This window comes from Pinus tabuliformis, chromosome 3_2, assembly GCF_031772625.1.
Source record: "Pinus tabuliformis cultivar Carrire ecotype Pingquan chromosome 3_2, CPIR1, whole genome shotgun sequence".
In the NCBI taxonomy this organism is placed as follows: Eukaryota; Viridiplantae; Streptophyta; class Pinopsida; order Pinales; family Pinaceae; genus Pinus; species Pinus tabuliformis.
In genome coordinates, this window is record NC_142302.1 from 72,344,720 (window position 1) to 72,416,808 (window position 72,089).

The 72,089-nt window shown below is 38.6% G+C and overlaps 2 protein-coding genes and 1 pseudogene across 2 annotated transcripts; 2 read left to right on the forward strand and 1 right to left on the reverse strand.

Moving 5' to 3' along the window:
- Nucleotides 1–7,384: 7,384 nt before the first annotated feature.
- Nucleotides 7,385–50,173, forward strand: LOC149179901 (heat shock protein 90-1-like). The gene is made up of 6 exons (XM_089413685.1): nucleotides 7,385–7,516; nucleotides 48,584–48,634; nucleotides 48,767–48,925; nucleotides 49,064–49,205; nucleotides 49,320–49,600; nucleotides 49,727–50,173. Exons 1-6 carry the CDS (start codon nucleotides 7,385–7,387, stop codon nucleotides 50,171–50,173), a joined length of 1,212 nt encoding a protein of 403 aa, XP_089269811.1.
- LOC149179902 (heat shock protein 82) lies at nucleotides 48,419–51,533 on the forward strand. The gene is made up of 4 exons (XM_089415843.1): nucleotides 48,419–48,925; nucleotides 49,064–49,205; nucleotides 49,320–49,600; nucleotides 49,727–51,533. Exon 4 carries the CDS (start codon nucleotides 50,173–50,175, stop codon nucleotides 51,250–51,252), a length of 1,080 nt encoding a protein of 359 aa, XP_089271969.1. The 5' UTR covers nucleotides 48,419–48,925; nucleotides 49,064–49,205; nucleotides 49,320–49,600; nucleotides 49,727–50,172; the 3' UTR covers nucleotides 51,253–51,533.
- A 3,988-nt stretch (nucleotides 51,534–55,521) lies between these two features.
- LOC149179903 (uncharacterized) lies at nucleotides 55,522–59,893 on the reverse strand (annotated as a pseudogene).
- Nucleotides 59,894–72,089: the final 12,196 nt, after the last annotated feature.

Below are 72,089 nucleotides of genomic sequence, written 5' to 3' on the forward strand. Positions count from 1 at the left end.
GATGATATAGTGAGTCTTGCTCTCCTCGGTCTTCCTAAGAGCTAGCATAGCTACTAGGACTGAGTGAATGGAAGAGAGAAACTGCCAGATTGGGAACAACTTTGGTCGAATCTCATGCAGGAGGAGATCAGGAGGAGCACCAGAGATGGTTCTTCATCCAAGGAGGATGAAGAAAATTTCGCCTTAGCGAGTAAGGTAAGGAAAGGGAAGGAGAAGGATTCTCATCCCAAATCGATTTCTTCTCAAGGAGGGAAGAAGATTGACAAATCTAAAGTGAGATGCTTTAATTGTCATGAGGTGGGCCATTATGCAACTAATTGTCCATTAAAGAAATCCAAGAAGGGATCCTCGAAATGATCTGAAGGTGAGGCATTGGCCTCTCGGTTCAAATTGGATTTTACCCTCATCGCATGCATGGTTTCATCGATGATGGGTTGTGGTTGGTTTCTTGACAGTGGAGCCTCATTCCACATGACCGGCAATAAGAGTTTATTTAGTACCTTAGAGGAGAAAGACCTCAAGATACTCACAGAGAGGGGTGACGATGAAAGGTATAGTGTTTTAGGAGTGGGCACAGTTGCTTTTCAGAGGGAGCACGGAGCTTCTATCACCCTGACAGATGTCAAGTATGTGCCAGGACTGAAGAAGAACTTGGTATCGATCGCGATGTTGGAGGACAAAGGTTATGATGTAGTCTTCGGTAAGGGAAAGGTTTTTCTTAGACACATCACCACGAGACAGGTGAAGCAGATTGGTTCACGAGTCAAGAACCTATATGCTCTTGAGGTTCAAGATGCATGCAAAGCCTTGAGGAGCAAGGCAACTGTTAGAGACTTGGTGGTTGAGAGGGAGAGTACATTACCTCTCAACATGCAGCACCAAAAGAAGTCTCAGACAATTGTGGAGGAGCCACAATTGGTGAAGTAGCTTCAGGAGGTTGTGGAGCAGCCACAACTGGAGAAGCTGAGAGGAGACCGAGTGGAGGCATCCACTCATGCAGAGACCTCCAGTAGGGGGAAATTTCGAGCCAAGTGGGCAGAGGGATCACATGCATCCATACCTCCAAGTGTGAGGTGGGGCGATGTGAAGTGATAGTCCCAAGAAGGCTGAAATAGGGGTAGGATCCTTGAGGTGCCCAGCCTCTTTGATTATACCTTGCTATGGGAGCCTCGACGAGGAGTAGCAAGACTGGCTAAGTGGGTAGAGACGGATGCAGATGGAGCGGCAGAGAGAGCTACAGTGCAGGAGTCCCAAGACAGCGCAGAGCTAGCAGGCTGCAGCAATGTGAGAGGCACAGGAGTGTTGCACCAGTGCAAGATGGCACAGAGAGGTGTGCAACGGTGCGAGATGTAGGGAGTTTTTGCAGCAGCATAGAGGTCAGATAGGGAGCACTTGTCAGTGGCAGAGGGAGCTTCAACATCAGAGTGTGTTTCTAGCCCAACAGGGAGGTTAGTTGGGAGATCAATTACTTACTTGTCAGTAACTGAGTTGCAGTGCAATAATGGGCAGCACGATGCAACAAGACGAGAGGAGGTGCAGTGCGGAGAAGTTCTAGGAGAAAGGACCAACAACAACATGAATGCAGTAGGAGGAATCAGTGTGATTGATGCAGTCAGAGATCAAAGTGACAGAGGCTAGAGCAGTCAGATACTGAAGGGCACAGAGGTGCAGAGTTTTAAGTTGACAGAGGCAATAGCAGTCAGAGACTTTGATGACAGAGGCATCATTCTGATTCGGGATGGATATTTTTTGTTTCTAGAGTTGCTGGAGCAGCAACACTAGGGAGAAGTGTTGCATGTAGAACATTCCAAAGGTTTAGGATCGGGTTCGAGTTGAATTCCTTTCTTGTTGAGAGGGAGTGTTGAAAATAGCAACAAGAAATGCTAAAAATAAAAATGCTATAAATAGCATTTTAGGTACCAGACTTGAAAATAGCAACAAGAAATGATAAAATAGAAATGCTATAAATAGCATTTCAGGATATATTCCAATTTTAATTAGTCTCTGAATTAAAATTGAGAATTAAAATTCGAATTTGGTCTCAACAACTGTTTGAAAAATAACTAATTAATTCATCTTGAGTTAATTAGTTGGAGAAAATCAAACATGAAATCTTTGTGAAGATATGCAACAGTTATCCCTTTAATTGAGGAAGTTATCCCTTAATTAAGGAGATAAGGATGAGTTGTATTTGAGTTGTAATTAGTTAGCTCGGTTAACTGAGTTATGTCCAGTTAAATTAGTTCCAAACAGTTGGAGGAACTAATTGTGAGTTCAGTCAGTTATTGCATGCATGCATGCAACTAGTGTTCTCCAGATAACTGAATATTCTCTCATAAATAACTCATGCATGTCAGTTCATAGAAAGACCCAATTGAGATTAAAGGAAGGGACATTGTACTATCAGTTGGAGGAATTTTCCTATAAAGGAAACTCATCCTTTTAGAAGGAATTCACTCCTTCAGGATTGAGTAGTTATTTCAGAGGTCAGAGCAGTGTGTGAGGTGAGAATCACACAGGAGATAGCTAGAGGACCCAGGAGAAACTACGCAAGGAAATAGGAGGCTTGGAGGACTGAAGGAAGGCATATGTGTTGTCTATTCTATCTATGAGCAGCAGTGAGGGATTGTACTGAGAGCTGGATAGCATGTGAGCTAAAGCTTTATGTAACCCTGAGATATTTCCACTTGTATGATAATACAGATAGTGGGGTCTTTAGATGACTCTTTCCCCAGAGTATTCTTCTGTGTTTCATGTGTGATTGATTCTACTTCTTTGTTATATGTGTTCTATTTGATCTTGCTCAAAAGCAATTAAGCTTTCGCAAGATTGATTCTTGAAGTAGATTAAGTATTTTTCTTTAATACATTTGCATAATCAGTTTAATCTACGGTGAAATTTCTACATCCCTAGTTCAAATATTTGATCGTGCAAATAACTGATAAGAGGGAAGATCTAGAATTCCCTAAGAGGAATGATGTTGGAGGAACCAGATCAGTGCTAGTAGGAAACTTTGGTGAAGTCCCTGAGAGCAGACATCTTGGAGGAGAAAGAGAGCTGCTAGTGCGCAGATCAGTGAGCCTATGTTCATTCATTTTATAGGCAGCTAGAAGATTGATAGTGGTATAATTGACAATTGGAGATGTAAGCATTCTGAAGTTGCAGAAGTTGTAGTGATCAGCAGAAGAGGAGGCAAAACACCTATCAGATGTGTTCAAGTTACATGGACTGAAAGGGTTGTGGAAGCGCTACATCAACAAGTATGTCAAGTGTACTTTGTTCAAGGAAATATTGTTGATCATTATTGTTGAATCCAAGCCCTATTTTTCCTTGTATTAGGGCTATGTGTGAGGGCCATGAACCCTGGTAAGGGAGCCCTACTTTTTTTGTATTAAAGTTTGTAATATAACAAGTTTTCGGTTAAAATTGTCATGTGCATGGGATTGATTCACTACTATATATTTTTCACCATGCAAAGTGCTTGAGTTGTGGAATTTGAGTGTGTTTGTGATCATGATCTTAGAGTCAAACCTGATTCTTAAGTGCCATAGAAAAATCAACATACCACTTTGGATTAAGAGGGGTAATGTTGGACACCTAATCCACTAAGGGTTATGGTGAGGAATGTGAATAGTCATTGGAGTCCAGGAGACCAATTGGAATATGAAAACCAAGGGTCATAAGACAATGTATTAAAATGTAAATCTTTGTGAATAGAAAGTATCTCATGTTTACCTTAATCTTTCCTATTCATTTGCGAGTGTTTTAACACAATCATAAAGAATAACCTATCAAAATGCTTTAGATATTGTTCGTAGTTAGCCTTATATAGTTGTCCTTGTTTTCCATTGAAGGTAATATATTAGGGTTCATAAATCCTAGTAAAGGTTGTCTTAATATCAGATTGAATTAGGACATAGATAGGTCTTTGAGTGAGCTCAGATTGTCACTGAAGAGATTAGTAATCAAGCCAAAGTATAATATTTAATATGTCCATATTAAGTATCAGTTTTTGCCTCAATACTAACTCGGATTAGAGCTCAAAGTTACCATTCAGGTTTGCCGAAGAAAATAATTGAAATCAGATTCAAAATCACCAACGACCTAGCCTCAAATTGTGCTTGAAATTTGCCTAAGACAATAATAAAGAAGACTTTATGGATATGCCACATAATACTTAGGAAATAAGCCTCAGATATAATATGAATTGAGTAGGAAAAATATTCCACAGAGATCTGAAAAGAGGGATAAATCTACCCTCAGTACATTGTAACAAACCACAGTTCTAAGCTTCAAGAGGCTTCTCCAATAGGGCTGAAAGCCTTAGAAAAAATGCCTCAGAAGGGTCGACTCTCGGCCTGTCTTCAAGGGACGAAATTTATTAACAAAATCCTCAAACATGCCTCATAAGATGCTTCATGAATCAACCTTTAAAACCTACTCATGTCCAGTGAATCACAATGAACAAAAGATAAAACACTAAGCCCAAACTGTCTATGAAACTCAACCTCCTTCCTTCTAATTTTCAAGACTACACTGGCCGCAAAACTTAGAGCAGAAAATCAAAGATAATGGCATGTTATTCCTTGAACTTTGAGGAGGATCTGAGCCTCTATTTAGAGTATTTGAAGGGTCACCAATAAGGGAGCCGACCTGACAGTTGGAGGGATTTTACCTTCAAAAATTTAAATTTGAATTATGAATTTTAAATTTTGGAGCCAAAATAGTAAACACCTTTTTAGAGATGAATTTTGAGTCATCCTTAGAGGTTGAATTTAACATAGGAATAATCATTATTTTATAATGAATTTCTTCACCAATGGAGAGTTTATTAAAGTAGCTCAATACCTGTATGGATTAATCAAGAACTTCTTAAATTATTAATGCCAAAATTGACCAATACAAGAGATTCCATATAACTTTCAATTTGGGGCTCCTTGACCAAACTTTCGGGGCTTCAAATTTGACGAGGCATATCTCCTCAACTGTGAGGATTTATGGAGCATGCTACCTACCGTTGGAATCGGAATGACGAGAAAAACACGATGGTGATGGGAATCTGAGCAAATTCACTATTCTTCATACTCGAATTCTTCAACAAGTGTGGGGAAATATGTTCACGCATTTGGGATTTAGGACATCTTGACCATTGGATATTCCATCAATGAAAACTAAAATAATATTAAGAGAATTCAAGGACCACTGTTGGCATCAATGAAAACACCATTCAACAATATCCCCCTTGGTCATTGATGCAAAAAAAAATACTCCCCCTATGATTTATGCTCCCCTTGACCCCATGATATGATCTTCCTTTCATGATTTCTCTCCCCATTTGACATCAATGGTAAAGGGTTACTCTTGTTGGTGAAATATCTTCTTCTGATGCTTTTCTCCCCTTGACCTTTTATGCCTCACATGGATTGTCGCAATTGATTCTCTTTGTATTACCACGAGACCTTCTACAATTATATCCATGACTTTTCTTTCTAAACCTGTTGCTCCATTAAACATAAGGAAACCAAATCTGCCCATAATATTGACTATTGCTCGGATGACTTATTTACATATGTTATTTGTCAAATCGCAGAAGGATAAATCTTTAAATATTCAACCACTGGAAGGACTCCCCCTCTTCAATATTCATAGGATAGGGAGTCTCCAAGCTAGATTGTTCAGAATAATATATGAACTTGCCTTGCTATATGATCATTTTGAACCTTGACATCTTCCTTCTCATTGATGGATTCATCATGGGTTTGTGAATTCATAAATCTTGAAAGCATGACTGTTGAGATTTCTTCTTTCACTTTATCTTCTTTCTTTTGTCTTCTTCTCAAGACCTTCTTGTACTTGATATTAGAGTTCTCCTTTATGGAAGATTCCATCTTACATCTGCAGTCACGAGCTATATGTTTGTAGTCATGGCATTTGAAGCATTCAATGTTGAACCTGAATGATGGAACAACTGACATATACTTTCTGTTGAAAAATCCATTTTTAAATTTGTCTCGCGATCTACAAACTTGCTTCTAGGGTTTTGGTAACATCCTTGATAATAATCGTTGTCAAAAATCCTGCAATCCCTAGCAATATATCCGAAGTTAGAACATGAGAGATGTTGAAAAATGCAGCAAAAAAATCTCAATTTGATTTTGCCTTGATTAAATGAGAAAATTCGAATTTCCACATCAACAGACAAATTGGATGTAGTTAACTTGTGTGACATGGCTTGTGTCACCCAGTTTACTCAATAAATTTGAGTTGGAGGAGTTAGAGTTCAGTTAAGCATGTGTGATTGCTAATTTGTAGAAATCAAAGTTTGTTATCTCAAGTTGTTTCCAGTTAAACTAGTTTCAACTGTTTGAGGAACTAGTGGAAGGTCATTTGTGCAGTGTGACTTCAATCAAACTCAGTGATCATCCATTTAACTGATCAATCAACCCAAAATAGCTAGTGCATGCAGAGAAATTGAGTTACACAATTTAGGTGGAGATTCCAGGGCAATGTAACATCAGTTGTAGACTACTCCAGAGTGTACAAGTGTTACATGCAACTTGATGATCAACCTGAGGAATTGCGCTATCCATTTTGGAGAAATTCCTAAATAATAGGGGCCTAATTTCTCAAGGAATTACGCAAGGAAATAGGGGCTCAAGCATCGGAAAAAAATGACTAAGTCTACATTAGAGCTTCTCAGTGAGTAGAGAGATAGGTTATGCACTTGTAGGTGTACTCAGTTGAGCAAAACAATTTTAATACATCTCTATTCATCATATTAATGCAAGAAGGCATTGGGTTTTTTAGTAGATTCCTTTCCCTAGGAAAAATATTGTGTGCATGTATGTTATTTCTTATTACATGTTTGAAATTTTTGTCCTAAATTATGAACTATTTTTCATAGAGCCATAAAGTAGGTTTGCGTCTTGTTATTTTGATTAAAAATTCATGAGAAGTTGCAAATCTACACCATAATTTCTATATGGTATCAAAGCAGGATTCACATTAGAGAAGGAATTTCAAAGTTATTTCTCAGGAGGTTTGAATTTGGAGTTCAGTGCAGTAGGATTTCTTCAGAGCTGAGAAGATGGCCTTCAATGGACTAAGGCTAGAGTATGCCTTGGAAGGAACCTCTAATTTTTTACATGGAGGCGGTATTAGATCACAATGGATTGCTAGAATACATCAAGACAGATGTTGCAAAACCACCAGAATCTGATGCCTAGAACCTTGCTCAGTGGAAGAAATATGTAGCCAAGGCGAGGATAATAATATTGGAGGGAGTACAAATCACATTTTCTCAAATCTCCATGTAAAAGAAACTCTGTTGACAATGTGGAAAGAATTGACATAATTTTTTGAGAATAATTGTGACCACAAGAAGATGGCGCTCAAGGATAAACTTCGAAATATCAAGATGCAAAAGAATGCCACTATTCTACAATATTTGAGCAAGTTTACACGATGTCATGATGAACTTGGCGGGGTCAATGTTAATGTCCCTGAAGAATACTTGGTAAGCCTAGCCATTCTGTACCTTCCCAAGAGATGGCATAGCTATCAAGATTTGGTGAACGAGAGGGAGAAACTATTGAATTAAGAGAACTTATGGTCTAATTTGGTACAAGAGAAAATAAGGCGGAATACTAGAGATGGTAATTCATCTAAGGGTGAGGATGAAAAAAAAATTGCATTGGATGGAAAGGAAAATAAGGGAAAAGAGAAATCTTAGTCCAAAACAAAATCCATTCAAGGGGGAAAGAAGAAATATTTGTCCAAAATTAAATGCTTTCATTGTCACGAATTCAGGCACTATGCCACGAAGTGTCCACATAAAAAGGAAAGCAAGAAGACCTCAGGAGGAGAAATAGGTGAAGCCTTGGATTCATAGTTTGAGATTGACTTTACTCTCATTGCATGCATGGTTACCATAGTGATGGGTAGTGTGTGCTATTTGGAATCAGGTGCATCATTGCACATGACAGGGTGTAGTGATTTTTTCAGTGACCTGAGGAAAAAGACTTTTAGATGCACATCGAGATAGGGGATGACAAAAGGTATAACGCGTTTGTGATTCAGATGGAGTTAGACTCCCCCCTCAGGCTCAAGGATGTCATGTGTGTTACGGGACTAAAGAAAATTCTCATCTCTGTTGCAGTTTTGGAAGACCATGGTTATGATGTGATCTTTAGCAAAGGAAAATCATTCCTAATACACATAACTATGGGACATGTGAATTATATAGAGGTTCATGTGAAGAACCTGTATAAGACATATATGGAAGACTGTGTTGCATTAAACACAAAAGGTAGAGAAGGTGTAGAGTCACGATGTTGGTGAACTTTGGAAAATAAGACTTGGCCATTTTCATCATGACACCCTTAAGATTATGTAGTAGATAACCACAGGCCTCCCTAAAGGAGTACTTAAGCAACATGATGTATGCAAAAGATGTACTTTGGGGAAGTACCCAAAATACACATTCCATGATTGGGACAACAAAGCACATGCAGTCCTTGAAAGGATCCACTCTGATGTATGTGGACCTTTCTCAATAGGCTCACTGCTAAGCACAAATATTTTGTCATTTTTATTGATGACTTCTCACAGAAGTGTTGAATCTTCTTCACGCGGAACAAAGATGAGACATTCCCCAAGTTAGTAGAATTCAAGGCACTGGTTGAGAAAGAAATTGACAAGAAGGTGAAGGCTCTTAGGAGTGATAATGGAGGTGAGTATGTTTCTAATGAATTTAAAAATTTATGTACAAAATAAGTCATTCAACGAGAGTTGACAATACCCCACAATCCACACCAAATTGGGGTGGCTGAGAGAAAGAACTGTATCATTATGGGAGAAGTGATGGAGATGGTGCATGACCAAGGCATACCTCTACATTTGTGGGTTGAAGCATGCAACACCACTGTCTATTTGCAAAACCAGAGTCCTCGTTAGATTCTAGGCATGATTACACCGAAGGAGGCTTTCTTGGGGAGGAAGATAGACATGTTGCACTTCAGGATTTTTGGAGCCTATGTTTACTACCATGTCTCTAAAGAATTAAGGAAGAAGCTAGAGCCAACAAAAAAATAGGGGTATTTGTGAGTACATAGAAACTCCGCACAACTACCGTGTGTACTTTCCATCCCTTAGAATGACAATTGTGTGAAGGAATGTAAATTTTGATGAGGAGAAAGCAATGTGGTGCTCTCTCGAGAGGGAGCTTCAGATCCCACCAAAAGAGAAGATTTTAGCTCCAAAGGAGGAGCCTCAAGAAGTTTTGGAGCAGCCACAAATTGAGGAGGAGAGAGTGGAGACAACGACTCAAGCAGAACCATCCAAAGAAGGCAGAAAAAGAACCAGGGAAGCTAAGGGACTTGTGCAGGATGTGAGGGAGAATGTGGGTGCTCCTTTAAATCAGCACATGTAAAGAAGGTCACCTAATTGGTACACTGGATACATGGCTCTAATGACTGAGATTGTAGAGATTGATCCATCCTATTTTGAGGAAGCAGTAGAGAAACCTTTATGGGTTGATGCAATGGTGGAGGAATACAAATCCATTGTAAAGAAAAGTGTTTGGAAAGTGCTCCCAAGAACAACAGATAAATTGATTGTGGATTCGAGATGGATCTTTAAGGTGAATCAACCAACATATGAAAGCATAGAGAAGTATAAGGTCTGATTTGTGGCCAAGGGTAATATCAAGTTGAGGGGATTGACTATGAGGAGACCTTTATTCTTGTAGCAAGGTACTCATCCATTAGATCAATTCTTTCTTTGGCTTCACAGATGGGGTGAAGGACCCACTAGATGGATGTAAAAAGAACATTCCTCAACGGAGTTATTGAGGAGGAGGTGTACATTGAGAAACCATAAGTCTTTGAGACTTTTGATCAAGAGTCGCATGTGTGTAGACTCAAGCGAGCATTGTACGGTCTCAAAAAAGCACCCCGTGATTGGTACACCAGGATAGCTATCTCATTGGTTTGGGCTTCACCAAAAGTAAGGTGGATGCAAACCTCTATCACATCTTGGTATAAGGTAAATTCATTATTATTGTCTTATATGTTGATGATTTAATTTAACTGGTGATGAGCAGTTGATTAGATCTTACAAGGAGGACCTTGTAAGGGAGCTTGAAATGTAGGACATGGGTCTCATGCACTACTTCCTCGGGTTGGAAGTATTGAAAGGTGATGGGGAATTGTTTGTCTCTCAAGGCAAGTATGCAAATGAGATACGACAGAGGTTATACATGGATAGTTGCAAACCAATTGAGACACCTCTAGTGACCAACTAGAGGAAGGAGGATGCCACTTTAGGTGAAGAAGTGGATGCTACTATTTATCGACAAATAGTGGGTTCGCTAATGTATCTTGTGAACACACAACCAAAATATGTGCTATGTAGTCAACCACCTGAGCCAAGCTATGGTTAGGCCAAACTAATTATTTTGGAAGGAAACTAAGCATGTTTTATGGTACCTTAGAGGCACTACCCATTTTGGACTATGGTATAGATGGACAAAGGGAGTGAAGTTGTGTGGCTTCACAAATGTAGATTGGGTGGGGAGTACATCAGTCCGAAAGAGTACATCAGGTGGATTTTCATTATTGGGTCTACAACTATTTCCTAGTACAATAGGAAGCAAAGATCTGTGGCGCTCAACTCGAGAGAAGCAAAATACACGACTGCAAGTCAAGCAACATGTGAGCTGATCTTAATGAGAAATATATTTGCTGGCTTGTTTTCTCAGATGATGGATCCAACTGTGATATACTGTGATAATCATAGTTTCATCAAGCTCTCTGAGAATCCTTTTTCTCACTATCGATCCAAGCATATCGATATCCCATATCACCATATACGGGACTGTGTGCAGAGGAGGATAATGTTGTTGTAGAACATTCTGATAGAGGAACACGATGCTGACATTTTGAAAAAGGCCTTGTCAAGAGGGAAGTTTGATTTCCATAGGTGTAGGATAGGGGTGGTTGTGTTGATGGTGCTAGACTAGCCAACATTCAGGGGATCTCCTCAATATGAAGTCCCAACTAGATCTCACACCATTTGGTGTAGGAGTCCCATCCGGTACAATGGACCAGTTGCCATTATCTTAAAAAATTCCTTAGCTCTTGCTTGTTAGCACGTGAGATTGGTTTTCTTTGTCTTTAAAAAGCGAGGTTCACATGCCCGGTGAGTGCTTAGTGTCATTTATGTCAAAGTTCTTTCACTGCAGAGGGAGAGTGTGGAAGTGAGTCTCAGGTTGAAAGGGAATAGTCTCAACTCTGCTACAGACACATAACATGTTTGGTGTGGAGCTTGATTATCTTATTTATTCAGAGCTATCTCCGCATTGGACCCCATTTCGTAATGTGGCGGCAACACTGCCCATTTTTTGCGCTGCAAGGGGGTTCCAGGGGGGGCGGTAGTGCCCCCGAAGCTAAAAATAGATGTAAAATTGCCTTGTAAAATTTTGTAATTTCGTAGTCAATCTGGGCCATTCATTAGGCGGAAATCTGACAGGAGAAGTTATGTTTAATTTAGGGTTTTTTTCCCTAGAAGGCAACCCCTCACTATATATGAGGGAATTTCATTGCGACTATGTATATGTGTATTCTGAACGAGAAAAAGAGAGGTGATTGTGTGAGAGTGAAGAGGGAATTACAACACATCTGTTGTAGGTTGTATCTCTTCATTTTGCTAGATAATATAAAAGGAAGGATTGGTTGTTTCTCCGTGGACGTAGCCCAAATTGGGTGAACCATGTATATCTGTGTCCCTCTTGTTTTATGCACTTTCTGTGTTTATATTTTTGCAATATTTTATGTGTTCCATTGCTCTGTAATATATAATTTTCTAACACAGCACAACAGGACATGCGCAACTTCCAACAGAATAGTCCACACAGATGCGGCAATCACAAACACAAGGTGAATAGATAACACGTAAAACACCCAGTGGAATAGTCCACACGAGTGCGACGGGCATTATAACAAGTTTACAAGAATGAATTTGTCGAGTGTCCGAAGGGATAGCCCACACAGGTGAGACATCGTTAACAACTAATACAACACATTTCCAATAACATATGTAATAAAACAACTGAAATAGTTCAGTTGTCTTAATACAGGTTAAAGAAACATGCATTATAAGAGTCCAAAGAATAGTTTTACAAATGAATACAATACATGTGTGAAAAGGTGTTGGCCTGTTAACAAGCTTCTGAACTGAGAGAAAGTTCCAAGACACATCCATACACCATTCCATCACTAACCCTCATAGTAGGGCGTTGGAGCCACTGCTCACTCCTCAAAGAAAATATTACAGACTCTCAAGGCTATGTGGGAGGAGCCAAGGGTGAAAATGACCCTTGTGACTGTTCGACTTCCCTCATGATTGTTTTAATTACATGACTCTTCAACTTTACATGTGAGTCTCTTGGACTTCCATGTTACATTACATTGATTACAATAGTATGTCCCACAGTAGTGATGTGGCTGAGATGACTCATGACATGACTCGACATGACAAAGCTGGTATCTTCATGCTGCCGGTGGTGTCCATGTTGATTTGCAGTGCTGCTAAGAGATGAATGTGCTCTTGGTGTACCATAGCTTCACCTCCACATGGAAAGGTGTGTAGAGTCATCGATGGTCTTGGTGTTCTCTTGATGTTTCACATGCTTGTCTCTCCTTCACTTGTACTTGGCATGCTCCATGTGTTTGTCCATTCGCGAACAAGTCTCCTAGCATGCGCTCCTTGTTCATCCCATTCGTCGTCGCGCCATGTCTCATCCGTGTACCTGTATCTGCAATCACTCATGACGAGATGACATCAAATCCAGAAATATCCTAGTCTACAATGATGCATTATCTTTCCTTTTCGGATGTAGGTGACCAGGAGAGAGGACAAGGCTCTGAAACTGCGCAAAGCAAATTTCATGTCGGGATGCGGGCTCCGGGCACTGTTAATGAAAATTGTGGAGAGGTCACTAGGGGCTGAGATGGGAATTTCGAATCAGCGATGACTATCTACAGGACCTGGCTCAGTTGGAGGGCATATATGCACAATTTTTCCAAGTATACAGTGGAGGCAATAGGGGAACACTAGTAGTGAAAACTACACAGATTCTCCAGGGAGGCTCGTAGCAGGCTACGGGAGCCTGCTGGCCAAAACTGCACAGAGCTGGGTGGTTGGCCTGCAGGACATCCCTGCGGAGTTTTTGGGCTGAGCGGGATGCTAGGCAGCCAGGAGACAACCCATGAAAACTACGTTGTTTTCAGGAGGAGCAGCACGCCGACTGATTGGATGACAGAACTGCATAAATTTCAAGGACAGTGCAGTGACAGGCAACGAGTGTCGTTCCGATATGTCTGCGTAATTTCTTTAGTCAGCAGAGGCGAGCATGCTCGGCAACTTCTGCGCAATTTTTTGGAGGAGTGAGGCCCGGGGTCACTGCCCGGTCAAACTCTCCGGTTGACTAGCTCGAGGCTTGATATATTTTTCTTGCGGGAAGCATAGATTGAGATGGCTTGCTAAGAAACTTTTGCGCTGTTCTGGGTGATAGCCAGTCGAGTCGACTCCAAGATTACATAATGCAAACTAGTTGGGAGGCAGACTCAATCTCTACGCAATTCTAGGCAGTAGTTCATGATCACTGAGAGCTGAGACTGCGCAGTGCATCTCAGCGAGGGTACGACTATTGGAGGGTGGTCCGATCGACAGAGTTTCAGAAAAATGACTAAGTGTGTGAACGAGTGACTTTTTACATGCATGACCTTGTGAACACACACTCAAGATGACTTGACGACAAGACACCTTGAACCATCAAGACAACATACAATTAGTTTGACTGACCAACGGGTGTGAGTGACAAGCGCGACACTTGTGATAGATTGTTGAACGACCGCGATGACACTTGCGTGACAGTGCTTACAACATTGTGTGTGAGTGCGATAGATGTTTACATAGTGAGCACAACTCAAACACAACCTTCAACATCACCAGAACGAGGTCGCAAGCATGACATAACAATCAACATGCTGAAGACGACAGTTGGTCAAACAAGTGAAAAGGAAGCAAGACATGTAGAAGAAACACATAAAATGACTTTTCATGTTTGCGCACATGCATGTTACTGAGGACATGATGATATGACAATGACAAGCAGTCCTATAAACTCAACTAAGAGGTGTACTTTGAAAGGTGTTCTTTACTTACCATACTTACCCTTAAGATGATCATGCATCCGACAGAGTTTGCATGTGGTCTTGATATTTTCCATTACTTGGTTCCTTGGTCCTTCTCCTCAACTCCTTGGAAGTGATTTCAGCATGTCACCTTTTCCTGTAGTCCCTAAGAAGTATATCTACGCAATTTTAGAGTGCAGTGCAGCTGGACTTCTCTGCACATTTTTGGAGAGTAGAGTTGGTTGCCTGACTGCTCTGCGCATTTTTGGAGAGCAGTGTTGGTTGGGATCTCTATAGGTTACGGGGTTTCAACAGGCAAAGGAGGTTGGTGTCTCTTTGGGCTGTGGGGTTTTATCAGGCAAGGAAGGTTGGTGTCTCTGTGCACTGTGGGGTTTTAGCAGGCAAGGGAGAAAGCTTGATAGTTGCAGAAGAAAAGCGAACAATTCCAGGAAGCTGGACGAGGATAGGTTGCTTGGGAAAATGGCTAAGTGTGAGATCAGTGAAACATATGTAAACATTGATAGGACTTGACTATGATCGCACATGGACACTTAGTGACACAACGTAGACCATCCAGAATACATAAGACCTACTTTGCTTGATGAAACAACCTTTGTGACAAGAGTGCGTGAAGTGAGTGTGAAACATTTCTATGTGATGACAACCACTCAAGCACACATGCTTTCCCTTGAAGAAAAACAACATTCCCTTTGCATGACAAACAACAACCCCTATGGCTGAAAATGAAACATGCTACATAAAGATGAGAACGTGGACAACTCTTAGGATCAAGGAGGAGAGCTTGAAATCATCAGCTTACCAATAAGTGACCAAGGATGATCGATCACAGGATCTAAGGTAGGCTCTGAAATGTGCATGCGAGCCAAAATTTTGGACGGCGGTTGTAGCCACTACAACTAGTTGATAATCCCTTTCTTGTTGAGAGGGAGTGTTGAAAAATGCAACAAGAAATTCTCAATTTGATTTTGCCCCTTGATTAAATTGAGAAAATTCGAATTTCCACATCAACAAACAACTTGGATGTAGCTAACTGGTGTGGCATGGCTTGTGTCACCCAGTTTTATCAGTAAATTCGAGTTGGAGGAGTTAGAGTTCAGTTAAGCATGTGTGATTGTTGATTTATAGCAATCAAAGTCAATTATCTAAAGTTGTGTTAAGTTAAACTAGTTCGAACTGTTTGAGGAACTAGTGGAATGTCAGTTGTGCAATGGGACTTTAGTCAAACTCAGCCATCATCTAGTTCACTGATCAATCAACCCAAAATATCTAGTGCATGCAGAGAATCGAGTTACCCAGTTGAGGTGGAGATTCCAAGGTAGTGTAACATCAGTTGTAGACTATTTCGAGTGTACAACTGTTGCATGAAACCTAATGATAAACCTAAGGAATTGCACAACCCATTTTGGAGAAGTTCCTAAATAATCGGGGCCTAATTTCTCAAGGAATTGTGCAAGGAAATAGGGGCTCAATCAGAGGTGGAAATTGACTAAGTCTAGGTCAGAGCTTCTCAGTGAGCAGAGATATCGGTTATGCACTTGTAGGTTGTGCTTTGTTGAGAAAATAAATTTCAATACATCTCTATTCCTCAGATTAATGTAATCAGACATTGGGGTTTTTAGTAGATTGCATTCCCCAGGAAAAATGTTGTGTCCTTGTGTGTTATTTCTTATTGCATGTCTAAAAATTTTGTCCTAGATTGTGAATTACTTTCCGTAGAGCAATAGAGTAGGTTTGTGTCCTGTGATTTTGACTAAAACTTCATGAGCAATTTCAAATATACACCATAATTTCTACAAGAAACAATAACCATTAAACATAATAGGGTACCTAGATGAGATGTATTGTCTTGAATATCTTCTGTAGACATTCTTTCTTAGAGGAGGTTTAGCCCTTTGTTGTTCCTTGTCCATGATTACCTCAACATGACTTCTCAGAGCAACATCACCTTCAATATTCTTTTTCCCTTCACTTAGATTTGGCCTTTGAAATATTTTTATATCAACCTCGTTTTGCGGGGGCTTGGAGGTTGTGCCTTCATTACACGGAGCTTCACCTGCTTCTTTGGCCTTCATCTTCAACTGAGAAATTTCTTGATCCTTCTTATTAACAACATGATATTTCTTTTCGACATCTTGCGATTACTCCTTTTGCCATTCCTTGATTCGGTTTATTTCATTTTCATCTCAAATTTCATAAAGTTCCTTTTGCTTTGCCTCATACTTCTGAACAAATTATTCTAATTGGCTTGTCAAGTTTTTGTCTTTTTTTGGCTTCCTACACTAGACATCTTAAGAAAGAAAATTCTTCTTCAAGTATCTAATTTCTCTTCCTTGCTTTGTTAATATCACACAAGGCACTAATCAATTCTCCCTCCATGTCAACTACTACTTATTCTTCTTCATCTACTTTATTTGTATCACAATCATTATCACCACCATCTTGATCTTAACCTGCATGCTTCTTTGAGTAGAGATTGTGAAGATTCTTCCAAATCCTTTTGGATGATGAGCATTGATCTACTTTGGCTTTCACAGAATTTGGCAGAGCATTAAGAATGACATTCATGGATTTTGTATTGTACCTTCTAGATTCGTCGATAAATGTGTCTGTGGAAAAAATAGAGTGCCATACATGATATCCGTGATCTTGCAAATATGCTTTCACTCTAGATTCACATATTTCATATTTCGCTTCATCAAACTCAAAAGTTGGACCAACTTGATTCTCTTCATTAGATGTAACAAATCTGGACACTACTACAATACTAACAACTTCCTTTAATCGTTCATACATGTGCTTCTTTGACTTTCCCATCTCTACACTTCTGAGATGTGCCTTACAACGATTAGGATGCAAATGAAGGAACGTACTCTAATACCAATTGTTGGAAATACTAAGGGGGGGTGAATCAATGTTTCACTTTAATTAGTTAAATTTAAATTTATAGATAATTAATTATCATTATCATTAGATCAAAACATAAGTCAACAACACCATTAACCAATGCACAACATCCAAGAAGGTACACAAGATATTTTTAGGTGGAAACCCTTCCGGGAGAAAAACTATCAAAATATTTCAATATAGGTATTTAAGATTACATCAAAAATAAGCTCCAACTTCTAAGGTTCTCTAACAGAACTGGAAGGAGTATCCAACCCTTGATTTATCAGCTCCAACTTAAAGGACGCTCCAACACCCTTGTTTACCAACCTCAACTTGAAGGATGCTCCAATGTCCTAGTTTACCAGCTCCAATTGGAAGGACACTCCAACACCTTGATTTAACAGCTCCAACTGGAAAGATGCTCCAGTGACCTAGTTCTATCAGCTCCATATGGAAGGATGCCCCATGCCCTAATTTTTTCAGATCCAATTGAAAGGATGCTTCAACACCTTGCATAAGCGCCAACCTTCCCTACCACCCTAAAGTGTTCTAATGCTCCAACTTGAAGGAGACTCGACTCATGCTCGACTCTTCGCCTTGCATCACCCTGCCACCCTTAAGATAAGAGACAATTGAATAATATTTTTGGTTGTCTTTGTCATTGCATTTATCTACAATCATAACCATCTTGCTACATAACCACAATACTATCAAGGTTCATGTTGATCTCATCTGTCGGCTGTCATACCACATTAGTAGAAATACTCTCCACTAATTAAGGCCAGTCAACCTGCTTCAACAAGTCATACAGATTTCACATTCAACATTAACCTCTAGTCACAGTCTTCAACCTTGTTGTCATGTTGGTTACCCTAGCTGTATCAAAACTTTGTAATAATAAGGTGTCTTCAATTAAACCTTGCAATACAAATCCTTAGCTTTGCCCAATAGTATCAAACCCTAGAAAAATTCAAACACTAACAATCTCTCTCATATACTCTGCTCAACAATACTGACAAACCTCAAGAACTTTGTCCTCTTTCTCTTGCTCAATACATGCATCAGACTCTAACAACATAACAACAAACTCTGACTCATAAGAGCCCTATAACCATGCCCTTAATCAACAATATTATGACTTCAAACAATACACAACAATATCATAACCCTAACAATAACATCACACACCTACTACAACCATACTGACAAATGGAAATCCATAAACATAAGATCTACAATAGCATATAAGTAAATATTCTCTCAATCCTATTGTGGCAACATCATAAGAACATGCTATATTCAACTCATATTATCATACAAATTCAATGTATATTCTTTCCTATGAAAGGTTTCCCTTCTACACTGAAGGATTGATCCAATAAACCTTTTAATCAGTATTCAAACATGCTCTGACAAACCAAATATTGTCTTGTAATGAGTCGTTATGTCAGATCACACTTACAACATAGAACCAACATAGATCCTTGAAAAATGTTTCATAAAGGGGCCAACTTCTATCTTAGTACTGTCATAAAAGAGAGACCTTAAATGCCTCAAGACCGCTGATGTGACAATGCCACTAAAGATGTTGTCAAGTATGAATATTTCATAGCCTTGCTCCCCCTTATTTTGCTACTGGAATTAGTCAAATGTACCACTCAGATTTCTCTTAGGTATTCTTCAGATATACAATGGAATTCACCCTTTCAATATATGTGTGGCTTTCATATCATATTAAAATACAATATAAAAAACTAGATACAAATGATGATATCACTATATACCTTCAATCAATAGGTCAAAACAAACTGAACAAATGCCTCAATGAATCCAAACTTTGTGCCAACACACCTTTGACTAGATAGGTCATATAACTACCTTAGACAAGGACTGAAGATGCATCACAATAAGAGGTTGTATATAGTGCCAAAATTTGCCCACATTCTTCAATAGTAATGCCTCAAGTTTGATCTGTTCAAAGAAGGGATGTGAATCTTCTTGATATTCCTTTCAATCATAGAGAATAGCCTATCAAAATGCTTCATATATTGTTCTTAGTTAGCCTTAGATAGTTTCAATTATTTTCCCTTGAAGGTAATATATTAGGGCTTAGAAATCCCAATAAAGGTTGTCTTAGGATAGCCTTGAATTAAGACTTAGATAGATCTTTAAGTGAGCTCGAATCATCACTGAAGAGACTAGTAGTCAAGCCAAAGAATAATCCTTAATTTATCTAGCTTAAGTATCAGTTCTTTCCTCAGTACAAACTTGGATTAGAGCTCAGAGTTACCATTCATGTTTTCCTTAGAAAATACTTGAAATCAAATTCAAAATCACCACTGAGCTAGCCTCAAATTGTGCTTGAAATCTGCCTCAGACAATAACAAAGAAGATGTTTTAGATATGCCACATAAAACTTAGGAAATAGGCCTTAGAGATAATCCGAATTAAGCAAGTTGAAGATTCCATAAAGATATGAAAAGAGGGTCGAATCTAGCCTCAATACACTGCAACAAACCACATGTTCGAGCCTTTGGAGGATTTTCAAATAGGGCCTAAAGCCTAAAAAATGATGCCCCATAAGTCCCCAATATGGGCTTGTCTCAGAGGACCGGAATTTTCTTAGTAGAATCCTCAAACAAACCTCACAAGATGCTTCCTGGATCAACCTTCAAAACCAAGTTATGTCCAACAAATCACCAAAAATAAAATATAAAAGAATAAGCCCGACCAGTCTATGAAACTCAACCTCCTTCCTTTTGATTTTCAAGACTACACAGGCCACATAACTTAGAGAAAAAAATCACAAGTAATGGTGGTTTATTCCTTGAACTTTGAGGAGGATCCGAGTCTTTACTCATAGTAGTTGAAGGGTCACCAGTAAGGGAGTCGACCTAATAGTTGGAGGGAGCTAACCTTCAAAAAATTAATTTTTAATTTTTAATTTTTAATTTTGGAGCCAAATTTTGAGTAATTCTTTGAGGCCAAATTTGGCACTAGCATAATTATTATTTTATAATATATTTAATTAACAATGATGAGTTGATTAGGATAGATTAAGACCTCTATGCATTAATCAAGAACTTATTAAATTATTAATGCCAAACTTGACCAATAGAAGAGTTGCCATATAACATTCAATTTAGGGCTTCAACTTTGAAAACACATATCTCCTCAACCGTGAGGAGTTATGAAGCGTGCTACCTACAACTGGAATCAACATGATGAGGACAACGCGATGGTGATGGACTTGTATGAAAATTCACTGTTCTTCATCCTCAAATTCTTCAATAAGTGTGGAGCAATATGATGAGGACAACGCGATGGCAATGGACTTGCAAGAAAATTCATTGTTCTTCATCCTCAAATTATTCAATAAGTGTGGGACAATATGATTAGGATTTTGGGATTCAAGACATCTTGACCATTGGAGCTTCCACCAATGCAAACTACTAGATGAAGATTAAGAGCGTTCAAGGACTATTATGCAACCAACTCACAAAAGAAAAGAAAATATAGATCATTGACTTAAAAATTGTCCTCTTCGAGGGGGGAACCTCCTTTACATTGCATAAATGAACAATTATTGGATGACACAAATGATAAGATCTCCTTTGTATATATAGGAGTTTAAGGGGTCACAATATAATCAGAGCCTACATAACAATAATAATGTAATAATAACAAATGGTGGCACAACAATAACAACATGGGGGATACATGGGGATAACAATAACAATAGGGGTCTACACTAACAATAACAATAAGGGGGATACACTAGTATTATTATAGGGACCTAACATGCCCCTATGCTTCAAAAAAGTGTTGTCCTCAATGCTTGATTAGTTCTGGATGTTTCTATCTAAAATTTTCATCCTCTCATGTGGAATCTTCAATGGGTAAGTTATTCCACATCATGAGATACTCTGAAATTAATCGATTATGTAACTGCCAGGTTCTTGTTTCTGTGACTGCTTCAGGCTCAAATATGATTTTTCCTTCATCAAATTCTGGCAACACTGTTTGAACTGGGAGGTTGTCATCGATAACCTTATTTAAGCATGAAACATGGAAAACTAGGTGTACTCAGGAAGATGTAGGCAACTCCAATTTGTATGCCATAGTACCAATCTTTTGCAACACCTTGTAAGGAGCATAGTACTTGGGTGATAATTTATTATCCTTCTTAGCTTGCTTGAGGGACATTTGTTTGTATGGTTATAGCTGTAAAAATACCCAGTCACCTACATCAAAACTTCTTTCACTACGATGCTGATCTTCTTGTTGTTTCATTCGATTCTACACCAGAGTGAGGTTATCCTTTAAGAGTTGAAGAACTTGTTATTGATGCTCGATGTGATCTTCCACTGCTTGAACCTCATAATTTTCTATTAAAGATAATTTGATGTATGGTGGATGATATCCATAAAGTGCCATAAACGAGGTCATTTTTGCTGCAGTATGGAAGGAAGTGTTGTACCACCATTCAACTAGAGGTAACAACTTAACTCATTGTATTTTTTATCAAATAAAAAGAAACGAAGATATCCTTCCAAACATTTGTTCCCTATCTTATTTAGCCCATCAGATTGAGGATGATAAGATGAGCTATGAGCTAATTGAATACCAAGACAAGAAAATAATTCTGTCCAAATATTTCTAGTAAAAATGAGATCTATGTCACTTAAAATAATATTTGGGTTTCCATGTAGATTTTGATTTTTTTCCATAAATGTAGTGGCGATTGTATTGGCTTTAAAATGATGAGATAATGCACAAAAGCGTGCATACTTGGTAAGTCCATCAACTATCACCATGATGACACTCTTTCCTTCAGACTTGGGTAAACATGTGATAAAATCCATTGAGACCTCCTCCCAACGCTGACTTGGAATGGCTAAAGGTTGTAATAAACCTAGGGTCTCATTGTCTCAATTTTATTTTGTTGGAAAACCAAACATTCTGCCACAAACTTCTAAAGATCACGTTTAAGGCCATCCCAAAAAAATCCTTCTTGACCCTATGGTAAGTTTTTAAAAATCCAGAGTGCCCTCATAAGGGGGAGGTGTGTAATTCCAAAAGAATATTTTGCTTGAGTTGGGAATTCTTACAAAGATATAAGAGATCTGTGTACCATAATGAATCATTTTTCCAGCTAAATGTATAAGATGTACTAGGATCTTGCTGTAACTTTTGAATGAGTTTCCACACCTCTTTGTCATTCTTCCATTCATCCCTTGCTTTGGTTATCCAATCAGGTTGGATAATAGAAATGGCACAAAGCAATGCTTCCACATCCTCATCCTTTCTTGAAAGTGCATCTGCAACAACATTTTGCTTCCATTTTTGGTAGATGATTTCAAAGTCATAACCCAACATCTTTGTGACCCATTTTTGCTGCTCTTCTAAAGATAATATTTGTTCCAAAAAGTATTTAAGACTATCATGATCTATTTTTACCTTGAAGTGTCTTCCCATTAGGTAAGGTCACCATTTCTTTAGTGCATGTAGTATTGCCAACATTTCCTTCTCATAAATAGGTTTGTGTAAATACTTTCCTTTGATTGGACAACTTTCAAAAGAAATGGGTCTTCCTTCTTGAATTAAAACAACACCAATTCCATTTCCTGAGGCATCACATTCCACAATAAAGGTTTTTGTGAAGTCTGGCATAGCTAAGACCGGTGCTTGGCACATTGCCTCTTTAATATGTTCAAAGGCCTTAGTTGTTTATGTAGTCCAATAAAATGCATCTTTCTTCAGTAATGTTGTTAGAGGTGTTGTTATTCTCCCATAATTCTTAACAAACTTTGATAATACCCTGTAAACCTGAGAAATCCTCGAATATGCTTTATGGTTGTGGAGATTTTCCATTCCTTAATGGATTTAATTTTGTTAGGGTCTACCTTAACACCCTCATGAGATACAATGTGACCCAAATATTCCACATCCTGTACTCCAAAGAAACATTTGGAGGTTTTTGAATATAATTGTTTCTCCTCCAATAGTTTGAGAACCTTGTCAACATGTTGAACATGATCCTTCCAAGACTTGTTGTGGATTAGTATATAATCAAAAAATTCTAACACAAATTTTCTAAAAAGGGGTTTGAAAATGAATTCATCAAACCTTGAAATGCGGGAGGTGCATTAGTAAGGCCAAAAGGCATGACCAAAAATTCATAATGACCCTCATGAGTTATGAATGTTGTTTTCAGAATGTCTTCAGTCTTCATTTTAATTTGTTAATATCTTGAATGAAGATCCAACTTGGTGAAGTAAATTTCTTCATGTAATTCATCCAACAATTCATCAATTACAAGATTGGGAAATCCATCTTTAATAGGGATCTTGTTGAGCTCCCTATAATCTGAACACATACACCATGATCCATCCTTCTTATGCACGAATACTACTGGAGTAGAGAAATAACTTTGACTAGGTTTAATTATACTAGGCCTCTAGAATTTCTGCAACTATACATTCAATTTCACTCTTTTGGGCATAGGGATATCTGTAACGTTTGATGTTTGGAGGAACACTTCCTGGAATCAAATGAATAACATGATCATGATCACAAATAGGTGGGATGCCTTTAGGAGTCTCAAATACCTTGGAATGATTTTTCAAGACTTTTTGGAGATTTGGAGAAATAGATGATTTCAATGTTTGAACCTCTAGTGAGCATAATTGTGCAATTACGTCCCATTTTTCTTTCTTCAGAAGCTTTGTCATGCCATTAGAGTTGATTATCTATCCTGGTTTCCCTGCAATACCCCTTAATTAAAATTCCTTTCCTTCCCAAAAAAATTTCAAGAAAAGTTCTTGAAAATTAAAATCTATCATTCCCAAAGATTGTAACCATTGGACTCCCAGTAAAACATCAGTTGCACCCATTGGAATGGTCATTGGACTATTCAATACATACTCCCCCGTGGTTAGCTTGATATTATGAAACTCTCCAAAGAAATTTATAGTTCCTCCATTTGTAACAATCACTTGATACTCTGGTTTTAGATATAGGAAGCAATTCAATTCCTTCGCTATCTTACAATGGATAAAATTATGGGTACTACCGAATCAATCAACACTATTATCTTTTTCTTCTTAATAAATCCTTCTACCTTGAGAGTTTAAGCAATGGTAATTCCTGCTAATACATTTCAAGATATGGTAGGATTCATTTCTTATTTTTTGGGGGTTGGTTCCTGGTGTATATCCTCCTCTTTTGATGTTTCTTGTTCATTTTCTTCCTCCTCTTCACAATCTATGTAGAATAATTTTTTATCAACACACTTATGACCTTTAATGTATTTGCTATCACAACTGTAACAAAGCCCTTTAGCTCCTTTTTCCACCAATTGTTGTGTTGCCATCCTTGTAGGTTGTGGAAGGCTATGAGAAACAACATTTCCATATTTATAGTTGTGAGTGGTCGATTTCCTTGTTGCCATAATTTTTCTTTCAACTTTTTTTGCCACCCTGAATTTCTTCTCCAATGTATCATGTTCCCATAGGCGAACTTCATGTTGGATGTTATCTTTTAAAGTCCATAGGAAGACATCAATCCTATGCTCCTATAGATTTTTTTTTTTTTTTTTTTTTTTTTTTTTTTTTTCACGTGTGGTTCATGGACACCTGCGGTCACTGGGTGGCCACTACGTCCACAGAAATATCTAAGCTTGATCAAGGGTATCAAACCCCGCGGCCAATAGCTAGGCCTAACACCAAGGGCTTCAGGGAGAATTGACCCTGTGACCTCCCGAACGGCGAGGCACTTATCTGACCAATTGAGCTAACCCTTGGGGCTGCTCCTCTGGAATATCATATACCTTGATATTCAATTTTTAGAAGTTCTCAATGTGCTCCGCCATTGAACCCTTTTGTTTGAGATTTATCAATTGGCTAAAGAAGGTGTTTCTCTTTGTATCCTAATAATGTGCTATCACTTCCTCCATAAAAATTGACCAAGTGACAAGTAGTTTACAAGAACAAAGCCATCGATACCATATAAATTGATTATGGTCTAAATATAAGGATGCAATGCGTACCTTTTGTGTGTGTTTCACATCATGGAGACCAAAATATTGCTCCATCTGTAGTATCCATGTTGCCATATCCTTGCCATCAAACTTCCTCATATCGATATTTGGAATGTGGTGGTTCTTAAACCCAACATTGGAGTATCTGAAATCATAATTTATATTCCTTTTTTCCTCATCATGATTTTCATGGATTACCTTGTCACCACTATGAAGCTTTTCTTCTAGTAACTTTGCCAAACCTTCCTTCAACCCCTCTATCTTGACATTCATCATTACTTCCATGTCTTCTTTTAAACCATGATTCAAAAAATTCATGTCCCTTTTTATACCATCTATCTTAACTCCCATGTCCCTTTTGATACCATCTATATTAATAGTCACCATGGCTTCCAATTAGATTTTTGTTACTTTTTGTGAGAGAGAAATTTGTTGCACTTGCTCTCGTAAATTTGATATATCATGTTGTCACACGGAATAAGTCGATCTTGCGGACAAGATAGACCTTCCTAGAATCTAAAGAAGACCTAATGACAAGCAAACCAACCAGACACTATCTTTCTCTAAATATGCTTTTATAAACAATGGCAAACAAGTGTTTTTAGGGCCTACCTTAGGTCCAACGCAAGTTTGTGGATTCCCTCGCTCCTTCGATCCAAATGAGCTCCTTTTTAGCGAATCTGCAAACACAAACAAGGCAAACAAATTAAATAGCACCTGAAAACCCAATATCATAAAACATATTTAACATGAAAGTCAAGGAGTCCATGAAACAAATAACATGAGATACTTGTTGAGAAAAATGAGTTTGATTGTATAAATTCAAAAGAAGAAGAACTTTACAACCTGTGCCTTGATGCTGTACAAGCTCCTCCCAGGGTCCAACAAGAAGTCTCCTCTACTTTGACAAGTTTCACTCACTCCCAATGAAGCCAAAAAGGTATGTGATCTCTCCTCTTAAGCTCAACTAGGAAGTCTTGATTTCACCAGCATTTACCCTAAAAAATGTTAAGCTTCTAACCTCTCCAGCAACCAGCCCAATGCCTGAATTTATAGCGCAATGGAGGGAGGTTACTAGGTCCTCCTTCAAAGGGATAAAGCCCTCCTTCAAAGGGATAGCTCCTCTCATCAAGGGATTAGCTCCTTCTCTTTTGGGATGCATGAACCACCTCAGAGCGAACAATCCACGTCAAAATTCCTTCTAGAATCCTCTAGAATTAACCCAAAGTGAGTTTTTTAAGATAAAACTTGCGCCTTTTGACTTTCACAGGGGTCCGCACCCACACCTTTAGGGACAGGGCAGGGCCGCAGTTTTTGTAAACAGAAGGTGCGGGACCACAGGTGACAGTGAGAGAAAGTGCGGAACCAGAGTTTCATTGATTTTTAATTTCTTTCTCTCATTTTCAAAGCTTGGCTTGAAGAGCTGAGGTCTGAGACTTGCTTAGGAGGACAATACAAGTGATGATATACCCATACTGACTGCAAATAATCATGGTGACGATATTTTTGTGTAACAGATTGCCCCCTAAAGTGTGAAGTTTGTAGTAGATGAGGATTTCATTTATCATTTAGGAAGAGTGAAGTACTTTATCATTTCGAGGATCATCTTGTGGAGAGCCCGGTTGGAACCTGTAAAAACATTCAATGCAAGATATATATATGAGATCATATCATCGTTGAGGTAGGCATTCCCATACTCAGATCAAAACTGACTAGAAAACTAACTTCTGCTCTAATACAGGAATGATCTTGTAAAACATCACAAGTATAGACTCATGTGGACACAGTATGGACGCAGCCATCTGTTTATGAATAGTCCATTATATAATGAATGCAAAATTCCTCGCAGCCTGGATTGTGGAAACTAGATCCAGGGTCTTCATTTCTACTTCCCGAAACAATACGATTCTATCCATGCGAATAAATGTGTTGATGTCGAACATGGTAGAAACCACTTGATTACCAGTCAATGATGTAAACTGTTAACAAGTGTGAGAGAAACCACCAGTGATGTCAATGGCTCTCAAAGTACCCAGTACAATCCATGAGATGTGAATAAATGTGTTGATGTCGAACATTTCACGGAATCCTCTGATCGAAGATCAATGATGCAACCTGTCGTCAAAGGCGAGAAACTTGCCATTGAGGCATGCAGATCCCAAGGTACTGATGATTTCTAGATCATCTTTCTAGATAATGAGCTGAAGTCGATAGAAAGCGATCCGTCGCAGGCAAGCCCACAACACGAAATCATAGATCAAGTTGAAGAAATTTAGTTGCAAAGACTGACTCAGGGATGGTCAAGATGGATGACAGATATTTTGCAGATGAATGGCTTATTGGCAGTGACCTCTTGAACACATAACGACACGACAGATGGTTTGGTGACAATTGACCCAAAGTTAATACCCAGAAACCGGCTGAAGACTTTCAATGCGGTTTGATCAATTATTAGGCAAAGGATTTCCCAACCCAGGTGAATAAAAGTGTCGTGTTCAAGAGTGGTTACAAAGTATTACAAACAGACTCATTTTTCTCTCTTTTCCCCCACCATTTCTGGCAAGTACCTCTTTATTTTTTGACAAGCTTGAGGAGGATAACATTTGCTTGATTATAAGCTCATCCTTCGGATGAGTCCAACTTAGTTTAAATTCGAACCCTAAGAAGGAGTGGTTCGTTTCTGTTTGTAATTGAACAGGTCCTTTACTGTGAAGTTTTAACGAGTCCAGTATAGGAGAAACTCGGCATTTTTCAATTTTAGAGAGTCTGAAAAACTTAAGAAGACTCCAGGGTTGTCCTTTTTCGTAAATTTGTGTCTCCCAAGCCCGAAAAAGTATAAAATAATACTTGAGAGAACCGCTTGATCTTTTACGACCAAGGAGTACTTTTCGTTATTAGTGCCCTTGACCCGAAAAAGTAAAAAAGCAATCAATGACACGTCGTTTTATAACCGATATTGAATTTGAAATGACAAAAATCCGGCAATCTTTTCATGTTTTTACGGTTGGAAAAGAGCTGTAAGTTGACCGTCTTTTAATTCCGTTTTAACGAGTTTAAAAGAAAAACTCAGCAATCTTTTCATGTTTCAGGAGTCAGAAAAGAGCTTAAAGGTGACTCTAAATGCATTTTCGTTGAAAATGATAGGTTTCGCCTGAATAATCCGTTATCCTGAACAAAAACGCAAACATTACTCATACCTGTTTGAAATGGATAAAAATGTCGCAAAAATACCTTTCCAAAGTGAAACATAAACAAATTTGCAATTTATTTACTCAAAAAACTTATAAAAAGGGCCTTTGTCAATTCATCTTTACCATTTGAGTTTTGGGTGAGAAAATAGTGCTTTCGTTCAGAAAACTTCCCGTGAAGATTGCGGAAAATCCAACCGTCAGAATCGAACGTCGTCTTCTCTAGGTAATCCACATCATCCTACTCTTCATTTTAACCGTTTCAATTTTTGTTTTAATCATTCATTTCATTTTTTGGGAGGGTTTTTAGGCTTAAAACCCGCGCGCGGGGGCCCGCAGGTTTACCACTGCTGGCCTGCGGACCCCAACTTTTTCTCCACTGGGAAAAAGCCAGGGGTCCGAACCTTCCATGTAGACAAGGTGCGGTCCCACACATTGTGTCTAACCCGGAGGCTGCGGTCCCCGTCACAAGGGTTTTTAACCCAAAAATTCTCAAAATTGGACCAAATAAAATAATTCCTAGCAATTTAATTTATCTTTATACTTGATGCAAAGAGTACATCATGCTAGATTGGCGCGAACGAGAGCATGAGGACGTGGATGCTGCCGCATGGAATCATCAACCTTCACTTGATGCTTTGAGGGCGTGCGGCTTGTACAAATTCTGGGCCATTCCTGGCATGAGGGCTCAGGTGGATTTCTTACAGTGGTTGGTTGACATATGGAGCATAGAGGACCAGTGCTTCTTCATTGGTGGCCACCAGCTTGAAATCGAGCCGGCGGACATATATTTCTTGACTGGTTTGCCTAAGAGAGGCGGAGACTTGACTCTGTTTGGGGCTAGGCCAGGTGGCCAGTCTGTCGATAGCCTCCGGCTAGAGTTCTGCAACAGCCAGGCTAGAGACAAAGGGATAGACATAAAGACCATATCCCATCCTAAACTCATGGTGATTGTGTTTACTGTCACCAGACTTTGCGGGGCTGCCGCATTACATATGACCACCGGATCCCAGATGCGTATGGCAGTTGATTGCTTTCGAGGCACCATCTTCAACTGGTGCGATGCCGTGTTGGCCAATCTAAAAGGCCAACTGACCAGGGCCAAAAAAGAACAACTAAAGACCTTTGGTTATGGGGCTTTGGTTGTGAGTTTTGGCCTGGAGAGGGTTCCCATGTTGATCCCGCAGCACCTTACTGTTGGAGTTGGGCTTCCTCGAGAGCCCAAACTAATGCGATGGGTCGCAGTTATGGCCCGTCACCCGGACGAGAGGACAGAGGTTGCTCGATTCAAACCTGAGTATTTCTAATGGTTGGAAAATCAGGTCTTTTCTATTCAGGACTTCCCTTACGCTGGGATAGATTTTCGTGGTGACCCAGACATGGCTCTTCCACCAGGAGAGCAGTGAGATGACTCAGGTAAAATCATTTTCAACATTTTTCCTATTTTAATTTTTTTTATTATTTTTCCATCGTCCCAAAACTGATAGCAAAAGTTTCAAATGCAGATGTGGGTCCACAACGACCAGCCGCTCTCCGGCCTTACGAGAGGAAACAACCAGTTGCGGCCGCGCCAGCCCCACAGGATGAATCAGCAGAGGTTTTGGCCGAGTTGGAGGGTCATCTGGAGCGCTTGACAGGAGATATTTCGGAGACCACTATAGATGACATTCCTCATCGACTTGAGTGCTATGTGATTGGGGTCCCAGGACCTTTTATGAGGTTCCTTTGCAAGGTGGCCCGTGCAGTGGTTTCTTATCAAGATCATCACCAGTGATAGGATGATCGCCTATTGTGGGCACATATGACATTTTTGTTTTTTGTACTTATCATTTTTGCCGATCATAAGGTGTTTTTCAACCTATGATCGAGGACGATGTATTTTTTGACACACTCCTATATATATATATATATATCACTATTACCAGCTTATCTTGTAAATCATGTTATGGAATGGTTTTAAATTTACATGTATGATTATTGCAAATGTCTATTTAACATTCGAGAAGCATTTGCATCTGCTAATGTATTTAAAGATCTTGGAATATGCTGATATTCAATATAATCAAATTCACGTTCTAAGAGATGCACTCTCAAAAATAATCTTAATAACACTGGATTTCTAATGGCATACACTCTATTAAGCTGTAATACAACAAGTTCAGAATCTAACCTCACTATCAAACTCCGAATCCCAAATGAAATAGATTCAGGTAATAACTCAATCACTGTACTATACCCGGCAATGTTGTTCGTTGTTTGATCGAGGCTTACCCCATGCATAGATACTAACTCGTCAGAGGGCGAATAGATAACCCAAGCTGCGGAAGAAATGTTCCGTGTATTATGACAAGCACCATCAGCGAAACCAATGTATGTTTGGAGAGGCATCGACATCTGCAATATCAAGAGTAAAACCAAGATAAGCAGGAATAATGACAAAAAAACACTCTGTAAGCTAAGCACACTGTTTAAACTAAAACACACGAGCTAGAAAGAAAAACTATCCTAACTAAAATCTCCATACCCATTCTTTAAGCATAATACCTCTTTAAGTAAAGACCATTTCTGGGTTTACCCAAAGAGTCCCCGTCAAAGTCTACCAATTCATAGGCCCCTTTTGCTAGCTTTCGTTTGACAACATAGGGACCATGCCCCATAGGAACGAATTTTCCAGCGCCTAATTTATCATTAGCTTGATCGTAAACTAAGACTAGATCTCCTTCGGAAAAATTTCGAGGGGTCACATTTCAATCATACTGAGCTTTCATGCGTTTTACGTGAGTCTCGATCGCCAATGCAGCATCACGTCGATTCTCATCTAATTGAGCCAAGTATAACAAACGCTTTTCCTCTTCGGAAGTGGCTGGAAGTAACTCGATGGCCATTTTCAGTGACGGGATTTCGCATTCAATGGGTAACACAGCTTCCAAACCATAGACTAGTTGGAAAGGAGTGAACCCTGTTGATGTTTTTACTGAAGTTCGGTACGCCCAAAGCGCTGAAAATAGCATGTTATGCCAATTCGACTGATGAATCCCAATGATTCTTCGGATCATGATAACTAAAACTTTGTTGATGGATTCAACCAGATCATTATCTTGTGGATAATAAGGGGTTGAACTATCGTGACGTAAACCAAGCTGGCCTGTAAGTTCGGTCATCATAACGTTTCAAAAATGACGCCCATGATCAGTGATTATCACTTGCGGGACACCAAACCTAGCAATTATATGATTGAACATGAAAATTGCAGCTGTCTTTCCGTCTGCCTCAAATGTAGGCATCGCCTCGGCCCACTTGGTAAAATAATCTACCGCAAGGATGATATACGCATGCCCCCCAGCCGAGTGAGGGTTACATGTAATAAAATCGATACCCCATTTGGCAAAAGGACCAACGGCAATTATAGGGTGGAGAGGAGCAGGTGGAGCGCGCATCTTTCGATCAAAAATTTGGCAGTTGTGGCATTTTCAGACCGCCGTAATACAATCTTTAAATAAAAACGACCAGAAGTAGCCAACGCGCAATATCGTTTGGGCTGTGGCATACCCAGACATATGACCGCCACACGCTCCAGAGTGACAGTCATTTAGAACCCTTTCAGCTTCCTCGTGAGTTAAGCAACTTCGAAACACAGAGTCCGCCCCACGGCGATAAAGAGTATCTCCAATAATCCTGAATTGTTGGGACTGGAATCGAATTTTCCGACGTTCTGACCTTGAAATTTCTGGCCGAAAGGATTGGCTCTGGAGATAAATGATGATATCCCCATACCACGGATCTAAAGTGTTGATTAGAAACAAGGATTCATCCACAATGGGCTCCTCCGCCACAGTTTTCGTGTCAGCACGCGAGAAGTCACACATTAACTCCGCAAAAACTAAAGATTTCTTAGACTTGGATTTCTCAAATTCCAAGTCGAACTCCTACAGGATAACAATCCATTTAGAGTACTTGACCCCTAGCAATTGCTTGGTCAAAATGTAGATCATAGGGTTGCAATCCGAAATTACTGTAGTTTTACGTAGTAAAATGTAGTGACGAAAACGTTGGACAGCTTGAACAGCTGCCAATGCCAATTTCTCCACATGTGAGTATTTTAGCTCAATTGGATTTAAAGTTCGACTAATGTAATATATCACATGTTCAGTTCCGAATTCATCTTCTTGAACTAAGACCATTCCAATGGTGGAATGAAGGTGGCGAGATACAAGAAGTAATCCTGGTTGTAGTTGGGAGGATGCAATAACGGTGCATGGGTCAATGCGTGTTTGAGTGCATCAAAAGATTTCTGAGCTATCTCATCCCAATAGAATGGAGTATTCTGTTTCAACAACCGGGTAAAACCCTTTGTAACCTCAACGTAGTTAGGAATGAAACGTCGTAAAACGTTTGCTTTCCCTTGCAAACTTTGGAGTTGGCGAAGACTCGAAGGAGGAGGCAATTTGACAATAGCTTCGACCTTCGAGGGATTGACGCGAATGCCGGCTTTCGAAACTACAAACCCCAGCAATCGACCTGTTTCTATACAGAAGACACATATGTGTGGGTTCAACTGAATCCGATAATGCCTACACCTCATAAAGATTGCTCATAAATGGACGAGGTGATCAACTTGATGTAATGAATGAGCAGGCAAGTCATCGAGATACGGTTGCACAATGTGCTTGATGTCATGAAACGCATAAGACATGGCCCTTTGAAAAGTTGCGCCAGCATTCTTATTCCTATAGTCGATGCATATTCTTATTGTCCCCTGCTTTTTGTTGACCGGAACAATATTCGATACCCAATCCGTTAACGGGATCGGATAAATGAAACCTGCTTTCAGTAATTTTTCAACTTCTGCTTTAATTGCAGCAGCTTTTCTTGGGTGAATCTGACGCAAACGTTGTCGGATGGGTTTAGCGTCCGGGTAAGTCTTGATCTCATGAAAAACAATCGCGGGATCAATTCCTGGCATTTCCTCGTAGGACCAGGCAAACACGTCACAGAATTCTTGAAATAGGGCCTTATATATCTAAATTTCATCATCTGTACACGAGGCACCTATATGAATGTTCTCAACAATTCCGGGTTTAACCGAAATGTCAATAGGAATAGTTCGAGAGATGTTTCCCAAATTTAACTCTGAATCGGGATGTTTCATTGGATTCTGAAGTTCCTTGACATATTCAGTCGTAAAAATTGATGAGAAATCATTTTCAAAACGATCATTTTCGGGTAAAAACGAAGATCTGTGATGGAGATCTTCCCATGGTAAATCATCTACACATAGGATTTCACGAATTTGCTCATCGGAGTGAACAAGTTCAAAAAACGTGATTGAATCCGAGCTTGATGTGAAAAATGATTCCTCATGGACCACATTCATGAAGTCAATTTCGGTTGAAGATGGGTCGGTAAACGATTGCACGACCTCATACGCAATTTCATATGTACTCAAAGGCATGAGATCACCAAATGAGTCTATCTCAGATTCAGAAGGAATGATCCAAGGATCATCATAAACAATGGTGTCTGATGTAATCATATGAATGGTTGCAAATGAAGACGATGCATTGATCGGAGGAAAAGGAAAAGCTCCCAGTAAACCGGCATCTTTAACTAGTCCTACTCCAACATCCTTATATGGGATAGTCGTTTTACCAACATGTTGAATACTTTCAGAAGACGCTGGGTCGGAAGAAAAGTAAGCCAGCTGGTCTATTGTTACGATCTTTCCATTATGTGGAAACTTTATAACCCGAAAGACCGATGAAACGACTGCTGTCATAGCGTAAGACCAACTTCGACCCAAGAGAAGGTTGTAATCTAGAGGGGCATCAACCACCTCCACATCTAGACTAACGGTTTTTCCTTCAACCCCTATAGGCAAATCTTGTAGAATGCTAAAAGGATGAAACCCACGGCCATCAAAGGCCTTTAGAATCGTTGGGGATTGATTTAGCGAAGGAGAACCAAGCGATCTCCAACACTGTATCGACATAATACACGTTGAGGCTCCCTCATCAATTACAATCCGATGAATAGTCCTGTTTTTGACTATCACTGGACTCTGGAAAGCCATTTGATGAGGCAAATGCGGTGTACTATTTTCTAGATCGAAAATTATTAGATTTGAGTCCTGAACATCAACAGCTCCTATAGCCGACAAAAGTAATTTACGTTGTGCTAGACATGATTGCAGCACTTCCAAAGCTGACATTGCTGAGGGTGAAACAACTAAATCCTCAACAATGTTATAATTCTTAGCCGCTCTCGCATGTGGATTGAAAGCTGACTTTCGAAGTATACCCTTGGCGGGCGGTTTGATTACCAAGTCTGGATTAGGTTTCTCGATCTGTAGTGGATCGGAACCGAGAGCTGAGGTTGATGGATTAGAATGAGAAGATTCTGCTTCTTTACCATCAACAGGACTTTTACTACCATAATCTTGCGATCGAGTCGCAATCCTAACATGGGACATCATCAGTATGGGTTCTTCATTGGCACTCGAGGACGAACCTATCATCTTACTGTCTTGAGCTGGAAAAGGATCCTTCAAAACAGCAGGAGTTTGGGAACCTTTGACAATCTTCGTAACCTCTGCACGATGAGGGCAGTCTCTTGTAAAATGTTCATCGTCACAAATGAGACAAGGATAACGAGGTTTGCGCTTTTCATCATTGGATTCCGATTTTTCAGGTTTCTCCTTTGAATTTTTGTCCATTTTATTCTTCTTCTTTCCTTTCTTCTTCCCACCGGATTTTGATTTGGCTATAGATGACTCTACAACGAGAATATCGGCGGAAATCTCTGCAGAAGAATCTCCTGTTGGGGAATCAGGCAAGGTTATGATAGGAAAAGAATTCTTAGAAGATTTCTTCTTACTTTTAGTGTTAACCGTACCGATCATACCATCGGCGGCATGAGATCCCGAAGGAGCTGCAGCGATTTGATTTTACTTGGGAAGATCGGGGATTTTCTCGTGTAACGTACCTAACTGAGTATAGACCAAGTCAAGGTACTGTGCTTGAGCAATTACTTGCTCCTCAGTAACAACTCCGGCTTTAGCTACATCTTCAGTGATCTTGGGCAACAAAGATTTTACAAACCACTCAGCCAAAATCTGATCCGGAATAAAAACCTTCACTAAACGCCGTCGACGTCTCCACTCATGAATATGATCTGAAATGTAAGTGGATGTCGATTGTTTTAACGAATTTAACAATTCTGTGCCATTGTCATATCAGACTGGCAACTGGAAATGAGTTAAAAACGAGGTAGCTAACTAACTAAAATTATAAACAGTGCCTCGTGGTAACTCAATGTACCACTTGGCCGCGAGACCAATTAGAGTGCGCTGGAAAAGTCTAAGACGGATTGAATCATCTGAAATGGAGTTAGACGCACACCAGAGGTGGTAAGTCATCACATGGTTCGACGGGTCCTCTTCTGATTTACCTTCGAACTTAGGAATGTCACTGGGCAACTTATTCGGCATTGGCGGCCAAAACGGAAGATAATTAATGGGATCGTTCATTAGGCGTGACAAGTCAGGTAAGTCCAAATTTGCGATAAACGGTAATTGACGATTAGGGTCCCTAAAACTCTGGGTCATGAGACCAGCCCCAAGAGGAGGATATCCAGGATAACTAGGAATAGGAATTGCGTTTGGGATATTGTATCCTCCCGGAAAACCAGGATTAACCGGACCGTACTGGGGTTGTTGAGGTTGTTGATAAGTGTACCCAGGGTACGGTTGATACTGATAGACTGGCTGCTGCACAGCAGGACCGAATTGGTACTGTCCCTAGTACGGTTGATAAGTAAATTGTGGTTGACTTGTGACAACCGTACTTCAACCAGGTTGTCCTACAGGCATCTGAATCAAAGTTTGAATCATGGATCCAGACGGTGGTAAAGATGTCTGAGGAGTAGATACAGGAACAGTAGAAACCGGAGCTGTCGATACTCCGGAAGTAGGTGGGGTAGATTGAACAGATGTTGCGGCAGTTGTAGTAGTCGTTTGAGGTGGAGTACGAGGCGTACTAGGCCCAGGTTGAGAAACTACCGAAGGTACATAAGTTTGAATGTTAGACTGGACTGGTTGCTGGGGTGTACCAGAAACTAAGGGTTGTCCAGTTTGAGATGACAACTGTACATTTGGCTGCAACATCTGTTGAGTTTGCAATGGATCCCACACTATGTTCATTCCTGGGTACGGACCCATAATAGGTTGAGAATATTGAGGACCATAACCGGCTTGAGGGTAGGATTGATAATTGAAAGGTACATTTCCCGTTCCTTGAACATACGTTTGACCGGAGGGTGGTTGGAAACCTTGGTTCGAGTACTGACCTTGGGGTTGATACCCTTGAGGCACGTACTGATACTGGGGTTGACCTTGAGGTATAAATTGATACTGGGGTTGACCTTGGGGTACATATTGAGTCTGGGGTTGACCTTGAGGAACGTACTGTCTCGTAGGTATGTACTGTCCTTAAGGTTGCCCCCCAGATGCAAATTGGGTACCTTGAGGTTGCCCCCCAGGCGATAACTGGCCACCTTGAGGTTGAGGATTGGGAATAGAACCTGACATCATAAGAATGTCTTCTACGCTCAATGGCTTAGTACCATTGCTTCCAGTTAATAACCCTTGCTCAATGGGTTGAGGAGATGCTCCCGAAAAAGTACCAGAAAGGGACTGATACCCAGAGGGAATAGAAGGACCGTCGTACAAAAAGGATTCAGGTGATTGAGTAAACATGGACGACTGTCCTGACATATTTAACAGAGGATAATAACCTCTAGGTGTTGGGTGATAAGGAGCGCGAGGTGGTGAAAAACTTAACCCTGAGTTTTCTAAGAAATTAGTCAAAGAAAGATACCAAGTACTGCTCCTAGGTGGACTGTAAAAAATTGATTCACGCTCCCTTAGTTCAATAACAGGTTGATTTTCAGGGATAGGGATGCCTACTTCTTCTTCCGGAGTAGGAATTTCTTCAATAGCAATAAGTCCAGAAGGAAGATCTTGGGTGATTACTCTTTCTACCCTAGGTGAACCAGAACCACTAGAAGCTGGAGAAACAAACCCCGATGTCGGAGTAGCAGCAAATTCACTTTCAGGCTCGGATATTTCAGGTTCCTCACCTATATCACTAGTAGATGAAAAGCTACCAGTAACTTCGGAAACAGACACTGACTGTGGATTAGAATCTGCCACTAACGTTTGAAAATCAAGATGTACTATCAAAGAAGATTCTCCTTCTTTAGGTGACCCAACTCTACTGTCTCTAGGAGTTACAAGGACTTTCAAACCTTCAAGCTGGCTCGGGACTTCCTCAGGAGGTTGGCCCTGAAGTCTACGAGACTTCCTCAGTAAATCAGCCACGTTTAAAAACTCAGGAGGTTGGCCCCGAAGTCTACGGGACTGCCTTGGTAATTCAGCCACGGTTAAAAAAATTTTAACTACTTCACACGCAAACAAAGTAAAATCTCAATGAAAACCACCTAAAGTCTCTAAAGAACCAAACAAATTTGAATCACACGCCTAAAGAATCTAGGAGACCAAACACACACAAACAGTAACTTTCCGTACTAAAAACACTACTTGGTGATGAAATCCAACGTCGTAGAGTTCAATACTGAAATGGCGGTTGGAACAGTTACCCCGGCAACCTGCTTAATGAATAGACTGACACAAGTTCCTCCACTTAACCGTCTCGAGTGAAGAGAACCCCCTAGAAAATCCAAGTGAGTCTAGCCAACGTCTGCTCCAGGTACAGTGGGATCTTCCCACCACTGTCACCTTAGGAAGAATCCTAAAGAATATGGCCACTAAGGTTACCAATCGAAACAAATATACCTAGGGGAAGAGTCTACGATCCGATACGCACGCAAGGGCAGAGTAGCAAGCTCAATCCCCTTGAAGGCTCCTTGACATGATCCAAGGTTTACCAACAAGTGACCCCAGGCTCCTCGACAATGGTTGATCCGAGGTTTACCGTTTTTAATACGTGAATATCTGGCGTCGTTCCCAATGAGGAAGGATTGATTCCCACACTGGTTCGGACATGATCTCGTGCTTCTCCTTTAAGAGGAGCTTTCCCAGAGCATAAATGCAACAATTGGATTTCTTCCCTACCAAAAGATACAGCTACTTGTTTGTTTTTACTGTCTTGGAGAGTTAATTACTCTCCTACTCCAAGACACTAGCCTAAGCTAAGTCGGTGTATCAGAGCCCTAGAAATAAAAATGTTACTAGATGAATTTTACTTTAAGCGTTAATTTTATTGGTTTTTGTTTAAGTCAAAAGGTGCGGAGATGAAACTCGTGGTATGAAGACTCGACTCAAAATCACTAAAAATGCACCTAAGATGATTTAAACAATCTTTTTCTCTTCGATGAACTTCTAACTAAGAAAGAGTTTGAGAATGCAAATACTTTTGTAAACACAAATCTTTCTTAATCAAACAAATTAAAAGAAGAGCTTTTGTCCTTTCCAATGCACTCAAAACGAGATAACTAGTTATTTCACAAAAAATTCCCTTTTTCGTTTCAAAGCACTCAACCACTACAAAGACAAACTTTTTTCCAAAAAAGATTTTTTTATTTTTTATAAAACACTCAAAACTATGAAAATGACTAACTTTGAGATCTATAAATTATAAAAACCTATTTGAAGTCAAAGCCTACAAGATGTCTTTTTTAAGGATGTTTTACTTAGCTAGATGTAAGCTAAGGACTAATTTATGCAGAATCACAAATCAGTCAAGAACAACCAATTTTGTTTTCTTTTTGAAAATGAAAATCCAAACTTTTAAACACAAGCTTTTCGAAGTTTTGTAAAGAGAAAACTCAAAGCGGATTCCTCAACAAGGGGAGATTTCATAAATGGTCAGACTCATAAGAAGGCTGGTAGACACCAAGGTGACCTAAGGTCCCTATAGCTTCTAAGCTCAGAGCCACTACACAACCAAAATGAAAAACAAGCCCAACAAGCAAAACTCCTAGGAATTTCACCTAAAACCCTAGCACTAATGAAATCAACCTAAGGAAAGCTTCTGACAAGTTATATGCAGGTCTGGGCAGTGGATAACAATTTCTAAACAAAAAACTAAGCTGACTAACAGAGGAAATATTAGGTTTTTCAAAATTTTGACAGGGTCCGCAGGCCCACAGTTGACACAGGTGCGGTCCTGCTCTGTGCTAAAAGCAAAGGTGCGGATAGGTACGCACTATGTCAAAAGGCTAGGGTGCGGTCCTCTCCCAAAGCTATGAAAAACAAAAAATAACCCTGGATCTACAAACTCTACCCAATTTTACACACAACAAGCCAAAAACAGAAACAAAAACACAGTTTCTCAGGTCAAAGTAAAAACAAGGAAAACAATCAAGTCCCCAGTGGAGTCGCCATTTTGCCACACGGAATAAGTCGATCTTGCAGACAAGATAGACCTTCCTAGAATCTAAAGAAGACCTAATGACAAGCAAACCAACCAGACACTATCTTTCTCTAAATATGCTTTTATAAACAATGGCAAACAAGTTTTTTTAGGGCCTACCTTAGGTCCAACGCAAGTTTGTGGATGCCCTCGCTCCTTCGATCCAAATGAGCTCCTTTGTCGCAAATCTGCAAACACAAACAAGGCAAACAAATTAAATAGCACCTGAAAAACCAATATCATAAAACATATTTAACATGAAAGTCAAGGAGTCCATGAAACAAATAACATGAGATACTTGTTGAGAAAAATGAGTTTGATTGTATTAATTCAAAAGAAGAACTTTACAACCTGTGCCTTGACGCTGTACAAGCTCCTCCCGGGGTCCAACAAGAAGTCTCCTCTACTTTGACAAGTTTCACTCACTCCCCAATGAAGCCAAAAAGGTATGTGATCTCTCCTCTTAAGCTCAACTAGGAAGTCTTGATTTCACCAGCATTTACCCTAAAAAATGTTCAGCTTCTAACCTCTCCAACAACCAGCCCAATGCCTGAATTTATAGTGCAATGGAGGGAGGTTACTAGGTCCTCCTTCAAAGGGATAGCTCCTCTCATCAAGGGATTAGCTCCTTCTCTTTTGGGATGCATGAACCACCTCAGAGCGAACAATCCACGTCAAATTTCCTTCTAGAATTCTCTAGAATTAACCCAAAGTGAATTTTTTAAGATAAAACTTGCGCCTTTTGACTTTCACAGGGGTCCGCACCCACACCTTTAGGGACAGAGCGGGCAGGTCCGCAGTTTTTGTAAACAGAAGGTGCGGGACCGCAAGTGACAGTGAGAGAAAGTGCGGAACCAGAGTTTCATTGATTTTTAATGTCTTTCTCTCATTTTCAAAGCTTGGCTTGAAGAGCTGAGGTCTGAGACTTGCTTAGGAGGACAATACAAGTGATGATAGACCCATACTGACTGCAAATAATCATGGTGACGATATTTTTGTGTAACACATGTTGCATTTATTCCTCTTCTTCATGCATCATAGAAGAGATTTATGGTTGCTTACTAGGTGTGTACATTTTTTTTTCGAGGCATTTTGGAATTAAACAATGATATCTGTGCGTCACTTTTCACTTTGAATCACTTCAAATTGATTTTTCAAACAAAAGTTATGCAAATTTTTAAAAAATACACACCTTTTTCTTGGTTTTTGGGAGCTTGATATTGAAATTGTAGTATCTATGTAATTTAGAATCTCTAAGGTCTGAAATTTTGTATTCTGGTAGCCCTTTTAGTCTTCTTTCCAACCCCACAAGTCATATCGAGATTATATTCTTCAAAAAATAGTTATGCCCAATCTTCCACGATGGCCTTATTATAGACATGTTCAATAAAACTAACTTGTACAGAGTGCCACGTGTTAAAGTTTCGACCTTCAGCCCTGAAAATGATACAAAATAAAATGCAATCTGTGAAATTTTAGTCACCTTTTACAAAATTCAAATTCGATGCTCAGAGAGAAAGTTAGGATTATTTTCCCTAGGTCACTTGTTTGAGATGGAATTCTGGAGCCTACAAAAACCCTAACTTCCTCGGATCATATCTCTGAAAAATATAACGAACCAAGACATGAAATTCATACAAGAAGTTTAATAATATTTATTCTCCATGTGGTTGTAATTTTAGCTTTTGAAGCCTTGTAGAAAAGAAGTTATAATGAAAATGCCAGATGACCTGTTTGAAGAAGCGAAACCCTAGAATCCGAAGCTTTGATACTAAATGTTATGCAACCAGCTCACAAAAAAGAAGAAAATATAGATCAACGATTTAAAAGTTGTCCTCTTCTAGGGGGAAACCTCCTTTAAATTACATAAATGAACAATTCTTAGATGATACAAATGATAAGACCTCCTTAATATATATATAGGAGTCTAAGGGGTCACAATATAATCAAAGTCCACATAAAAATAATAATGTAAGGGCACAACAATAACAATAGGGGACAAAAATAACAACGTGGGGGATACATGGGCACAAAAACAACAATACGAGGCTACACTAATAATAACAATAAGGGGGATACACTAGTATTATTATAGGGACATAACAAGGACCGATGTTGGCATGAATGAAAACATCATCCGACAGAAAAATGACTTGGGAAGCTTCTCAAAAAATATCATTTACGGGTTGATAGTGGATGTTTTGGAAATTTGAGGATTGGAGCTTTGGCCTTAGCCCTTGATTATATGATTCAACAAGAGGTTGTGACCAAATCTTAATTGGAAGGGGCTTAAGTCCAAAGGATGGGATCAAGCTGTTAGGCTATCAAGTGTTGGTAATATATTGAACAACCTGTATTGCAAACCCATGATATTGACAGATCCAAAATGTTGGTTGATTAACAAAGACTATTAAATTGTTGAATTGAGGTTTCTGTGATCCATATCGTTTATGAAAAGAATTTTAATAATTAAAAAATAACCTAAAGATTGGTTCTTAGGGGTCCATCTACCTTTTATCCAAGGGACCACTGATAGGATTGTTAGGATTCTTAAGAAACATAATATTCCATCGACCTTTAGACCCCTTAACACCATTCGTAATTCCCTCCGATCTGTGAAGGATCCTGTCAACCCCAGGGACATGAAAGGTGTCTATATTATTCCTTGTTCTTGTGGGACCCCCTACATTGGGGAGACTGGTTGTTCTATTAATCAAAGGATTAATGAACACGTAGCTTACAGAAAGCATGGATGAACCAAGTCTTCTGCATTAGCGAAACATGCGGAAAAGACTAAACATCATGTTTGTATTGAGTAGGCCCAGGTTATTGCTAAGGTTGTGCAATTCCATCACCGCAAATTTAGAGAAGCAATTGAGATTGAAAAGAGACCAAGCAATCTCAATAGAGATGACGGTTGGAAGATAAGTAGTTGCTGGATCCCTGCCCTCTCTTCCTAGTTGTTTCTTCCCGTTTCTTCCGCTCCCGCTGCTATTGACTTGCTCTTTTTATCCCATATTGAAACTTCTTTCCATTTTATGGTATTTGGTCCTTTTTGGAAATCTCTCTCTCTCTCTCTCTCCTTTCGTTTAGGAGATGGTCCTTTTCATGGTTGTCTAATTGAGTTAAAATCATCTAGTATATGATAAATAATTAATTTAAGTAATTAATTTATGATCATAGTAGATAACTTTACTAATGAATTTATATTAATTAATATTATTATAATAATAAAGATATAATAATAGTTATTACTATTATTTTAGTTAATATTAATCCTTATAATTCATTATATCCCTATATTAATTTTAATAACACTCAATTAATTTATATTAATGGTTAAATTATTAACCATTAGTCATTAGAATATTTATGTTATGGTAATATAATAATAATAATAATAATATAATAAGTATTACTATTATTTTAGTTAATATTAAATCCTTATTATTCATTATATCCCTAGATTAATAACACTTAAAAAAAAATTAAAAATCCAGAACATTTTGATAACTATTTATTTATATTATTAAATAATTCAATTGGTCAAAACTAGCCGTTTTCTGGGTCCATTCTAACCGTTTTCTAATATAGCCGTTTTCCAGTCAAACCTAGCCGTTGGAGTATCTGCTTTCTCTATTTAACATGTAGCCATGATCTGATTCTTCAACTTATCCTGACAATGAACCACACTCGTTGGTTCGAAACACGTCGACAAATGTATCTTCGTGTGATTTACGCCGAAAAATTCTTTTCATAAAATACTATTAAAGTCAGTTGATGTACGTTAATTGAGTTGGTAAGTGTTGCGAGCGAAGTTTTTATTTTTCCCAGTGGGCAAAGGGTTTAATGGCTTGGTGACCTAGTGGAAAAAAATGTTAGTTGAAGGGAAAAATTGAAGTTATGACAGTTGACAGTTTGTTATTGGATCATGTGAGAGCTGTTGAAGACTCTTTTAGTCTTTTCTCGGTGGCTTGGTGACTTGGTTAACAATAAATTTTGTTAACTCGCAGAGAAAATCCCATCAAGTAACTTTCAGTTTATCAACGTTTTTGGATGATCAGGTATCAGGTGTTAGGATATCGAGAGCTTGGGTATCAACTTGTTAGGGTGTTGGCTTATCGAGATATCAACTTTTTGGATATCAGGAGGTTGGGTATCAACTTGTCAGGATATTGACTTTCGGGCTATCAAGTGATCGTGTATCAGGAGATTGGGACACTGACTATCGCGTTTTCCTTCTGATACTAATGGAACTTGATACTATTATGACACGACATGTTGGCGTGGTAGGTCAACATGGCATTGTGTCGAGCATTGACTATTAGATGTGAGGACTTCAAAATATAAGGAACTAGAGTGTCTAACATTTCGTGTTTTTGTATTTTCTCCTGATAATATCGATGCTCAATAGATCCTTATTACTGGACAAGCTAATGTGGTCCATTGAGTTGGTGACACGTGGATTGTATGAATGTGAACATGACACAAAGGGATAAATATTCCAACAAGCATAGTTGTGTGTATAAAGTTTGGATTTGGATGAATTTATATAGTTGGAAAGCTCTTGACTAGCATAAGATGATGGTGGTCTTGGAAAAGAGGTTTAAGATGGTTAAAGGAAGTCAGGAACACTATGACTTGTTGGAACCTTGACTGAGTGGTGTCATTTAGGGGCACCTTGATGGGTAATGGAGTTTATGATCCCAAAAGGTTGAGTTAGGGGGCCGATGCAGCCTTGCCTCATAAGTATGGTGCCACTCACTTTAGGTTGGTGGACCTGAGGTGATTGACATGACTCGCAACCCATTGCTAGGTGTCCCCATTTTAGGATAGGGATCTGAGGCAGCCTTGCCTCATCAGTATGGTGCCACTCACTTCAGGTTGTTGGACCTGAGGGGGCTACCTAGTCCCAGATCCTCATTGGTTGGGTTGTCCCACTGCTGGTTAGGGAAGCCGAGTTAGGCTGGCCTGCACCAGAATGGTTACCACTCATTGTAATAGCAATGGTGGGCCTGAGGGGCCTGACTTGACTCCCAGCCCAACCGGGTTGGTCCCTGGATCCTTTGGATGTGGTATTGGCCCCACCCCTTTTTGGGGTTGAGGTTAGGGAGCAAGGCTGCCTTGCCTTAACTTTGTGGGGCTATCGTGTTTGAGTGGTCCCTAAGGGGACAACCTTGACGGTTCTCCCAGCCCATCCTTGTGGGACGGGTTGTCCCTTGATCCCTTTGGGGGGTGTTACCGTTTGATACACTAAAGGGGGACAATTTTGGGGGTGTACTTTTATAAGGAACTAGAGTATCAGACATTTTGTGTTTTTGTATTTTCTCCAAATAATATCGAGGCTCAATAGACCCTTATTACTAGACAAGCTGATGTGGTCCATTGAGGTGGTGACATGTGGATTGTATGAATGTGAACATGACACAAAGGGAAAAATATTCCAACAAGCATAGTTGTGTGTATAAAGTTTGGATTTGGATGAATTTATATAGTTGGAAAGCTCTTGAGTAGCATAAGATGATGGTGGTCTTGGAAAAGAGGTTTAAGATGGTTAAAGGAAGCGAGAATTTGACAATCCCATCTCCATAAATTAACCTTGAAGGTCAGGTATAAATGCCCTGTATTCTTTATCAGACATTAAGGGATTGGATATGTGTCATTGAGGCGTCCACCAAGGGGGTTGGATCAACATAAGAGAGAAAAGATGGCCCAAACCCTAGGGACTTAAGAATAGCCAAGATAAAGGGCCACTTTACTTGGTCATAAGCTTCCTAAAAGTTAATCATGGTGAAAAAGGAACCCAAGCTTGAAGTTTGAGTTCATTCCATTCCTTTCCAAATTGAAATGACATTGTTAAAAATATATCGACACTTGATAAAGTTAATTTTCTTAAGTTGAATAAGATTGGAAAGTAGATGCTTCAACGACAAGATCAGAGCTTTGGTTAGATTTTTTTATGAAGTATTGACTAAAGGGACGGGTGTCCAATTTCAGATACCTACATCTCATACTCTAGGTATGGACTAAATAAAGCCTTGATTCATTCTTGTCTCCTCAGATCGATTGTATAGAAAGTTATTGTAAACTTGTAAGATGTCCAACCCATAAACACCTAAATGGACTCAACGAATTTACAAGGAAATCCATCTAGGTTAGGGACCTTATCATCATCCACTTCATGAACAGTTATAGTTATCTCATCCAGAGACAAGATTATCTTACATGATTTCCTTTACTTATCTAAAAAGTTAGGAGGTATAATGTCAAGGAATTTTTGGGCAGCTTCTTGTTGTCCAAATGAATTTACAGAGGATTGGAATAACAAATTGTTTTTTATTTCCTTTGGGTTGGTAATATGACACATGTCTATTTTAGGGTAGAAATGGATTCCCTAACCTCCTTAGTGGTGAGGGATTTAAAGGATGCATTGGCAAAATAGTTGTCTCATTTTTAGCTAGTGTAAGCGAGTTTCTCTTGCTCGATGGATATTATCTGCCTATAAGTCTGAAGCTTGGGATTGCTTATCTTAATTATATGGAACCCATTGTAAGTCTCTCATGAGACCATCTAACCAATGGCATGAACCATACTTTCAACCTTATAGATTTTGACTAGTTGGCACCCATACCCTCACAAGAAGGCCACAGTTCATGAACCAACATAATCCCACCAAGTGACCCACATATAATCCCACATGGATGAGGAATAAGACTCTACATTGTGTGAATATAAGGTAGGAATCCTAGGCTCTACAGATGGGTGACATTCAAAATGTAAAGGGTTTGAGTCATACTAACTCACTTTGCTCCTTAAGATAGAGAAAACTAATTGAGTTGGTGGTTATAAAAAAGTGGCAATGTTGTTGACATGAAATCATGATGAGTTAAAAAATAAGTTTTGCTATGACAGAGTTTGTCTAGTGACTAATAAATCCTCACACGTTTGTCAAATTTGTCCATGTGAACCATAGTTTAGTGAAATATTACATTTGATTATGCTCAAGGTCATAAAGCCCATGTCGGGCCTTTAACACCCACCAAGATTCTTTCTCTTCGATTGAAAGGTTTATAGTAAATGCCCCTTATTTTTCTTCTTAGCATTGTGCCATAATAAAACCGCCATAGATAATCTTGGGTCATGGAGGAGTTAAGTGACCATCCAATGCCAAACGGGCACATGTTCAACTAACATCATTAGATGCATAAACATCACTTAATCCTAGAAGCTAACAATTTAAGTGAAGAAGAATCTACAAAAGTCTTTGGGAAGGGTATGTACCCCACTCAACAACAACATTGGTAAAATATGGAGAGTGAAGGACTGCTCCCCCTACCTTTTCATTAACATAAGTTGATTATAAAAATACAACTTAGGGCCAAATGATTTCCAAGGTAGTATGAAGCATAAAACCCATAATTTTGACAAGTTGTAAACAAACTATATGTCCCACCCAAAGAAGTAAATAGTTGGTGAACAAGTTGTTTTATGTCGAGTTTGTTTAGGTCTCAGACATTCCAAGAGGTCACTTTCATTGAAAATCAATAACATAATGTATCTTCCCCTCATTCTTCTTGAGGCCTCAAAGAATGTTAAATGAAAGCCAAAGGACATAATGTCAGTCTAAAATCACTAAGGGTGGTATGTTTTCACTATATGCAGAGGCCATCTATAAAGATATATATAATTTCTTAGGAATTCAAGTGGTAGAGTGCAAGCTCACCAACTACCACCACTCACATGCATGGAACCAAAAGAGGTCTTGCACGCCTTGGGAGTTTATTGAACTATTAAGGTTGGTTGTATGAGGCCTTGGAGATCAAAGGCTTAGGCATCAAGGCTTTTGTAGCTTGAGACTTTGTTGCATTGGCACTTTCACTCTTAACACCTAACTTGTGTTCATACATCTCATATACTTTGGGTGTGGGCTTGTGAGGATGAGGTTATTTGGCTTCGACCATAATAGGACAATCCCAAATGTGATGATTTAAGCTTTGGTAATGGAATTAGGTATGGGGAAATTTTATATAGTGGATGGTTATTGATGCACTTGACTACCGATTCAAATGTCTATAAATTCCTCAAGTCTAAAGAGGGGTTAACCCACATATAGATAAAACATTCTAATCTTAAAAATCTTTTAGGTTCTTCTAAATTAAACTTCCCCAAAAAGGTAGTGCTCCACTATAGGGCTAGGCATAAGTAAGCTAAAAAAATCTATCAAAATTAGAAAACCAATTATGCTACTCTTGCGCTTTACATTTACATTTACATTTGAACTTACAACCTATTACATGCCATATATATTTATATTTTGTGAGGAGAATACTTCCAAGCAAATCTGTACAATTTTTTCAAGAAAACATACGATAGGATTAAAATTTAGGTGTTAATTTACTTGTAACCTTTGAAATTTGCGTGTGGTCACACAAACGAGAGCAATTTAAAATTGAAATATACCTAAACGAGAAGGATCCATTTATTAATCGACGAGCATGTTTGTTTTTTTTTTTTTTAAAAGCATGTTATTTGAAATTGAAATATACCTAAACGAGAAGGATCCATTTATTAATCGACGAGCATGTTTGTTTGTTTTTTTTTAAAAAGCATGTTATTTGAATTGACTCCTAATTTGCCGGGTGGGAAATTTCTGGAAAACTCCGAGAAAAATTAAAGAAAGTTGGAACATTCTGGAATCGGCGAAACAACTGAAGGGCTCGTCAAGAACTATCCAGAAACCCTAACATTATCCCAACGCTTCTAGAGACATCCAAGCATCCCCTATCATTTAAATTGGCTGTTAAGGGTTTCGCCTTCACGCAGGAAGATTCAAAGAAGCCATTTCTGTGCACGTTGATACGCTCTGTTAAAGCTGTGTGCGAGCTAAGGATTTTGATATCGGTCGAGTTTCCGGATATCTGATCCGAAGAATTCTGTGTCGGGTTTAGGTTTAGGCTTTGGAAGGCTTTGGATTCCTATTGTTGGTTATTGGGTTCCCTGTTTTAGTTGATTGGAATATCAATGGCGGATGTCAGCATGGAGACCGGCGACGTCGAGACTTTTGCTTTCCAGGCTGAAATTAATCAGTTACTTAGCCTCATTATCAACACTTTTTACAGTAACAAGGAGATTTTCCTCAGAGAGCTCATCAGCAATTCATCTGATGTAAGTAAAAAGATTTATCAATTTTTGAATTCTCATGTATTCGTCTGGTAAGTAGGCGGGTCTATTACACGGAGAATAAATAAGGTTATATATGTTTTAAGTACTGTTTGATGTTTAAGGAATTTGAATCGGATGTAGGCTCTGGACAAGATTCGGTTCGAAGGGCTAACGGATAAGAGCAAGTTGGATTCTCAGCCGGAGCTTTTCATTCGGATTGTTCCCGACAAGGCAAACAAGTGCCTCACCATTATTGACAGTGGAATAGGCATGACCAAAGCCGGTGCGTTCTCCAGTCATTCGATTCTCATGATTTAAATGAAATACAATCAATCTCTAGATCAGATTATAGCGGTTTTTCTGTTTAAATTCTTATGGCATGCAATGGAATCCGTAGATTTGGTGAACAATTTGGGAACAATTGCAAGATCGGGGACAAAAGAGTTCATGGAGGCTTTGCAAGCTGGGGCAGATGTGAGCATGATCGGTCAGTTCGGTGTTGGATTCTATTCAGCTTACCTCGTGGCAGAGAAAGTGATTGTTACCACCAAGCACAATGATGACGAACAATACATCTGGGAATCTCAGGCTGGGGGGTCGTTTACCGTCACAAGAGATGTGAACGGTGAGCCCCTGGGGAGAGGAACTAAAATCACTCTGTTTCTCAAGGAAGATCAGGTATATATAAATGCTCTCTTCTGTTTTCTCATCTGTTTGATTCCTCAACAGTAGTTGGGGTTTTACTCGATTTAACGGCATGACATTTAGAGAGTTGTTCATCTCATTTTGAATGTGGTTTGACAGTTGGAATACTTGGAGGAGAGGCGGCTGAAGGATCTGATCAAGAAGCATTCCGAGTTTATTAGCTACCCCATTTATTTGTGGACTGAGAAGACCACCGAGAAGGAGGTCAGTGACGACGAAGAGGAGGCAGAGGAGAAGAAGGAAGATGAAGGGGATATCCAGGAAGTGGAGGAGGAAAAGGAGAAGGATAAGAAGAAAAAGAAGGTAAAGGAAGTGTCGCATGAATGGAGTCTCGTCAACAAGCAGAAGCCCATCTGGATGAGAAAGCCAGAGGAGATTACAAAGGAAGAGTATGCATCGTTCTATAAGAGTCTCACCAATGATTGGGAGGATCACTTGGCCGTGAAGCATTTCTCTGTAGAGGGTCAATTGGAGTTCAAGGCTGTTCTCTTTGTTCCGAAGAGGGCTCCATTTGATCTCTTTGACACAAGAGAAGGGTTTTCATAATGGACAACTGTGAGGAGCTTATTCCCGAATACCTAGGGTTTGTCAAAGGTGTGGTGGACTCCGATGATCTGCCCCTGAATATCTCTCGGGAGATGCTGCAGCAGAACAAGATTCTGAAGGTGATCAGGAAGAATTTGGTGAAGAAATGTATTGAGATGTTCAACGAGATTGCCGAGAACAAAGAGGACTATGCCAAGTTCTACGAGGCCTTTTCGAAGAACTTAAAATTGGGAATACATGAGGACAGCCAGAACAGGGCTAAGCTTGCGGATTTGTTGAGATATCACTCGACAAAGAGCGGAGACGAGATGACGAGCCTCAAGGACTATGTGACCCGAATGAAAGAGGGGCAGAAGGACATCTATTATATTACCGGAGAGAGCAAGAAGGCGGTGGAGAATTCTCCGTTCTTGGAGAGACTGAAAAGGAAAGGATATGAAGTTCTTTTTATGGTGGATGCCATCGATGAGTATGCCATAGGGCAGCTCAAGGAGTACGACGGCAAGAAGCTTGTTTCTGCGACCAAAGAAGGGCTGAAGCTTGAGGAAACAGAGGAGGAAAAGAAGAAGAAGGAAGAGAAGAAAGCTGCCTTTGAGAACCTGTGCAAAGTGATGAAGGACATCTTGGGCGACAAGGTGGAGAAGGTAGTGGTGTCGGATCGCATTGTGGACTCTCCGTGCTGTCTGGTGACTGGCGAGTATGGATGGACGGCGAACATGGAGAGAATAATGAAGGCCCAGGCCTTGCGCGACAGCTCCATGTCGTCCTACATGTCCAGCAAGAAAACAATGGAAATCAATCCGGAGAACGCCATCATGGAGGAGCTGAGAAAGAGAGCCGAGGCGGACAAGCATGACAAATCGGTGAAGGATCTGGTGATGCTCTTGTATGAGACCGCACTGCTCACCTCAGGATTCAGTCTGGAGGAGCCGAACACATTCGCTGCCAGGATACACAGGATGCTTAAGCTTGGGCTAAGCATCGAGGACGATGTCACCGCTAAGGTGGATGCAGACATGCCACCTCTGGAAGATGATGCCTCCATCCAGGAGGAGAGCAAGATGGAGGAGGTAGACTAAGTAGCCTCTGGAAGATGATGCCTCCATCCAGTACTAGAGCGAGATGGAGGAGGTAGGCTAAGTCTCTTGACTCCAGAAGCAAACGAATTCTCTGCTAGATTTCTGGAAATGCATAATTTTCGGGAGGGTTAACTTTTGTAAGGTTTTCTTTGATTTTTAGTTTGGTAGTAATTAACAGGTAGAGGTGTACATGTAGAATTTGGCGTTTACTTGCGCGTGTATTTTGCTGTATTTCGTATTTTAATATCCATTTCAAGAAATGAAACTTCTTATTCTCTAAATCGATGCAGTAAATCAGTGATCTTTATTTTTGTTTAGATGATCATTTTTATTAATATGGCTAAAAGAATAGTTAGGTGTCTGACATGTTGTATGTTGTAAGTTAGTTTTTAACATGGGCTAACTGTTTTACAAGAAATTTCTATCTCCAAATTCAACCAAGCATCAAACAAAATTTTTCAAATGATCATTTGTAAATTTAAAAATAAAAATATTATAAATTGATTACGATGTAATAATATTATGATACAATCCATCGTCAATTTATATATTGTGCTGAGTGAGTCTACTCGTTAATTCTCATTAAAGAGTTAATGGTCAGCATCTCTGCCCATTTTTTTATAATAATAAAAATGGGATACAGTGCTGCGTCTAATGGTTAAATCTGGTTAAGTCTATTTAGGCTTAGTGTCTTACTTAGTCTTAAGGCTTAGTGTCTTACTTGAACGTCTTACTTAATGAAAATGAAGTCTATTCAGGGTCTTGTTTAGTCGGTCTTAGAGAAAAAAATTTCAGTCTTAGCGGAAAATTAGTCAGTCTGAGCGAAAAATGGAAATGGCTGAATGTCTTACTTAAAAATGGAAAAATGGAAATCGCTGAATGTCTTAAAAATGGAAAAATGGAAATGGCTGAATGTCTTATTTAAAAATGGAAAAATGGAAATGGATGAATGTCTTATTTAAAAATGGAAATGGGTGAATGTCTTATTTAAAAATGGAAATGGATGAATGTCTTTAAAAATGGAAAATGTCTTTAAAATGGAAATGGATGAATGTCTTTAAAAATGGAAAATGTTTTTATTTTAAAATGGATGAATGTCTTTAAAAATGGAAAATGTCTTTAAAAATGGAAAAAATGGAAATGGCTGAATGTATTATTTAAAAAGGGAAAATGGAAATGGATGAATGTCTTATTTAAAAATGGAAATGGATGAATGTCTTTAAAAATGGAAAATGTCCATGGATGAATGTCTTTAAAAATGGAAAATGTCTTTAAAAATGGAAATGGATGATGTCTTATTTAAAAATGGAAATGGATGAATGTCTTATTTAATGAAAATAATGAATTTTGAATTTTTATTTGGATAAAATTTGGGTGTTTTCATTATTTTAAATAATGAAAAATCACAATTTTATGTTATTTGGTTTTAAATTGTATGGTGAAATCTAGTGAAAAGGCTATTTAATGAAAAATCACAATTTTATGTTATTTGGTTTTAAATTTAATGAAAAATCACAATTTTATGTTATTTGGTTTTAAATTGTAGTGAAAAGGCTATTTAATGAAAAATCACAATTTTATGTTATTTGGTTTTAAATTGTATGGTGAAATTTAGTGAAAAGGCTATTTAGTTTTAAATTGTATATTGAAAAGGTTAGAGTGAGTCTCTCTTTGAAAAATGTATTTTAAATAACCTAAATCACAAGTTTAAATTGTATAGTGGAAAGGTTAGAGTGAGTCTTCAAACATATTTTAAATAACCAAAAATCACAGGCTATTTGGTTTTAAATTGAATAAAATAACCAAAAATCACAAGTTTAAGATTTTTTAAATAACCAAAAATCACAAGTTTAGGCTATTTGGTTTTAAATTGGATAGGGAAAAGCTCTTTGGTTTATATTATATAGTGGAAAGGTCTTTCTAACCAGGTAAGGCTTCAAGTCAATGGTTCAATTTGCTGTTGGGAAGTCTTTGTTTTTATTCTCTCTGTTTTTCTTTTTTTTTTGTTTGCTGTGGAGAAAGGGAAAGTCTTTGTTTTTACTTTATTTTTACTTTTTCGTTAAAAGAAAAGTCTTTTTATTTTTATTGATATTAGATATACACTTAGAAAAATATATTTTTAAATTACAATATTGCTATTTTGGTAAGGCTTCAAGTCAATAGTACATTTTTAAATTACAATATTACTATTTTGTGGTAGAGAAGTCTTTTTAATGTTGGTCAGGTTCAAATCAATGGTTCAATTTGCTATAGAAAAGTCTTTTTCTTAGAAAAAAAAAGTTTTTTATTTTTTATTTTTATTTTTACTGATATTGATATTATTTTTCTTTAAAAAAGGAAATTTTTATTTTTATTTTTATTATATTAATATATAATTAGATAAATAGATTTTTAAATTACAATATTGCTATCTTCGTAAGGCTTCAAGTCAATGGTTCAATTTATTTGCTGTAGAGAAGTCTTTTTCATGTTGGTGAGGCTTAAGTCAATAGTTCAATTTGCTGCAGAAATGTCTTTTTCTGGGAAAAAGGTTTATTTTTATTTTTATTGATATTGATGTAAATTTTTTAGATAAAAACATTTTTAAATTATAATTTTGTTCATGTTCATTCCATAAAAATAAATAAAAATTAATTTTCTTTCCTTAAAAAATACTTTTTCTATTTTAATTACCATTAATTTAAAAAAATAGAAAAAATAACACATTAAAATTTGTAAATTTTTGTTTTTTGTTTTTTAATTATTTTGGGATTTGATTCCTATATTTGATTGGTGTATAATATTACACTTGTGCATTGTAGATAATACTTACACATTGACATTGTGTATTCTATTAGCAATTGTCCCAAAAGGTACAAAGAGAGGTTGATAGGATTATTAAATTGGAATTGTTGAATTTTTCTAGAAGAGTTAATTGGTTTGGGGAAAACCTTGTTTTTTTGGACTGGATCATTGTGCAATTACTTTTCTTTAGATGTTTTGTTTATATTTATATTACAAGGAATGCATTGAATGTCTTATTTCATTTTTGCTATCCTTATATCATTTCTGTGCTTTTTCTTGATCAATTTGATGAAATGTTCCATTATCTTTTGGTCAAAGTCCTCACCTCCATATTAGTGTACATCCTGGTAAGTTCAAAGCTTGAAAGCCAACCAAAAAAGTCAATGATAACCACTATGCACATATTCAAATTTGTAATGTAAAACTGCCAGACAGAGTTCAGACAGATAACCTCCAAGATGGGTATCACTGTTTGTAGCGAAAACCTCAAAAACTCTGTTGTCAATAGTCAGAACGCTGACATCAAACATGCCACCGCCAAGATAAAAAACAACAATATTTTTCTCTCCACCCTTCTTGTCCAAGCCATAAGCTATTGCTGTAGATGTGGGTTCGTTGATAATACGAGCTACATTCAAGCCAGCAATAACACCAACATCGTTAGTTGCTTGGTTCTGTGCATCAGTAAAATAAGTTGCGCAAGCCCACAAGTTAACAGTGATAATGCAGTCAACAATTGGTTACCCACAAATTTGACTTGGTATGTCTGGGTGAGTCAACTTGGCAGACCCAGCTGGGTCTGACATGGACAGGCCATGCCCTCAAACCCAACAGTTACAAAATCACTAGAAAAACAAGTACAAATTTGATTCACTAAGTTTGAACAAGTCGACTTGGCAAACCTAGCACCTTAGAACCAACCAGGTCTAGTAACATATTTGCTTTTCTCCAGTATTTTAACAAACTCAATACAATGCATTTTCAATAAGATAACTATAGAGACTCCATTAATGCTATTGCCTACACATTGAAATCTGACTTTACAAAAAGTGAAATAATTATAGAATGACTAAAAACATCGTGCACAAATCTAGCAGACTTGCTGAGATCTAAGAAAAGGAATGTACCTCGAAGAAAATTATAATTACAGATGATTGATAGTAGCAGATTCTTATGTGTTCTGTAACTCATTGTTTAATTTATGACTAAAGCAATAACATGGAAACAAAATATACAAACTTATCATATCAAACATCTTAAAATGAAAAAGGGTACAGAGGGAATTGACAGGAATTGTGAGAGACCATAAATTTGTCTCTTAAAATATGTGCCACAGCTGGATATCGAATCCTCAAAAGCAATGCCCATCAGAAGAACCTGAAAGGCAAAGTTCATGATGTAGTGCCCAACGAGACAAAAGGTACCTTAATACAATAATACATTACCTTGCAGCATCAATGGAGCTATGCTAAACCTCTAAATAGCCTACCACAAGGAAGGTACATATACTTGCTCCTTTAGATTCCATGTTGCGCTTTCAGTTGGGAATCCCCAGACAGCACCAATTGTCCATTGTGCGATAATCCCAGCACAAATAGCAAATCTTAATTGCTTCTCCAATAGCACTTGATCATCATATAGCTCCGGTTGTGAAGTCAACTTTCTGATAATCCCTACAAGACATACGCAGTTACTAACAATGTTGAACTCTGCATCGACATATCATCCTTCTATTAGAAGTATAAGAACTCTTCAGATAGATCCTTGAGCAACGTGACTACATTCAATGACTACTTGCTACAATAGCATCCCCCAAACCAGTCCTATCACACGTGAATGGCGTGACCAAAACATCTTTTGTTCCTATTACTGCACCCTCAAATGTAGGCGTGTAGTAGTGTATGCGGAAGGTGCCATTGGTGACAAACAAAATCTTCATGTTATCGTGCCACAATAACGCAATTTCCTCTCTTGTGTAATGATAACACTCCGTCGTTGTTGCCTTTTTCTTTCTCCGACTGACTGTTCATAGGAATGTGCATAGTATTGAGGCCTGTAATTCCTCTTTCGCTCAAAATATTCCTCATCAATCAAAAATTCCAATTCTTGCATGGTTACCTCAATGACATTTGCCTCATTCCATGCACTCTGGATAAGTTTCCTTGTCTCATCTCGAGACCTCCAAAGTGGCAAAGGGAGGTTTACATCAAAAAAATATAACTCCCCCAAATTCTTTTGAAATTTTGATTGCAACAAGAAGAGTGGCATGCATGGATTCTTCAAGAAGAACCATGGAATTGAAATGAAACATCCTGGCGTGCGTGAAAAGTTTAAATATTTAGTCACAGATAAAGAGCATTTAACTCCAGCCTGTGGTTATCAGCACATAGTGATTACAAAGTAGTCTACTTCTGTAAGATGATCGAAAAATTGGACCAAACCAAAAAAATATAAAAAATGGGAAAGGTCAAATATATAAAAGGGGAAACTAATCAAGCACATGAGATAAGGAAAATGTTGCGAAAAAAGAAGAAGTTAGAAGTATACATTTTGTGTGGATGACTATAAGAATACCTCCTTTAGTATGTCGATGTTAATATTAGAAATGTGAAAACCATCTTCTGCACATGGTTTGACACATTCCATTCCTAATTTTCCTTCTCGACGGGTTACCTTCATGTAGGAAACTGCTGTGGATGCATAAGGATCAAATTTAACACCACGAGTTTGGACATGTTCCTTGTTCATTGTGAGAACCATTTGATAATCAGTGGGATCATCACCTACTTTACCCATAAATGCTACTCTACCTCCCAACCTTACAAGTGCAATAGCAACATTGGATGGTGGTCCTCCCGGTGCCTTGAGAAATTCTGGAGGACTCCATTGCAAGCCGTTCTATGTAGAATACTTATCTTCATCCATTTGTCTGTCTCATACCCTAACAGTAGGCATAAACTCATTCTGTGCCAAGCCAAAACAACATACCAAAAGAGGCCAATCATATTCAAAGTTATGATCATCCTCCTCACCATCTGCTTCCAACTCCATATTTTTTTCTTCTTTATTTTCGGCGGTTTTCTTTCTCCTACTCTTCTTAGGCACATCGCTCCCACTAATGTCTGCTAAAGTTGTTTTCTCTTGACTTTTTCTTCTCCTCACAATCCTCTTGATAACAGGGGATGTCTTCTTTGAGCTTGAAACAACATTACCTACTATTCTGAAAGAATCAGGTCAAGGGTAACAAAGGCAGGTAGCGATTCATTGTAGCATCCCACAAGCCCTCGACAATGACTACAACAAAAGAAAAAAAAAACTACAATGCGCTCATGGAGAAAAACAGAATACTTGAAACGACTAGTCGTACTCCTACTTTCCTCACAAGTAAAGGAAACATTTATGCAAGAAAACAACTACCTTTGTTTCTACGCTTTTGAGGAGCCTCTTGAACATCTGTGAGTGGTGTATTTGAAGTGGCTTCTTCTTTTGGGGATGTTGCTCTGACAATGCACAGTTTATGTAACTTTGCAGTCCTAGAGAGAACCAAATGAGGAACAAACAACATAGAACATTTTGGATTGGTCCTGCGCCTACAAAAATTGGGTGTCAGATAAGGGTTCAATGCTATGCCCTAGCTTATGAAATATTATTAGATGTCTATATTTTTGTATAAGCTATGTATCCATGTGAAACAGAAAACATTCGTAGTCCTGTTTTAGTTTGTGGAAACAGAGTAACAAAACACACACCAATAAAAAATTCCAATTCTTGCATGGTTACCTCAATGACATTTGCCTCATTCCATGCACTCTGGATAAGTTTCCTTGTCTCATCTCGAGACCTCCAAAGTGGCAAAGGGAGGTTTACATCAAAAAATATAACTCCCCCAAATTCTTTTAACATTTTGATTGCAGCAAGAAGAGTGGCATGCATGGATTGTTCAAGAAGAACCATGGAATTGAAATGAAACATCTTGGCCTGCGTGAAAAGTTCAAATATTTAGTGACAGATAAAGAGCATTTAACTCCAGCCTGTGGTTATCAGCACATAGTGATTACAAAGCAGTGTACTTTTGTAAGATGATCGAAAAATTGGACCAAACCAAAAAAATATAAAAAATGGGAAAGGTCAAATATATAAAAGGGGAAACTAATCAAGCACATGAGATAAGGAAAATGTTGCGAAAAAAGAAGTTAGAAGTATACATTTTGTGTGGATGACTATAAGAATACCTCTTTCAGTGTGTCGATGTTAATATCAGAAATGCGAAAACCATCTTCTACACCTGGTTTGACACATTCCATTCCTAATTTTCCTTCCTGACAGGTTACCTTCATGTAGGAAACTGCTATGGATGCATAAGGATCAAATTTAACACCACGAGTTTGGACATGTTCCTTGTTCATTGTGAGAACCATTTGATAACCAGTGGGATCATCACCTACTTTACCCATAAATGCTACTCTACCTCCCAACCTTACAAGTGCAATAGCAACATTGGATGGTGGTCCTCCCGGTGCCCTGAGAAATTCTGGAGGACTCCATTGCAAGCCGTTCCATGTAGAATACTTATCTTCATCCATTTCGCTGTCTGATACCCTAACAGTAGGAATAAACTCATTTTGCGCCAAGCCAAAACAACATAAAAAAGGAGGCCAATCATATTCAAAGTTATGATCATACTCCTCACCATCTGCTTCCAACTCCATATTTTTTTCTTCTTTATTTTCAGCAGTTTTCTTTCTCCTACTCTTCTTAGGCACATCGTTCCCACTAACGTCTGTTGAAGTTGTTTTCTCTTCAATTTTTTTTCTCCTCGCAATCCTCTTGATAACAGGGGATGTCTTCTTTGAGCTTGAAACAACATTACCTACTATTCCGAAAGAATCAGGTCAAGGGTAACAAAGGCAGGTAGCGATTCATTGTAGCATCCCACAAGCCCTTAACATTGAATACAACAAAAGAAAAAAAAACCCACAATGCGCTCATGGAGAAAAACATAATACTTGAAACGACTAGTCATACTCCTACTTTCTTCACAAGTAAAGGAAACATTTATGCAAGAAAACATCTACCTTTCTTTCTACGCTTTTGAGGAGCCACTTGAACATTTGTGAGTGCTGTATTTGAAGTGGCTTCTTCTTTTGGGGATGTTGCTCTGACAATGCACAGTTTATGTAACTTTGTAGTCCTAGAGAGAACCAAATGAGGAACAAACAACATAGAACATTTTGGATTGGTCCTGCGCGTACAAAAATTGGGTGTCAGATAAGGGTTGAATGCAATGCCCTAGCTTATGAAATATTATTAGATGTCTATATTTTTGTATAAGCTATGTATCTATGTGAAATAGAAAACATTCGTAGTCCTGTTTTAGTTTGTGGAAACAGAGTAATAAAACACACACCAATAAAAAATTCCAATTCTTGCATGGTTACCTCAATGTCATTTGCCTCATTCCATGCACTCTGGATAAGTTTCCTTGTCTCATCTCGAGACCTCAAAAGTGGCAAAGGGAGGTTTATATCAAAAAATATAACTCCCCCAAATTCTTTTGACATTTTGATTGCAGCAAGAAGAGTGGCATGCATGGATTGTTCAAGAAGAACCATGGAATTGAAATGAAACATCCCGCCTGCGTGAAAAGTTTAAATATTTAGTCACAGATAAAGAGCATTTAACTCCAACCTGTGGTTATCAGCACATAGTGATTACAAAGCAGTTTGCTTCTGTAAATAGCAGTGCTAGCCAGGGTTGTATTAGGATAAGGATCAATCAATTTCTCTGGCCTAATAGCAACTTTTTCTATTAATTGAGAAAATCCTTTGCAGGGTTTGCCTCTAGAATTTGGAGACATTAAGGAAATATTTTCGTGACGCACCACAGCCGAGACATCATTCTATCTTTTAGATAATTCTTGTCCATAACAGAACCCTGACTTGGCTTTCTCTGGAGATGATTAGAAGAGGACGAGGTTGGAGGAAAAGGTGGGAAAGGGACCACGTCAGCCTTAGGAATCGCACCCCGCTGTTGGGCATCAAAGGAAGCCCATCCTGGAACCTTAACCCTTTGCCGCGGTGGTCGGATGGACCTCTTGGGAGCACCACTGGTGCCCATCATGGAGCACTTACCTGTCGAGAAAAGTATTGTTGGGTCTGTATAAGGAGATCACAGGATTCATTCATTAATTAGGATCTTACGCACAGAATTTCAATGCTGTACCTGGCTAAAGAACTCTCAAAGCCACCCGTCTATACTTCCAGAGCTCCCGAAACCACGCGCAGGATTTCAGAAAAACAGAGTTGCTGGATTGCTGTTGTCGATTTTGCTTTTGTCTGAAGGATTTGATGTACAAAGATGAAGAAGATGTGTTGAACTTGCATTGAGAATTGGACTGAGAATCCATTAACAAAGCGTGTGAGCTCTGAGAAATTTTGAGCCCCCTCAAGAATTGCAGGCTGAGAAGAGACCCAAATCGAATTGCTCTCGACTCTTTGCTGTGTTGCTATAGAAAAAGGAGTAGTTGGATTTCTGCGCGAATACATACACGACGCTATACTAACCTACTAACCTCTAAACCCTATCGAATGTAGAGGGAGGAGTTTGTTCAGACAGGTGCGTGCACCTGGACTTGGGATTGTGCTGCACGCAAGTGGTGTCCTACAACTCCGGCGTAAAATGGGTAACAACTGACTGTAAAATTGGCTGCAAAAACCACTCTTTAAATCAACGGTTGAAAGTGGGTCTCATTTGATCGAATAGAGCAGAGTAAATAGGACAACGAAAGTCTCTTTCAAAGGAAAGCCTATCGGCCTAATAAGGTTTATACATTTATGTTCTAATTGATTTTCTATAATTTCGTTTTGACCGATCACGGATTTAATTTTAAAACAACCCAGTATATTCCCTAAAATTTATACATTTATGTTCTAATTGATTTTATTTAACTTTAAACATTTATGTTCTAATTAATTTATACAACTTGGTCAAATAATAAAATAATATTTAACCAATTAAAAATGGTAATAATTAAAAATAAAATATTTTAAAAATTAGTTGGCAATAAATAAAATATTTTAATCTTATATTAATTTTATATTAAAAAATAAAATAATTGAAAGTAAAATAAAATATGTACTAAAAAAGATAATTTAGTTTTTTCACTATTTATAGAAAATAATATTGATAATTTGCCCTTTTTCACTATTTAACATGGAATTTATAGAAAATAATATTAGATGATGTTTAATTCAGTTTGTGTCTAATTTACATGTAATATTATGAAAATATATATTTTAATAATAATATTTAAGAATATATGGTTTGGTTGATATGTGAGACACATTATAATAAAATAAAATAATTGAAAGTAAAATAAAATATGTATGAAAAAGATAATTTAGTTTTTTTCACTATTTAATATGTAATTTATAGAAAATAATATTGATAATTTACTCTTTTTTCACTATTTAATATGGAATTTATAGAAAATAATATTAGATGATGTTTAATTCAGTTTGTGCCTAATTTACATGTAATATTATGAAAATATATATTTTAATAATAATATTTAAAAATATATGGTTTGGTTGATATGTGAGACACATTGTAATAGTTTCCTGCCACTTATAAGACATGTTGTAAAGTCACAATGTGGCAATATCCTTTGCAATATTGTGGTAGTCTCTCCAGTTGTCAATTTCAATGCTTGTGATTTCACTATGTAAATGAACAAAGATTTGTCAGAAAGGAATTATTGTAACCATCTACCCCATCTCGTTGGCAATGTTTCATTGTTCTCGAACCCTCAGTTTCTATGGAGCTTTGCATCTTATGTGCTTTTCTTTTTTTGGTGCATCTGACACATAATACTTAATTTTGGTTTACATTGGTTGAGATTCACTTATTCATTCCATTTTTAATTTTCTTTGTTATTGTAGACTTACATATAATGTATTTGAGACTTCTTTGACCTTAGGCCAACAATTAATCAACAAGGTTATGGTGTTTTTATGCACAAGGGCTTCCCTTCAAGGTACAATGCAATGACAATTGAATTCTGGCTTTTGTTTTGATGATAAGGCGAGCCCTTGTGTGTTTTGATGATAAGGCGAGCCCTTATGTTGGGGTTTGTTCAAGTACTGGACCCCTTCGTTTTTTTAACCTTAATTATCAGTGGCATTCTTCTCCTGGACAACAATTACAATTTGACTTGGGTTCGAGAATCTAATTTTTTATTTTTTTTTCATTTTCTTTTATTCTTTTTCTCTACATGGGTTTATCTTAGGAGTCACAACACCACTTCCTCGACTTGTGCATGTATACTTCTTTCTATTTTTTTGTTTTTGTTTTGTTAAGTTTGGTAGCACCTCATTTTTCTATTGATTTTAATAGCAAGTTACAACTAGTTTTGAAATTTGTTAGCTGACATCAATTTGCTTTGTGGGGAACCAACTTTGTTGGCCACTTAACAACATGGTATGCCATCCAAAAACGATACATTTTGAGTCTTTCTATCCAAGATACATATGAATGTATGTCCATATTTATTCTTTTGTCTACTTGCCTACTAACATAATTGTAATTACAAGTAAAAGTAAATGCTATCTGCATCAAAATCTACAAAAAGATAGAGACATTGTTTCATTGATTTTCTTCTTTTGTTGAGGCATACTCAACTGGAGTTGGCAATTTTGCATTTGACCTAAGGAGTTCATCTGTTGGCAGTGTGCGTGGAAAATTATTTTCGATTTGTTGGAGGCGCCCATCTTGCTTCTACATCTGAAACATGAGTTTTTGGAAGTCCTTTTTGTAGTATGGGGATGTCTGCATTGCAACAACCATATTCAAAGCAATTTTTTCCGGGGCCTTGCCCAGGATTCTCTTCATCGACTAGTAGATGAAAAAAGTGTGTTTGAATTGGGTCACCTGACCTCAGGTGTGCTCTGGGTCAGGTACTAAGACCCGCTAGTCGTTGACTTCGATCTCCATAAAAGCTGCCCGACAGTTCAGGTCTTCCTACCACTTCTTTATCATCTTTTAGATTTCTTCATCTATGCCTTCATGATAGGCTTCCCTTGCTTTGTTGATGATATTAACAGTGAGTTTGTGACCTCTCGGCTTGCCCCCAAGGTTGATGGGTTCCTCTCCCTCTTGCTTGCCCTTGTTTCTCTGGCCTCGGCCTCGGCCATGCGGGGTTAGGCTATGGGAGTTAGCCACCGCACAAACCATCTTATCCCACTTCTTGCAAAGTGTTCTATGGCGGTGGATGCTCTTCTAAGGAGTGAGCCCCTGACCTTTAGAATACCTAAAACTATTTCCAACTTGCTTACATGTATAGGGAGCAACAAGCATACACAAAACCTGAAATAATTTCTTACCAGGCATTAGAGGTTCAAAAAATATTTTAATGTAGTTCCCAGAATCGACATATGCCAATTCAGACTCAAAATTGTGGTTTCTAGGTGCCTGGCTCCATATATTCCACCTCGCTTGAGTGCGACTCGAGGGGATAACCTCCCCATGCTGATAGGAGGTTACAACCACAACAATATCCCCATACATTTGGTTACCCTGCTCTCCCTTGGCCCAATTTCCCATAGAGTTCCAGCATCAGTCATACATAGGCTTCATTATAATTACCAAGTTCTTTGTCGGGTCAGCCCCGCTCAGTTGCGGAGTCAAGGCCACAATTTTAACTAGCAGTGTACCTTTTATGGTTACGGGGATTTGCCCATCCCCCTAGCATAAACTATTTCCCAAGGTCATTTGGCCAGAAGCCTAAGGGGTCGCATACATGCAATTCCCCAACCTTGCTTACCCTTCCTGCAAACCTTCCTTGCATTCTAGGGTAATAAAATACCCCAGCGGGATAACCATATGCCAAATTGCATAGAAATGGTGGTGCATCTTGACCAATTCCGTACATAGACCCCCCGACTTGACGCAAACCTAGACAGTGCATGAACCGGACTCTCAAAACCCCACTAAATTATGTTCGACGAATCCAAAATGTAAATCCAGTATACTTTCAGCATTGTGAAAAGGGAGATGGCGCAGACAACATACCAATTCACCCACGCAGTGCTTGGTCGAGCTCGCCCTTGGTCCATTTGCTCTCTGCAGCTACGAACTCCTTGCAACCTCCAAGTTTCTAACCTCATGCAATCACCCAAGACCTCACAACGGAATTGAATACGCCTCTTTTCGCCACCCACATACGTATTTCTCTTCCATCTACGCGACGAGACCCTGCCAGCCTTACCATGCATGTGGAAGCTGATGGGTTGTTCTTTCGAGGCCCTTCCTATTAAAACATTTGACTGCATTGAGATTCTCGTACGCACCCCAATCGGGGAATATTTCTTTCTATTTTTAAAACCCTAATGGATTAAGTATTTATTTTGTTTAAGGAATCATTGTACATTGAGCCTTTACTAACCTCGTTTTATCGTAGGTATGCTCTGCCACAATCCTACCTATCAAAGTTATCAACGAAATGAAGGAATGGCTAGGGTTTTCTTACGTAGGTTTTGGCTTAACGCCAACACTACGTGCTTTATTCCCTTCTCAATTTCATGCTAGGGTTCTAATCATTGCCACATCTTGGGTTTTTCATAGCGCTAAGGCACTACTGAAACTTTAATTGTTATTTTTATTGGCATTGGGCCTCACTCTAGCCAAAGCCTTTGTGGCTTCTGTGTTGTTTGGAAGAGAAAACAAAACTATTAAGGTCACGGGCCTCTTGTATGTATACATAAAAGGATTATTGTTAAAAATTCCTTGCAATTTTTTTGTTAAGATGCCTTGTAGTTTTAATGCCCATATGGACCAAGCTTTATAAAATATGCATCTCCTTGTTAAGTTATAGGATTTTGAACAGTTAGTCATACAATTTTAGATTATAGACATTGTTCTATATTTCTTGTGTAACCCTTTGGCTTGGCCCTGCCCATTGTTTCAAAAAGAAGAAAAAGGAGACTATTTTGCTTTTACTTTTGTTTACTGTTCAATACTGCGGCTTATGCTTTCAAAATCTCACTTGTTGAATTAGTCTTTATTTTTTTTCTCCTACATATAGTTTAGGGTTTGACCTTAATATTATGTATAGAAGATATTTTATTTGTTTTGGGACAAGACATTTACTCACTATAAAATTATCAGAATAGTGAAACATATGTATATGCTCAGATGATGTTTTCTTGGTTAAACTTTACCCTTTGTTTTGTATACATGCTTACGGTACTAGTTCTTTCAACACAAGTATATATGTGTATTCTTTGTTGTTCAAGGTATATGTTTTTTCTTCTTTTACTTTTAAATGAACGTGCATGGGTTATAAATAGACACTCTTGATAACAATTATTTACTTTTCTGTTTATAAATGAGTTGCTATTTCTTTTTATATATTTATTATACATTTTTTATTTGTATACAAAATATAAATAGATGTACAAAGGTATATAAATACAAGAACATCTAATTTAGAGACCAAGAGGATCCTTGTAATGGGGAATCACTGTTGGATCCTTCTAATGGGGAATCATTGTTGATTCTTTTATGCCAAGGCTGAGTATTTAGTGTTGAAAAGTGTGCAACAAGAAATGCTTGTTGAGAATGCAACAAGATGATGGAGCTTAGTGAAAAGAGTCGCCTTCACTAAGTGGGCCCGCAGGCAAATTATGGCGCAAGTTCTATTTTTGATCCCAGCAGGGATGATCACAGTATGGGTGATCACAGTAGGGGTGACCACAGTATGGGTGACCACAGTATGAGTGATCACAGTATGAGTGATCAAAGTCTATTTTTAGACTGACTGTCAAAAATAGAAAAGTCAAATATTATTGTCTCATAATAATATTTGGACTATAAACTTGATCTTATTCTCTTGGAGAACTTCAGGATGAGCTACGGATGTGGTACATGCAGATCCCAGAAGGAAATACGTGGTTACCTATGGGATGACTAATATTTGCATGCAGGACTTCAGTTAGAACTCAAGTGAGTTGAGTTTAGTGGATTGGAGGTGCAGTTGATGGAGTTGTGTTCAGTTTAGCTTTGTTAAACTGGTTGTATTTAGTCTAACTGGAAAATAGACTAGAGATGAGTTGGGTGAATTAGTTATTAATTAATTCACAAGTTATTAACTCATAATGCAACTATAGAATACATCAGTTAACTCAGTTGCATGTCAGTTCATGTTCAGTTCAGCAGGGACAGGTGTTAGAGGATCAAATTGCTATCAGTTGTGACTATAGCTGTGCATGATGATTTGCACAATCAGAGGGATTGAGTATGCCAATGAATTGGCCAATACCAAGAATTGTAGCCTGTGCTCACGTCCAACATAGTGTGAGTGATTATTTGCAAGTCAAATACGAGTTTGGTAAACCATTCTCATCAGTTCTTGAGCAGGTATTGAGCTGTGGAGGCAGGCAAGTAGCGGGGGAGATTTGGAGATCAAATCTGAGCTGTATTGTGTGTAACAGGTGGAGCTGGTACTGGATTGCTTGTGATAAGCATTGTAATTTGTAATGTTACATGATTCAATCAATATAATATACAGATAGTTGGGGTTTTTAGCGAGATGCTTTCTCCGGGATACATACTGTGTTAATGAGTTTGATTGATGCTACTATGTGCGCCTGTGAATGTTTCTGCTTCTGTAAATTGATGATCAACGTAGAGGAGCTTATGTATTGTGTATGTATTCCACAATAGTACATGATCAGGATAATCTCTGTTGAATATGTGTTAAATTATTCAAAATTTCTACATGGTATTGGAGCTGCTTGATTTGTAGAAGAGATTTTTATAGGATATCAAGCGAGGATTGATCACCGGATCTATTATTCAGAAAGTGTTTACATTTTATTTCTTTAGGCAGAGTCTGTATCGGGCCAGGTAGCCTCTGGATTCATCCTTCTTTTGGAAGGTGAGATATCCGGCGAATGCCTAGACAGTCAATCTCTGTACAAGAAATACTTTGTTCTCACGAATTCTAGATCGGAAGTGGTTGAGCTTTTGAGTTGGTGGAATTCAAATCTAATTTCAAAGCAAGAGATAAAACTTAGAAACATTAAGTGTGAGAATGGAGACAATATGCCCCAGTATCTCACGAAGTTCACCCAATGCCGGGATGAGCTGGGAAGTGTGGGGGTGACTGTCGGATGAGGAGGGTGAGTCTAGCACTCCTTGACCTTCCTAAGAGTTGGCATAGCTACCAGGACTCGGTGAATGGAAGGGAGAAACTGCCAAATTGGGAACGAATATGGTCGGATTTGATGCAGGAGGAGATTAGACGGAGCACCAGAGACGGTTTTTCATCCATGCGGGATGAGGAGAACTGTGCCTTAACGAGTAAGGTGAAGAAGGGGAAGGAGAAGGTTTCTCTTTCTGAATCTTGTTCTTCCAGTGATGGGAAGAAGGTTGACAAGTCGAAGGTGAGATGCTTTCGTTGTCATGAGATTGGTTCACAGGTCAGAAACCTATATGCTCTTGAGGTTCAAGATGCATGCAAAGCCTTGAGCAGTGAGGCAACTGATGGAGACTTGGTGGTTAAGAGGGAGCGTATATTACCTCTCAACATGCAAAGCCAGAAGAAGTCTCAAACAATTGTGGAGGAGCCACGATTGGTGCAGTAGCTTCAACAAGTTGTGGAGGAGCCACAACAGGGGAAGCTAAGAGGAGATCAAGTAGAGACATCTACTCATCCAGAGACCTCCAGTAGGGGGAAACTTCGAGCCAAGTGGGCTGAGGGATCGCATGCAACCATACCTCCAGGTAGGAGGTGGGGTGATGTGGATTGATCGTCCCAAGGAGGAGGGGTAGGATCCTTGAGGTACCCAACCTCTTGGATGAGACCTTGCTACGGGAGCCCCAATGTGTAGTAGCAGGAACTGATTGATTGGGTAGAGACAGATGCGGATGGAGTGGCAGAGAGAGCGACAGTGCAGGGAATCCCAGGATAGCGCATAGCTAGCAGGCTGCAGCAATGCGAGAGGCTCAAGTGTTTTGCACAGTGCTAGGTGGCACAAAGAGGTGTGCAATGGTGCGAGATGCATGGAGATGTTGCAGTAGCGCAGATGTCAGAGAGGGAGCACTTGTCAGCAGCAGGTAGAGCTTCAGCATCAGAGGGTGTTTCTAGCCCAACAGGGAGGTCAGTTGGGAGGTGCAGTGCGGATGCAATGCTGGGAGATAGAACCAACAGCAGCACAGATGTAGTCAGAGATCAAAGTGACAGAGGCTAGAGCAGTCATATATTGAAGAGCACAGAGATGCAGAGTTTTCAGTTGACAGAGGCAATAGCAGTCAGAGACTTTGATGACAGAGTAAGTGGACCAGCCAGATGTGTTGCATGGAGAACATTCTAGAGTTTCAGGATCGGGTTTGAGAGGAAGCCTTTCTTGTTGAGAGGGAGTGTTGAAAAGTGTGCAACAAGAAATGCTTGTTGAGAATGCAACAAGATGATGGAGCTTAGTGAAAAGAGTCGCCTTCACTAAGTGGGCTCGCAGGCAAATTATGGCGCAAGTTCTATTTTTGATCCCAGCAGGGATGATCACAGTATGGGTGATCACAGTATGGGTGATCACAGAATGGGTGACCAAAGTATGGGTGACCACAGCATGGGTGATCACAGTATGAGTGATCAAAGTCTATTTTTAGACTGGCTGTCAAAAATAGAAAAGTCAAATATTATTGTCTCATAATAATATTTGGACTATAAACTTGATCTAATTCTCTTGGAGCACTTTAAGATGAGCTACGGATGTGGTACATGCAGATCCCAGAAGGAAATACGTGGTTACCTATGGGATGACTAATATTTGCATGCAGGACTTCAGTTAGAACTCAAGTGAGTTGAGTTTAGTGCACTGGAGGTGCAGTTGATGGAGTTGTGTTCAGTTTAGCTTTGTTAAACTGGTTGTATTTAGTCTAACTGGCAAATAGACTAGAGATGAGGTGGGTGAATTAGTTATTAATTAATTCACAAGTTATTAACTCATAATGCAACTATAGAATACATCAGTTAACTCAGTTGCATGTCAGTGCATGTTCAGTTCAGCAGGGACAGGTGTTAGAGGATCAGATTGCTATCAGTTGTGACTATAGCTGTGCATGATGATTTGCACAATCAGAGGGATTGAGTATGCAATGAATTGGCCAATACTAAGAATTGTAGCCTGTGCTCACGTCCAACACAGTGTGAGTGATTATTTGCAGGTCAAATATGAGTTTGGTAAACCATTCTCATCAGTTCTTGAGCAGGTATTGAGCTGTGGAGGCAGGCAAGCAGCGAGGGAGATTTGGAGATCAAATCTGAGCTGTATTGTGTGTAACAGGTGGAGCTGGTACTGGATTGTTTGTGATAAGCATTGTACTTTGTAATGTTACATGATTCAATCAATATAATATACAGATAGTTGGGGTTTTTAGCGAGATGCTTTCCCCGGGATACATACTGTGTTAATGAGTTTGATTGATGCTTCGATGTGCGCCTATGAATGTTTCTGCTTCTGTAAATTGATGATCAACGTAGAGGAGCTTATGTATTGTGTATGTATTCCACAATAGTACATGATCAGGATAATATCTGTTGAATATGTGTTAAATTATTCAAAATTTCTACATTTAGACGCGAGAATGATAATGTTTTTCTCACATCGATATTCTTACCTGTGCATTTCTTTCAACCTTTCCTTATTTAATTAATATTATGATACATGTATCCATACGCTGAGTAAATATATGTGTAACATTTTATATCCAAACACATTTTTTGAGAAACCAATCACTTAAGTTTTGATGGAAATTCACCTTTATGAGTTAAACTAACTTTTTCCATTTCTCAAAACTTACTCGCAGGGTTTGATATTTCAACCTCACCCCCGTGAGAACCTTTGAACCAAACTTGGATACTTTTTTGCCATACGCATAACACATTTAGTCTGCAACAAAATATTTCATTTCAACATTCATACATGTATCATTTCTTTTGGTACTTCAAACAATCATATTTCTATTCTTACCATCTCATAATAAATAAGGAAACCTATAATTACTTAAATCCTTTCGGGATTAGGCTAAAGGGCTAGGACTCCAGTTCTACCCAACCTTGAACCAACTTTTCTAGTTAGTTCTCCTCGAGCTTTCCTTTAACTATCAAGAAAAACTTACAAAATTTTATTCTGAATTTCACCTCTTAAACCCTTAGAAACGACTTGCTAAACCTCTGGGTTCTACCAATGTTTCTCTCCCACTGATATATTTTTCAGGAACTGTCTTTATCTTCCACAATACTTTCTAATAGAGTCCACACTATGGCATTTCTCTCCAACCATACAACAATTTATTGTGGTTTGAAATATGTCAATTATCTGATAACCATGAATATTTTTTCTTCCATTAGTTTTTGTCTCTCTAAACATAATTAACTTTAACCATTTTTTCCTCACAGTTAGAGGTTAATCTGTCATGTTTACCTTTAAAATTTTCCTCATTTCATCTTCCATTTCCCAAGTTGCCTCCTCAAGCCTAAAGTGTTTCCATTGCACTTTAACTTGGGCGATGCTTCATTCTGGCATATAATCTCTCTCTGGTCCAAGATTTGTAGTGGTTCGACATGGAATTCTCTTTCCGGTTCGACTTGTACAACACACCAATTAATTATATGAGTGAGGTCATGTATATATTTCTTTAAAAGAGACACATGCAAAACATTGTGAACTTTAACATGAGTTGGTAATGCTAGTTGATAAACCACCGACCCAACCCTAGCCAGAATTTCAAATGGCCCACAAAATTGTGGAGCTAACTTGGAGTAACTTCCTGATTTTAAGCAACTCTTATTTGGTTTTACTTTAACATAAACATGTTCCCTTACTTGAAATTCCTTATATGTCCTTTTTAGATCAATGGAACTTTTCTGCCTATCCTGCGCTGCCTTCAAGTTTTGCCTAGTCTTTTTTATCATTTCTTCCATTCCTTGCAACTGATTAGGGCCTAGCATAAGTTTGTCCTCCAATCGGCACCAATTTAAAGGAACATGACATTTCCTACTATACAAGGCTTCAATGGGACTCATCTTGAGAAAATCCTTATATCCATTGTTGTAATTGAACTCCACCAAGTGCAAATAATCCTCCCAATTATTGGGTTGGTTCATAACATACATACGTAACATGTTTTCCAACACATGATTGACTCTTACTATTTTTTCATCAGTTTGCGAATAATATGCAATGCTGAAGTTTAGTTGTGTCCCCATTCCAATAAATAAGGCTTTCCAGAAGTTTTATGTGAACATTGTATCTCTATTAGATATTATCGTCTTAGGTATTCCATGAAGCCAGAAGATTTCTCTCATTAAAACTTCTGCTACTTGTGCAACGTTGTAAGTAGACTGTATGAGAATAAAATGGACAACTTTAGTTAACTTGTCCACCATGACCATGATGGAGTCGTGTTGCCTCCTAGTTTTACGTAATCTAGTGATAAAGTCTAATGATATAACCTCCCACTTCCATTCTGGCACATGTAGAGGGTTTAGTAATCCTGCTAGATGCTAATGCATTGCTTTCACTCACTGACATTCCTAGCTCCTTTCTAAGTATTCAACCACATCCCTATTCATTCCTGGCAAAAAAAAATCATTTTTAAGTGAATAAATCATTTTATGATATCCTCGATGTGCTACATATGGCTTTCTATGGTATTTAGCCATGATTAATTTTATAATTTCAACGTCATTAGGAATATAAAGTATGTTTTTATATACCAACAATTCATTTTCATTAATATGACATTCTAAATACTTCTTTGAGCAATTTCGCTTCTCAAATGATCACATATTAAATTATAATTCTGATCATTCATTGTTTCCCTTTTTACTTGTTCAAAAAATCCGTGTCAATTTTATTTACTGTTATCTTACACAATTGTCTCAAACTCTGACTCAATGTATTAGCCACTTTGTTTTCCTCATCTTTTATATTGTCTATGTCAAATTCATATTTGCTTAGAAATGTCATCCACTTAGCCTGCCTGACATTCAT

Coding starts and splice junctions, on each gene's coding strand:
- LOC149179901 (XM_089413685.1), top strand. CDS start 7,385: ATGGCGCTCAAGGATAAACTTCGAAATATCAAGATGCAAAAGAATGCC. Junction 7,517..48,583: donor ATGTCCCTGAAGAATACTTG/GTAAGCCTAGCC, acceptor GCCTTCACGCAG/GAAGATTCAAAGAAGCCATT. Junction 48,926..49,063: donor TCATCAGCAATTCATCTGAT/GTAAGTAAAAAG, acceptor AATCGGATGTAG/GCTCTGGACAAGATTCGGTT.
- LOC149179902 (XM_089415843.1), top strand. CDS start 50,173: ATGGACAACTGTGAGGAGCTTATTCCCGAATACCTAGGGTTTGTCAAA.